General features: G+C 40.1%; 2 protein-coding genes across 3 annotated transcripts; one reads left to right on the forward strand and one right to left on the reverse strand.

The window, feature by feature from the left end:
* Positions 1–668: 668 nt before the first annotated feature.
* On the reverse strand, positions 669–12,629 carry RBM11 (RNA binding motif protein 11). The gene is made up of 5 exons (XM_066241424.1): positions 12,430–12,629; positions 8,279–8,441; positions 7,039–7,111; positions 5,864–5,960; positions 669–3,665 (listed from the first exon to the last, which is right to left on the reverse strand). The coding sequence occupies exons 1-5, from the start codon at positions 12,523–12,525 to the stop codon at positions 3,378–3,380; spliced, it is 717 nt and encodes a 238-aa protein (XP_066097521.1). The 5' UTR covers positions 12,526–12,629; the 3' UTR covers positions 669–3,377.
* A 3,723-nt stretch (positions 12,630–16,352) lies between these two features.
* On the forward strand, positions 16,353–54,131 carry LIPI (lipase I). Of its 2 annotated transcripts, XM_066241281.1 has the most exons (10): positions 16,353–16,475; positions 24,902–25,287; positions 28,200–28,308; positions 30,846–30,947; positions 35,114–35,203; positions 36,546–36,713; positions 38,613–38,714; positions 43,765–43,876; positions 47,691–47,867; positions 53,992–54,131. In XM_066241281.1, the coding sequence occupies exons 1-10, from the start codon at positions 16,418–16,420 to the stop codon at positions 54,077–54,079; spliced, it is 1,392 nt and encodes a 463-aa protein (XP_066097378.1). In that variant the 5' UTR covers positions 16,353–16,417; the 3' UTR covers positions 54,080–54,131. The 2 variants fall into 2 exon arrangements, with proteins under 2 accessions (XP_066097378.1, XP_066097377.1); XM_066241280.1 differs by lacking the exon at positions 16,353–16,475 and having other exon boundaries at positions 24,841–25,287.
* The last annotated feature ends 17,958 nt before the right edge of the window (positions 54,132–72,089 follow it).

The raw sequence follows: 72,089 nt of genomic DNA on the forward strand, positions 1-72,089 counted from the left end.
CATTGCCGACATTGAAACAGGTCGTTTACTACACTTTGAAAAACTGGGAGAGTTTAAAGATGCATGCACAGCAAGTGACCCTGCTCAACATCTTGATCTCCAGCAGCTAGCGGGCTTCACATCTAATCTCCTGCAGTCATTCAAAGTGCGCTTTGGAGAATTTCATGAGTGCACTCGTCTTTATAAATTCATCACCCTTCCACACGAGTGTGCAGTGGACAGCACCGACCTGAGTTACATCCCCAGTGTCTTCGTCAGAGATTTTGAGCTGCAAGCTGCTGACCTAAAGGCCTCAGAAATGTGGGTGAATAAGTTCAAGTCACTGAATGAAGATTTGGAAAGACTTACACAACAGCAAGCAGAGTTGGTGAGCAAACACAAGTGGGGAGAAATGAAAACACTTCAACCTGCAGACCAGCTGATTGTCAAAACTTGGAACGCACTTCCCGTCACATACCACACACTGCAGCGTGTGAGTATTGCTGTACTGACAATGTTTGGCTCTACATATGCATGCGAGCTGTCTTTCTCACATCTAAAGAACGTTTTAGACCAACCTATGATCACGTTTAATGGATGGAAGTCTCAACACCTGCATGAAGCTTAACTTCACCACGTATCAGTCAGACGACAAAGCCATCAGGAAAACCATGCAGCACCGGAAGTCACATTAATGGTAAGAAGTACTTCATTCATCATTGGTTAGCAACAGCATAACAACGTTATTAAAAAGAATTCAGAGACTTATTGTACTTTAAAAGTGTTGGTCTTACATAAAATGCACACTTTTACTTGTATTTAGTGTTAAACATATTGTATGGCTCTCACAGAATTATTTTATACATTTTAAAATATGTGGCATTCATTGCTCTCTCAGCCAAAAAGGTTCCAGCCTCTGCTTTAGGCCTCTAAGTCTGCAGGGCCACCGTGCAGAGCTCACCTGAGCTTGTCAGGTTCAGTCTGTGGCCCCTCTCGGGTCCACAAAAAGATCCTGGCTAAATCGCAGGACCAATTCTGAATCTTCATCTTACCTGATCTATTAATAGCATTTGACACAACTAATTACTTCTTTCCCCTGGAAACACTTATTTCACTTGTATTCCCAGACCTGACACTCTGCTTGTCATTGTGCTTTGCTGGCGGTTCCTCGTTCCCGGCCCAAGGGATGAATCTCCCTAAGGTAATCCATTACACACAATGGCAATTGTTAGGGTAGTCCTTAGACCTCATCTCCTTTCTTTCTTTACTTTCTTTTCCAATACAGCCTAGGTCTCCTTTATCATGTGCTCATCACTGAAGTCTGGTCTCTTTCCCTCACCTTGCATTTCACCCCCTTTAATCTTTGTCCTCCCCCCACCATTCCTAACCATTTGTTATCTTGTATCTATGAGTGTTTTGTTCAAAATAATTTTTTAGTTTTTAATTAGTTGATGTAAAGTATTATTAGTTTTGGGTGTACAACTCAGCGATTAGACATTTATGCAACTAACGAAGTTATCATCCTGACAAATCTAGCACCTGATACCATACACAGTTATTACAGTATTTCTGACAATATATTCCCTATACTGTACTTAAAATCAAGTGGCTATTCGGTAATAATCCATTTCTACTTCTTAATCCCTTCACCTTTCTCACCCACCCTTCCAAACCCGCCCACCTGACAACCTTCAAAACATTCTCCGTATCTTTGATTGTTTCCGGACTGCTTGCTTAGTTTGGCAATGCTATGACATTTGTCTTTTTCTTCCCGACTTACTTCACTCAACAGAATACCCTCAGTCCATACATGTTGTTGCAAATGGCAGTATTCATTTTTCTGTAAGAGCTAAGTCCTAGTCCACTGTATAGATGCACCACTTCTTTATCCATTCACCTACTGATGGACACATGGGCTGCTTCCATATCTTGGCTATTGTAAATAATGCTGTAATGAACACATGGATGCCTATGTCTTTCCTACTTAGTGTTTTGGGTTTCTTCAGAAAACCACACAGAAGTAAAACTGCTAGATACATTACATCTTGTTACAGCCCTTGTTTTAAAGTCTACCTTGACTGGTATAAGAATTGCTATCCCAATTTTATTTTGTTTCCATTTTTATGAAAAATCTTATCCCATCCCTTTATACTTTCAGTCTGTGTGTTTTTAGATATGAAGTGAGTCTTGGAGACAGCATATGTAAGGGTCTTGTTTTATCCATTCAGTTACCCTATGTCTTTTAGTTGGAGAATTATATTAATAACACAAATTATATTAATTACAACTAATATAAACCATATTAATAATAGACTGCATTGTATATTTATAACCAAAAGTTAAATTCAGTTATTTACTTTGCTAAAAAACTTTATTATTTTAGGTAATGAAGATCTATAAAATGCTTTGCAACACACAAAACAAACAGCCAAACACGGCTTTTCGCACCGAACTGGGTAGGTACCTCCCCATGATTCTTTAGTTAGCTTTAGTAAATAAATATTTTTATGTTTTAGTTTATGATGAGCTAAAAAGTAAACAAAAATGTCTACATAACTCTTTAAGTTTATACATTGTCCATTTATCTTCTAAACTAAATTTAGAACCAGAAATATGAAACTTTGACAATAGATATTAAATATCATACATTAATGAAACATTCTATTCATTATTCATTTTCTAGATTAACTTAATGTCAAAAACACTCTCTCAAAACCAGTTTGTAAAAGTAGTTGATGACAAATTCTGAAACAGCCAATTAATTTTCATGAAACACAATTAGTAAATGTGAAGAGATACATATTCCTATTTATATACAAATGTATAAAAATGGAACGATGCCAAAACTACCTCCATAGTAATCATATTTCCTTTGGTGTTACTGTCACATATTCTCCTTTTATGAAGTCAACCTGTTAGGAGCATAGGACTCTGAAATAATATATTGACACTTAAAAAATAAAATGTTATTAGCAAAGGAAACTTAAGCTTGCTTCTTCCATCTGTTAGGAACAACATGTAACACTTAAACATTCGCACTAGTTTCACTCAGAAAGTTGACCGCTTCCCATAGGTGACAATCTAGGGAAGCGGGATCCCTTCCAGAATTGCTCAGGAAGTGAATTCTCATTGACAGTTTGGTGCAATCTCATTATCAGTACTAAAATATACCACTCAAGAGTACACTTCTTGTTGAGGCTGTGTCAACAAGACCACAACAAAAAGCAAATTCTAGTACATTATATTCTTTTTCAGTTTTTGTCATTCAAAACCAAGTTTCACCAGCAAGTCCGATGCCACAGCTTTCAGGAAAGACAAAGCCATGAACCTGGTCAGTAGCAGAAGTGCGGGTTTTCCCTGTCAAGCGCACTGAGAGCAGGGTAGATACATTCATGTACTCAGTGCCTTTTCTTCTTCTTACACTTGCGGGGCTTCGGGCTGTGTTCACCTTCTCTGCTGTTTTCTGTGCTGCTGTCACTATCGCTGGATTGTCTCTGCCTCTTCTGTTTAGTCACCTGATAACGGTCCAAGTCCCGTGGCTGCTGCTGAGACCGTTCGGAGGAGGTGGACACAGCCTCTAGGTCGGGCACGTGACACAGAGGAGGGGGCATGGCTGCGCCATTAGGAAGTGGTGCCGTCACCCCACAGTGAGGAAGCAGCAGCGCTGGGTTATATGCATGCCACTGCTGTGGGGGAAAGAAGACACTCATCCATCCAAACGAGCCGAGAACGTTAAAAAGGAACAGTTTACACTTCACGTACATTACACAGAAAACTATCAGCAGACCAAACCACGTATTTATCAGTATAAGGGCACCGTGCCTTTGCCAAGTAGGGAGGTGGCAGCATCTTTAAATGGTCAACATAAAAATTCAAGGCAGTATGTAGCTTTCTACAATACAGCTGAGCACTGTCCTATTGAAGTAAAATGCAAGCCACAAATGTAGCTATAAATCCTTGAGAAGGCACAATAAAAAAAGAGGTGCAATTAAATAAGTGTTTTACTGACCTCAAAATATTGTCATTTCAACATGTAATCAATATAAAAATTATCATGTTTTACTCTCTTCTTTCAGACTAAACCTTCAAAATCTGGTATACATTTTATACTTACAGAATACCTCAATTTGGATGGTAAATTTTCACAGAAAATACTCGATCTGGCCCTAGCCAGTTGGCTTAGTGGTAGAGTGTCCACCTGGCGTGTGGATTTCCCGGGTTCGATTCCCGGTCAGGGCACGTAGGAGAAGCAACCATTTGCTTCTCCATCCCTTCTCCCTTTCTGCAGCCAGGGCTTGACTGGTTTGAGCAAGTTGGCCCCAGGCACTGAGGATGGCTCCATGGTCTCCCCTTAGGTGCTAAAAATAGCTTAGCTGCTGAGCAATGGCCCAATGCCCCAGATGAGCAAAGCATCAGCCCAAGGGGACTTAGTGAATGGATACTGGTTGGGGTATATGTGAAGTCTGTCTCCCCTGCTCTCAATTAAAAATAAATTTTAAAAAAAGGAAATACTTGATCTACATTTAGATTATATAAAATTTACATTTGAGAAAGTAAATACACATATCCAAGTTCTTTCCAATATATGTACAAGTTTTCCATAACTGAATTAAGTATGTTTTAAATTTTAATTTATATTGTTTCAAATTAAGTAAAATTAAAAACTCAGTTTCATAGTCTTACACATGGCTAATAGCCACTGTGTATGGAACAGTTGTCAATAGTTATGATAGACAATTTTTATCCTCTTAAAGTCATTTTTACTCAAATTTCTAAAGTCAAATTTTACTCAAATATTAACATGAAAGGTTAATAGAGGTAACATGAGTGAGTGGGTGTGTATGTGTGTTTTCATATTTACTGAAGACTAATGAGGCTGGGAAGAAGATACTGACAATTTCAGATGAGACTTTGTGGTTTACTAATCTCACTGGAACTAAGAAAAGTTTTTTCCAAAAGTTAAATTATCAACTTTCCTTATGTTTACAAAAGTGAAAATGCCTGTTTAAAAAATCTGAAGCTCACACGTATGCTGGATGTTTGTAAAACTCCGACCCTGTCCGCAGAATACTGTGTTACAGCCGCAACTTCTGTCACTACCAAGTACAATCTTGGGCTCAATGATTAATATTCTTGGAACTTGATTTTATTATGTATAAAATGAGGAGTTGGAAAAAAACATCCTAAGTTATCCTTTAATAAATATTATAATGAAGATTTCTAGGCCAGAACCATATTTTTGAGTATGTATTTGGAAATACTATAGTTTACAACATTAAATCTTTGCCTTTAGTTTTAAAAAAATATATTTAAAAAAACCCATGTCCAAAAGCAATATATACTGCTCACAAAATTAAGAGGATATTTTATCACTTCATATTCATTTAGAAATATCCCCTAATTTTGTGAGTATATTTGTGATTAACGTTCACATTATATAAAAACAATTCACTATAGAAAATCATTTGATTCTAAAAAATATCTTTTAAAATAGTCATTTAAATGATAACTCTACTCCCACGTCCCTCAGATCACAGAGCACCCCACCCCCACCCCCACTCCCACCCCTACCCCATCTCACCCCCACCCCCACTCCCTCCGCCCCCCTCCCACCGCCACCCCCACCCCCACTCCCACCCCCACCCCCACCCCCATTCCCTCCGACCCCCACCCCCATTCCCTCCGTCCCCCTCCCACCGGCAGGCTGGCTGCTGGCGGAGGGTCCGTGTGTGGGACTGAAGGCGAGAGCCACTGGGGGAAAGTGCCCCGAGAAGGTGCTGCCTTTGTCCCAGGTTTAGATCTGAGCACCGGAAGTTCCAACAGTTTTCATATTCTTCACAGTTTGCACCCTATTATGAACTGAACCAAAGGCACATCAACTTACCATCTTCTGAAAGAAAGAGTATCCTGGAAGCAGAGCCGCGTTACTAGGCGGAAAGAAGGGCATGGGAAAGGCAGGTCTGCCCGGGACCTCTTCATTTCTTTGGAGAGGTAAAAGGTAATAATAAATAGTTAAAATTCCTACCTTCAAATGCTTTTTTCTTTCTTTAAAAAGGAGAGAGAGAGAGAGATCTTTGTAATTAATAAAAGAACTTCTCTAAGACAGCTCAGTTAAAAAGAACTTTGGCCTTGGCCGGTTGACTTACTGTGTAGACTTATATGCTGACGCCTGGCATATAAACATTCCAGGTTTGATTCCCAGTCAGGGCACACAGGAGGTGCCACATCTGCTTCTCTTCCCTCCCTCTCCCTCTTTTCTCCCTCTTCCCCTCCTGCACCCAGTGGCTTGAGGAGTTTGAGCATGGCCCCGGGTGCTGAGGATAGCTCAGTTGGTCCCATCATATCAGCCTCAGGTGCTAAAAATGGCTCAGTACTAAAGCATTGGCCCCAGATGGGACTGCCAGGTAGATCCAGGTCAGGGCACATGTGGGAGTCTGCCTCACTATCTCCCCTCCTCTCACCTAAAACAAAACAAAACAAAAACAACAACAAAAAATGCCAAAACTGCGTTGTTCTAAAGTTTCATTTAATAGTGTAATATTTTGTTCTGTGGAGATACTCAATAAATTCCAATGTTACAAATACTGGCTAGATCTATAGCTGGTCTTTATTAGTCTACTTGCTCCAAAGAATTCCACAAATTTAATGCTAATAATACTAATTCTTAAGACAGAAAGTAAACCGTAGGAAGAGTGAAATTAACACAGCAGATAGAACAAAGAAGAGGTCGGGAAACGGACCGGAAGCAGTCAGATGACCAGGTGGACATCCAACTTACAAGAGTTGAGAGTAATCCCACAGAAGCCTAACTGATCCATCACAATGAGGCCTCGCATGCTTAAATGATTTAACAGCTTTGAAAAGAACATAATAAACTCTAAAGAACACAATAATGAATATGTCTGAACTTAAATGAAAATAATTTTGTCACTTTTCATGGTTTCAGAAAAAAAATGAATTCCATAATTTTATCCTATGCCTACCACAAATGGTGTAAAATAATCCACAATACATAAACACTCTTCCTGGCACAAGAACCTGTTTATTTTCTTTACTCACCTGTAGCTGTGTGAATTTATCTTAACACAATTCTCAAAACTTTGGTTGGCTGGTTCAGAAGAGCGAGAACTCCCTTTAAAAGAAACAAAATAACAGATTACTTCATGATACAATATTTTTGAGTTCTAATATTAAACCATATAACCCCTCCAAACTCAAAAGGACATCAATTAATTAAAATTCTATATTCCTATAAGATACATGAATACGTCCTTTGGTCTCCCAAATAGTATTTACAGGTTGTTTATATTATAATCAAGCTTCATCCAAAACTGGTGCTACAAAAGAATTATACTGATATGGAACCATGTAAAATATATGTTGTTTTGTTCTACCTATTTATAAACTAAAAATGGCAAATAATGTTTTTTTGTCTCCCAGGCATAAGGCATGAGTTCTTGAAATAAACTGCACTAACAAAGCCAGCGCAACATGACAGAGGACGCTAAGCAATTGGCTAGGGACGGGTCAGAACACAATGTCCTGGCCCATTCTACCAGCTTATATGAATTAACTACATAGTATTTGAGAGCATGATGCTGCCAATTTTCTTTGCAAAAACATTAAAAAAAGAAATGCAAAGAGGAGCACTTTCCCCTTACAAGGCATTACTTTGTTATTATTTGATTTTGCACAAAAGAGGAATAAAAAAATACAAACAGATATATCAGTAAGTCTGAATGACTTAGAGGAAAGCAGCAACATTAAGCATAAGCATTGCCCATCAGCCCCTCCAAACACGAAAGGCTGAGTATCAGCACAGTGTTCTCTGGACATCTAATCAAGGACAATCAGTCCTGGTACATGGGCAGGAGATGGCCCTGCGGACATTCATGGCCGGAAGCTTGCCCCCTCCACCACCATGACGGTCACTCTGCAGCTGCCTTTGGTTGGCTGCTCTTACAAGGGCTTAGATCCAGGGCAAAACAGCATGGCTTCCTCTAGGCAAAGGACAAAATTGTGCACCCTATCTTCCAAATATATAGTAGGTATCTGATACCATACATTCGCAATGACAGAAAGATTAGCAAACAGACTTGCTATATAAAAGCTAGAGTTGTGTGTCCTGTGTGTTCCCAGTTCATTTAAATTTGGTTAACTTATAATAGCCAATAGCAGCTATCATTAGATATCTGGTGACTGATTATGGGGCACTCTTCTGGTCTTATGATCTTAGAAAACAAAGTGCTTACACCTCTGAGAACACCACCACCACCAAAACTCACTTGGATAGACCTACCAAATCGATACTGCACATTAATTGGTCTTCCATATAAACGAATTCCATTCAGCAAAGCTATGGCATAAGACACCGATTCTGGGTGTTTAAAGCAGACAAATCCAAAAGACTTCGGCTTTCCTTCTCTGTCTTTGCATATAGTCACTTTGGTTAATGGCCCAGCCTATAAAAAACTTAAAAATTATTTTCTCATAAATCTAAAGATTTTTTACAATGAGATAAATCAAGAATATTTCATTTTAGATGAAAAAAAGTCTATTACCAATAATAGTTTTATGTAGCTCTGCTAATAATGTATTTTCCTAACAAGAAATTCCACACTTCCTCACACTGTCCTGGTGCTTTCTGGCTTTAGCTAGTAATATTGATGGTGTTAGGAACAGGGCATTCTTGGTAATAGGTCCAAATCTTGAAAACAAAGCTGTTACCCTTTAGTTAGGCTTAACAAAACAGTTAAGAGAGCATTTAAATTTAAGGTTAAAATACTATGTGTCTCTATACATAGTAATACTGTGTAACTCAAAAATGAAGTAACAAACCCAATGTTGGTTATCACCAAAAAAAAAAAAAAAAAAAAAAACCCAAACAAACACCCAAAGCTGGTTTACATTATTACAGCCTAATATTTTTTTCTGTGAAAAAGTTGTTTTTCCCTTAAGAAGAGTTTTAATATGTTTAAGACTTTTAAGTAAGTGCTTTATTTATAATTGGTGAAAGATCAGAAGGGCTCTAAAAATCCAACCGGAGAATATTATTCCATGGTGTACTATTAAAATGAAATAAAATATCATATATTTAAATATTTAGAATGCACAGATAATAAAACCTATAATTAGCAATATGGAGCAAATATGTAGTCAAATATTATAAAACAAAATTATAACTATGAAAAAATTGACATGTTCACCTTGATAATGATCAGAGGAAGTACTCACAAAGACTTATAATAGTTCAGATTTGATAGTGAATGACTCAAACTTTTAAACTGTACAATAATTAAAGACTGTTTTCTCTGTAGAAATGGATAAATATATTAAGAAATTGTTTTTAATCTGAAGAAAAATCTTAATGATCATTTTTAAAGTGACGCTGTATTTTGGATTCAGTTTTCTTTTTATTCTCAGCTGGCTCATGGTCTGTTATCTTCCCTTCTGGCTTCTGAAAACACCTCATCAACAAATCTATCTTTCTTTCTCTTTTTCCTCTTTCCTGTCTCTTTCTAAGAGTGTCTCCTAGAGACTCCATGTGATTGTACTTCAAACGCAACATGAGATAATGAAATTGAATTCATTATCTTTTCCCTCAAAATCTCTTTCCACCAGTCCTTAGTTAAAAGCACAAAGATATTAAAACCTTACTTTTTCATTTCAAAAGATAATTAGAAATATGAAAGACATAAGTAAAATGATATTTGTATAGTAATAAAACCAATTTCAATCAGTACTTTTCTACCAGTGATATTAAATACATGAAATCACAGAGGAACAGAATATCTTAAGTGCTCTGGATTTTACAAATTAAAAGATATGTCAAAGCATGTATCAAGATAAAATTCAACAAGAGACTTGGCTTGTAGCAACTATCACTTCAGCCTATAGCCTTTTATCAGAATGAAACACATAAATGAACAGTGTTGCAGTTGTCAAGATTTGTTTGCTAGGTCTTGTTGGGTTGAAGCCTTTGTAAAAAATACCCCACTTTGGCAAATTCTTCTGGAATATAGGACCTAGGCAAGATAAAAACATATGCTTGGGTGCCTGATCATTAGAAAAGATGAACATTTCGTCTAGGTAAAAATAAAAAATGAAAATTATATATATATACGGATATATATGGATATATGGTCTTATAGATCCAGTCCCAACTGAGGAGAAATAATGTATATGCACAGGGCCTGTATGCCTTATCCCAAACGCCCTTCATTTTGAGAGGCTCAACATAAAGTTTCTGGAGATAAAGAACGATTACATTTTTCCTCCCTCCCTCCCATCTTTTTTTTTTAGAGTGACAAGTTTAAAATGATATGGGGGAGGGAATAACTATAAGAAAAGTATTAGAGCAGATTTTAAAAAGCAAGTTTTAAAAGACAACAAGTTACTAGAAGGCTAAGAATGAAAACCTTGTCTGGACAGTGGCTCAGTGGTAGAGCATCGGCCTGGCCTGAGGAAGTCTCAGGTTGGATTCCTGGTCAAGGCACACAGGAGAAGTGCCCATCTGCTTCTTCACCCCTCCCCCTCTCTTTTCTCTTTCTCTCTCTTCCCCTTCCACGGCCAAGGATTCATTAAGCAAAGTTGGCCTGGACACTGAGGATGGCTCCATGGCCTCTGCCTCAGGTTCTAGAATGGCTCCAGTTGCCACAGAGCAACGCCCCAGATGGGCAGAGCATTGCCCCCTGGTGGGCATCCGGGGTGGATCCTAGTCGCATGCAAGAGTCTGTCTCTCTGCTTCCCGGCTTCTCACTTTAGAAAAATACACACACACACACACACACACACACACACACAAGCCTTATACTTAACAATATTTTTCAAATATTAAAATGTTTTATGTCCAAAACAGGAAACTGTGTTACTGGAAGAGGCTGTCTACATCAAATTGTGTGCATCTATAATTAACAGATGGGTGCTGTAATTCCTAGACAAAGATAAGGTCTTTCTTTTTTATTTATTCATTTTATCTTTATTCATTCTATTCATTCACTCACTCATTCATTTTTAAGTGATAGGAGGGGAGACAGACTCCCACATGTGCAGCTACCAAGAGTCACCCTGCAAGCCCACTACAGGGCGATGCTCTGCCCCTCTGGGCCATTGCTCCTTTGGGAGCCACCCTAGCGCCTGAGGAGGCGGCCATGGAGCCATCCTCAGTGCCCAGGCCAATGCCCTCAATTGAGCCATGGCTGCAGAGGGGAAGAGAGAGAGAGAAAGAGGAGGAGGAGGGGAGGAGAAGCTGATGGTTACTTCTCTTGTGTGGCCAGACCGGGAATCGAACTGGGACTTCCACAAGCACGGCCCACGGCCTTTCAAAAGCTAAACAGAGAACTCTTTTCATGGTTGGTCCTCATACTTCTAGAAATTTAGCTTTGCTTGGAACTTGGCCTTAATTTGATGGGGCCCGTCACCCTTTCCGGAATTCTCTTGGCATTAATATTCGTACTATTAATAGTAGCAGCAGCAGCACAAAGGGCCAGGCTCAGTTCCGTTTGACCCGGCTTAGTTTATTTCATGTCCACACATCAGACTGTAGATACTATTGCCCCCGTGCCACATTGGAGGAATCTGAGGCACTGATGTGCAGTTACTGGCCCAAGGTCACACTGCTGACATCAGAACTCACGCTCTAAAAAAACCTCTGACATACTATGTATCCCTATCTTCTGTAGGTCATCCCAAATCATGGCAGTTAATTTTAAGTTTTCCTTTTAGAAAGACCAAAGCCTATCTCTTAAATTTGTATGTCCAGTGCCTTCCTTAGTGTTTGCCATGCAATTCCGGACCATTAAACGGTTAGTTGAATGGCTGAATGAGAATATTTCTTTAGCAAGTGAGACCAAGATGTATACAGTAGGTGTTTACAGGAGACAAGAGGCTTAATCCTGGAGGTACCAGGCCTGGAAAGTTTCCGGATATTCTTGGTCTGAAATACTGTAAAAGGAAATGGCCAGAGAATGAACCTGTCACAGTCATGTTTTTGCTGAGCAAATCACAAACCTCACCGATCCTAAGCCCGGCACATAAAAGGGCTTGGGGAGGGGGTGGGAGAAGTAACGGGTAAGGGGCATTGATTCCGCTCTTTTCGCGGGATGTAGGGCAGGCCAGCGGATGCTCACTTTGTCACCTGGAGGACAGTGACACAGCTGTTCTGCGTCTCCCTGAGGACACCAGGGCCCAGGCTGCCCTCGAGAAGCCCGTGCTCAGGGCGGAGCCCAGTCCCTGCCCTGCTCTGGGATGGAGGTGGGGTGCACACCGCGTCACTTCACTATCCAGCTGCTCAGCTGGAGCCAGGTGCAAGCCAGAAGCACCTGAACACCCAGGCACCGGGTAGTGCGGGCAGGGGAACCGGCTCCACCGGCCAGGTGCGCCCGCCCCTCCGCCGGCGCCGCCGGCTTGGCGCGCCCCGCCCCCTCCGCCGCCCTTCCCCGCCGACAGTACCTGAAGGAAGAGCTCATAAAGGATCTCCTCCCGCACACGAGCCTCTAAATTCCCCACGAACACCGTCCTGTCGGCCTCCTCCTGCGCAGGGAACATCCCTGCGGTCTTCGCCGAGCGCCGGCTGAAGGCCCGACCGCCAACCTCCTCCGCCGCTCTACCACGCCGCCGAGGGGGCGGGGCCAACGCCCAGAGCGCTGCGCCGGGGGCGGGGCGAGGCTGCGGCGGGCCACGCCCCCTGCGCTCCGCAAGGACCGCCCGCCGCTTTGGGGGCGGAGCGAGCCTGCGGGGCCACGCCCCCGTTGCCGCGGGAACCGCCCACCACGCCGTCTCCTGCCCGGGATCAGGCTGGGAATTTGGCGTCAGTGAGTGCGAGGGTTGGTGTGACATGGGCTTTGCCCTCTGGCTTGTTCAGTGCTTACCCATAACCTTAGGCTCTACTTCAGTTGATTCTGGATTTATTCAACCAACAGTTCATATAAAATGCCTGTAGAGATTAAATTATTTCATTACAGAAATTCGCAGGCTAATGGTGGGAGACGTTTCCAAAGAGTAAATGAATAAACTTTTAGGATTTTAAGAATTGTATTCTTTATAAAATTCTTCTTGAAAGAATGCATGCGTGAACAGAGTACTAAAAAGTAGTTTGTTCGCCTGGGAAGCACCTCCGAGAGAATTCTGAAAATGGCTGCAGAGGCTTTTCAGCTGGACGCTGGAATGCATTTGAACTTGAGGAAACAGCCTGCACTAGGAATACTGGAAAGACTGTCTCGCAAGTTTTGTGACTGACGCCAGGATTCTTGGGATGGCTGCTGAGATCGGTAGCAGAACCCAGTGTTTGTATTTTGTATTAGGACTGCACTTTGTATACTGTGTACCACTGTGAAGAGTTGATTCTTTCTTGAGGAAGATTTTTTAAAATCCTAAAAACAATAAAAATAATTTTTAAAAAGAGGGAAGAAAACTTAGAATCTCAGTACTTTGGTAAATCAGCTGCCAACTGTAACCTTGCCTTCCTTTTTGAAGGCAGGAACAGTCAGGTAATGAATCATTGTGCAGGTAACAGTCAGGTAATGAACACACACACCATTTGGCCTTTAGGTAGGCACGGTGATAATTCACTCTGAATTGAGGAGGTATGCTTTCACTTGGTTGATGGGCCAAAACAACAACAAAACCATCTCCTCTAAAGAAAAGGCACACGCATCTTTGCACCCCGATTTCTAACTGAACTCTGATGTTATTTAATTTTATGATTTTAGGTAATGTTACTTTTTGAATTTCACGTTATATTTATTAAGAAGTGGATTGAACTAATATAATTACTTCATTTAAGAGGTGTTTTCTGAGTGCTTGTTATGTGCCAGGCATCGTCTTTAATCCTTGGGAAACAAAACTAAATACAAAAATCAGTCTTCGTAAAGCTTACATATAGGACAGTAGGGGAGACAGACGTTCTATACATATCAATACAAAATAATGAGTCAGTCACTTTATCAGACACCTTCAGTTGACATGTCACCATATGTCACTACAAATCCTGTCTTCATTTTTTTGTTCCTTTCCTCTCATCAACATTGTTGTAGTAGGGTAGTAAGCAGTTAAGGAAACTAGCACAGTCTAGGTGTACTAACAAACATGTTGATCAAATGAATGCATATTTGCAAGTTTCTAGTGGGTCTGGATTTATTGATCTTTTAAAATTCATTTACCTCATAAATCTTATGCAGCCCATAGAGTTCTTTTTTAACTCCCCTCAGACACTGCTTATCTAGGAGATGTATCATCGGGTTTTATTGTAAAAATGCAACACATATATATGATGGAATGCTAAAGCCTTTATGTGTGTAAATAATGATCATGTTATCTTGTGCAGCGAAATTAGCATTATTCTTTGTCTACAAATGTGTATGGCTTTGGCGTTCCTATTACATTCTCTTTCTTCTGGCAGTACATACCTTTATTATACTGCTTATGATTCTAACAATATTTAATGTTATAAGCTCTGAAAGTCAGCTCAGGCAGTTAGCTCTTTGTTCAAAATAGGATATCAATATGCCATTTTTCTTTATTTAGAAATCAAATTTAAAGGGGATGACATTGGTCAATAAGAATACATAGACTTCATGTAAACATCTCTGTAGCATTTCAACTGTTGATTGTATTGTGTGCCCATCACCCAAAGTCACATCATTTTCTGTCACCATATATTTGTCTCTCTTTACTCCCCTCCCCCTGCTCCCTTCCCTCACAACCGTTTCACATTTGTCTATGTCCATGAGTCTCATTTTTATATCCCACTTATGTGTAAAATCATATAATTTAATACGACATTTTCTATGTAAACATACTATATTCCTAACTCATATTGAAATGCATGTACAATCATAAACCTAGCAGAATCTGAGAAATAATTCACTTTAATCTCAGCATTTACTGAAACATTAGTCATATATCAGCATAAGCTTTAATGGGTTAAAAGTATGGAACATGCTATACAGAATTAGCCTTTCTTCATTCATATCAAGATGTCTTAAACTCCTAAGTGTATGAACACAGCAGAAATGAAAATGTTTATAAATAACTAATATATATAGTTCATTTAAACTATGAACTATGTTCATATAAAATATACTTATATATATATTTATGTATTATATGCCAGGTCAACGCTCTATTCACTGAGCCACTAGCCAGAGCCCAAGTTGATATTTTTAATATGAGCTTTTTAGTGTGGCAAAGGTGAAAATAGTGTGCAAGATTCCAATTACGCTGTCACATCTCAAGCACAAAGCAAAAGGAAAAATTTATTTTAAATAGGAAAGACGTATCTTTTAATTTGAGTATAAACTGGTTAAGAAAAATCTCTTTAAACATGTATGACCATTATATTTTCTTTCTTCCCAAATTTTGAAATGTTGTCTATTCATATCTTTGTCAGAGAAGTGCAATTGTTACTGCTAAATACTGTGGAAGGACCTAGGTTATTTGCTGGTCTTCACATTTTAATGGTGGCATCCTTTTAAAGTCTTACATAAAATCCCCAGAGATCAAGAGTGACAAAATAATGATGAGGCTTCATCAGCAATTAAATTTTTCACGATCTTTAGAGGAATATCACTTTGTTTGTGGATCCTCTGAGACACCTACCTCCTCAGACCTCAGGCTGGCTTGTGTTGATCAATGATGTAAATTAAACACTTCTGTACTTAAAGGATCTTTGAAAATTTACAGACTTAAATTTCCAAAAAGGAACTTTAATTTCAAATTTATAAGTCATGCACTTAAGACAATTCTCTATTTTCCTTGCCTTCTGAAGTCCACTGATGGAAGGAAAATGAGAGAAAAATTAAGTAAACCTATAATAATTTTTTAAAAATTTGTTATACTATAAACAAAAATATTTTTATTTTCCAGTTGTAGATCTCAAAAGACAGGCTAGCATTTTGAATTTTAAAATAACCCCTGAGTTTGGGTTGCAAAATGATATAAACATGAGAAAGCCATATTTTACACATGTGAGCTTGACAGATATAGATTTCATTATTGATTTTATGGTGTATAAAGACAACTTAGTTTATAATCAAAATGAACATAAACCACAACTTTTTCTGACTCTTTCCATTTCTAGCATTTGCTAGCATCATATTTACTCGAGGCTTTCAACAAATATGTCCTTCCAGACCACTTCTGAAATCCCGGGGTTAAGAGGAATAAAGAAAGATATAATTAGCTTTTTCTTTCCCTTAAATTCAACTTGTATAGTTGAATGTTTGTGACTTACTACAAAGTCTTTGACTTAAAAATCTTTCTCACAACCACAGGCTAAATGAGAGAAAACAAATTACCTCACCTTTTCAACAAACAGGGTGGAGCAAAAGTCAGGGACCTTTTATATTAAAACTTACCAGACTGTGACAATCCTACCAAAGAGAAACCTCTGAGTTTCAGAATTTCTCTTTTGGTGAATCTGAGTACTTCTTTGACTTTTATGAAATTCCAAATGAGAGTATATATATTTCTCTGTTTGCTGTGCTGGGCAAGATCTGGTAAGAACTTGATAATTTGATTTATCTTTTTAAATTGCATATAAAATAATCAATATGGCCTGTATTGTGGGATAGAGAATGTTAACATGATATGAAAAAATACATTATGATTATGGATATTAATGATATAAAACAGATTACTATAAAGAAAGTTTGTGTGTATATATATATATATATATATGTATGTGTGTGTGTGTTTGGTAAATTGTATATTCTGTATTTCCTTTCTAGATAATTAGTAACTTGGAAACTTTTTACAAGAACATACAGAGTACAACTAAAACTATTTAAGAGAAATTAGAAGAATTCAGTAATTAATTCGTTACTTGAAAGTTTTGACATAATAAGCATCTTGTTTCAATTTCATGTGTTCAAATAACTGCTCTTTAGAAAAATTTTTACATGGGTATCTTGTCAATTGCAAAGTAAAGTAAACATATATTGCAATTTTCTTTCTTCCTTTTTCTTTGTCCTATTATGAGTAAAGCAAAAGCAAAACCCAAACTGGTTTATGTTAATAAAGTAGAACTTTCTTCTCCTATTTACTAGTTTAAGGTAATAAAGTTTACTTATTTTAATTATATCATTTATAATAATAAACAAGTTCTACTGTATGGTAATAGAAAAGTAACAAATTTAAAAACCATGATGAATTGTTTTTTTATAGGGATATTGCAAAAACAGTTTATTTTCTTTTTTGATTTCTTTAAAAGTCTTGACTGTGCACTGAAATAACCTTAAAAGTATAACCTAGAATTTCAAATTGTTTTTTGTTTCTCTTCCATTAGATATTAGAGCTAATTATAAAATTTGGAAATGTTTTATATTCTGTGGGGAGGAAGAAACTTGCCTCTGACCTCAAGGTTCATTCAGCTGATCTAATAATCAAATCGGCGTGAGACAGATTAACAAGGGCAAATAACTAAATTTTGATTTGTCACTCTACTTTTCATCTTATGCAGAATTTAAAAGACAAATGCATAAATTAAGTGTGTATCTACGTTAATGTGTGCACAATATCTAAAGATATAATTTGTGTCATCAAAAACAAACACAAATTGAGGAAAGCAGAGCTTCAAAGGAGGTTTTTTTATGTGAAAGTTAAATTTTTATTGAATCTTTATTGTCTTTTCATTGAAGTAAACTTAGAATAAATTTCAGAGAGATTGTCATAGCTTCAAGATGTTAAATATAAACCACATGATAACCACAAAGAAAACTGTTTATAAAAGACACACTGAAAAAATGAGAAGGGAATCAAATCAATTTCATTATTCCTTACTTACTGTTAATATCGAAAAGGTCATTATTCTATTTAGTCAATAGAGACAGAAACATACTTACTAACTGTTTCTGAGTGTCTCCAGTTGAAATTATAGGTAACTGCCTAACTAGTAACAAAAACAATATTAATATCAGAAAGTCAGCCACATAAATGTGGAATATGAACTGACAAAGAGTTTAGAAACCAGAACTTCAAATTTCTGCCTTTCAAGTGAAGGTGCTACCATTATGCATTACAGAAACATAAAATGCCTGTCAAGAAACTTCCAAATGAGTAAAATATAAATGACAAACTGTGTATCAGTATTGTTTAAATTCTGTATTTAAATTGTAGGGGTTCTAAACGAGTCACCCTAAGATGTCTGTGGTATTCACATTGTTTGAGCTAAATCCAACCAAGACCCTGCAGGTGCCACCGAAACGTCTGCCCTCTCCCCTTAACTATCTAGAGGAATTTGAATTAGGGGCCTTACTCATTATAAGAGATAATCTAGAAATAACCCTTTTATTTATTTTTTTTAACTGATCCACATGAGCAGGGTAAACTTCTAATTGCTTAACAGCTGCTCTTATCGTCTGCGGATGACTTGACCCCAAAGCCCACGCTGCCTCTCCTCATCCTTAGCTTAGAATGTCATATATACCACTTACCCTTTCTGTCTTTGAATCTCTCATGTATGCAGGGTTCCCACGCATGCGTATGTATTAAATCTGCCATTGTTTGTTTAAAAATTCAAGACTATTTTGAGTTGCTATAGTGATCATGAATAACATAGTATATTGCCAGGTGTCCCCATTCAGCTTCATTAATCTATCAATTTTCGATTCAGTTTCACAGGCCTCTTTTCCATTGATTGTAATTTCACTCACGCCCTTTTATTAGCTGTAAAAGATCATTTTTCTTGGGCATTCTCTCCCTCTTGTAGTCATCTCATTGAGACAGTACTTAAGAACTGCATTGCAACACGAATAAATCTAGACGGTTTGCTTTTCTTTTGCATCAAGTGTCTTTTTTCATTGTTTTACTTTCAACTTATAAATGTCTATAGATCTAAAGTATGTGTCTTATAGTTAACATATGTTCGAATGCTTCTGGTCTTTTTTTATTCTGTCAATCTTGGTCTTTTGATCGGGGAGGAGGTTAAACCATTTATATTTAAAGTAACTACCGGTAGGATATCACTTTTGGCATTTCGTTATTTTCTGTGTGTTTTGTAGCTTTTTCGTTTTTGTCTCTTATTCCTCCATTACTGTCTCTTTTTGTGTTTAGTTGATTTCTTTTGTATTGATAGATCAAAATTACAATAATGCTATTTTTTGTACATGTCCATACATTTGCCTTGACTAGAGCAGTTTATATTTTTATATGACTTAAAGTTAACTGTCTATGTTCTTTCATTTCAACTTGAAGGGCTGCTGTTAGCATTTCATGTAGAGCAGATCTAGTGGAAATGGACTCCTTCAGTCTTTGTTTGTCTGGGGATGTTTAATCTCTCTTACTTTTGAAGGGCAGTATTGCTGGATATAAAATTCTAGGTTGAAAGTTTTCCCTTTTTACAGTTTTAAAAAACCATTTTACTGCATCTGGCTTGAAAAGTTTTTGCTGAGAAATATTGGAGACTCTTATGTTTTGATGCGCCTTGAACTTTTTCATTCCATTTCTAAAGGCTACCAGAATTTAGTTAGTTTAATGCTGGAGACTTTTACAGTACATTAGTTAACTTTTAGTATTATTTAAAAACTTATTTTTATTTTCTTTACCTGATATTATTACCAATGAGATGACGTCATAATAAAGCCAAACAAAACCCAAAGAAAACAGATTCTCAGTGGCATTAGACATAAAGCAGTTAGTAGTCACACTTGCAGAGAAAGGTTGGAGTTCAAGTATATAGATGGCACTGCTCTTCTCTTTATTTATCTATTTATTATTTTTTTTTTTTATTTTAGTGAGAGGAGGGGAAGCAGAGAGACAGACTCCCGCATGCACTCTGACTGGGATCCACCCAAAAAGCCCACCAGGGGACAATGCTCCATTGCTTAGCAACCAAGCTATTTTAGCATCTGAGACAAGGCCATGGAGCCATCCTCAGCACCCAGAGCCAACTTGCTCAAGCCAACTGAAGCATGGCTATGGGAGGAGAAGAGAGAGAAGGGAGAGAAAAGGGCGGAGAAGCAGATGATTGCTTCTTCTGTGTGACCTGACCAGGAATCAAACCCAGGACATCCACATCCCAAACACTCTACCACTGAGCCACTGGCCAGGGCCTGCTCTTCTTTTTCAATCACAGTTGACATTCACTATTATATCAATTTCAGGTGTATACCATAGTGGTTAGACATTTATATAACTTATGATCTTCCCAGTAAGACTAGTACACACCTGGCATTATACATAGTTATTACAATATTATCAACTACATTCCCTTTGCTGTACTTTACATCCCTTTGAAATTGTTTAACTGTCAATTTGTACATTTTAATCCCTTTACCCTTTTCACCCAGCCCCTCTTCTTCTCTCCCGTTTGGAAACCATTTATTTGTTCTCTGTGCGTATGAGTATGTGTCTGGTTTTTGTTGTTGTTGTTTATTTTGTCCTTTGGACTCCATATATAAGTAAAATACAACATTTGTCTTATTTCACTTATCATAATACTTTCTAGGTCCATCTCTGCTCTTCTTGGGTTGATTCACTAGCATGTTTGATTACTGATTGGCTGTCCGCAGCTGGGGAGACCGGCATAACTGGGGAACTTAGCTCTTTTACCTCTGTCTCCTTCTGTTAGCAGCCAGACCAGAGATATTTTCATGCTGATGGCAGAGGGATGGGAGACAAAGCCCCAAAGTGCAAGCTCATTTCAAGTCCCTGCTTGCATTACATTTATCAATGCCCTATCCTCCAAGGCAAGCTGTATTATTTCTGTCCATATCATGAAATGAGGCACGTCACCCTTCCTACATGGGAGAAAAACAAGGCAAATGGAATGGAGTCAGGAAAAGGTGCTGAATTAGAGTCCTCATTTAAATCTAGTATATCAACCTACTTCCCTTTTATTTTATTTTGAGTAGAGTATACTCATCTCTTTATTTAAATTTTTTTATTCTTTCTAATACTTATAGCTAAGTATTTCTATGAAAGATGAGATTTTTTGCTTTTAATATGCAGGCTTTATAAAGTTACATAACTGTTTATATGTCATATATATTTTTTCTCTAGTGTAATGTTATCGTTTTCTGCTTTCTACTTTCTCTATTTCCTTTACCATTTTCTTCTTGTCTTTGGTGTACATACACTGTTTGCTATATTTGTATATATTTTTGGTGTGTAGAAAGTGATAAGTACTGTTTTATATAGTACAGTGGTTGACGTTTAATGTTTTCATATTTTTTAAACCCACACTTTTTTATTAAAGTTCACCATTTCACACCTTTGAATTCCCCAATTACAGATCTTTTTGTACCACACTTACTTGCTCTCTACTTCTTTAAATCAACATTCCCATCTTTTTAGTATATTGATGTATCCTAATATTTACATATTCATATTGAACATCTGAACAGGAATGACTTTTGATATTCCATTTATGTTTTATGTATTTTATAATATTTCCACCTAAAACTGGGTCTACTTGTTTCCATGCTCACCTTCGATCTCTTTATATTGTGAGTTTCTGTGGATATTGTTTTCAATAATTCTAGCATTTATTTAACAGTGATGACATAAGGAACTTTCTTGTCTCACTTATGGGTGGTATACTTCAGGAAGAATATAAAATTATTAGGCCACAAACTTTTCCACTTATAATATTTATTTATTATACTTTTACCTATTGTTTTAGAAGACAGATCTGAAGTTGTTCTAACTTTATTTTCTGCCTTTATATTTTACAGTGCTTTTCTCTTTTATCAAAACCCAAACAGTTTCTAGAGAAACTCCTGGTGAGTCTTATCAACTTATTTTCTCTAGATTTCAGTTTGCACACACTGGTATGCAATTATTTCCTTAATTATTGAAACTACTATTCTCTCTCTCTCCACAAATATTGGCCTCCCCACCCCCAGGGGAATGCTGATGATTTTTTAACTGAATCATCATTGCCTGTCCCATATCTGTCTTTTCCTTTGTAATTTTAATCTTTCTTCCTTTATTTCCTACTTTGACGTGACCTTTCTTTGTGTGTTTTAGCATCTCTCATGTGAATTTCTACTCAGCAATTGCATTTTTACTTTTCCAGGAGTATCTCATTACCATAGGTTTCATCTTAACCTGTTGTATTCTTACCCTAATAAATTTTCTCTTAATATCCTCCTGCTCCTTCTTTGGAGACAAGATTTTTCTTGCTGTCTAATGAAGGTACTATAGTTTTACTGCAATTACTTTTACATTCGGTAATAGAAAATAGATTTCTTTGTTGATTGTTTTGGGTGATTTATTTTACTCATTTTCTACCAGGGATCTTACTGGTTTATGTCTCATTACTCATTCCAAGGCCATGTAAAAATTGCACTTGGCTTTGAATGGACCAGCAGTTGAGATGTTTCCATTGCATTTGGCCTTCTCACAATGCCAGATCTTGGAAAGCTGAGGTACACAATTTCTCACACAATTTGTTGAGTGTATTAGGAACTGATCTGTCTGGTGGTGTAATTTACTCCTTTTCTTAACTTCCTCACTCCCTGGTACTTAAAACAAATAAAGTACCAAAGCTTTTCATTTGTCCAAATATCTCTCCACTGTTAAATTAACTTGGGAATTAAACGCAGGTCTTGTTTCCCCTTCATTGCCTTCCTTCCCTATCATCTTTCAAATAAATGTGACAATATCACATATATACTTCCGAAATCAGAATGATTTTAAGTATGAAATGTTAACACATTATTATAGTTTATCAAATATATAGTATATATATATATATTAAAAATATATTTATAGGCCCTGGCTGGTTGGCTCAGTGGTAGAGCGTCGGCCTGGCGTGCAGGAGTCCCGGGTTCGATTCCCGGCCAGGGCACACAGGAGAAGCGCCCATATGCTTCTCCACCCCTCCCCCTCTCCTTCCTCTCTGTCTCTCTCTTCCTCTCCTGCAGCCAAGGCTCCATTGGAGCAAAGTTGGCCTGGGCACTGAGGATGGCTCCATGGCCTCTGCCTCAGGCTCTAGAATGGCTCTGGTTGCAACAGATCGACTTCCCGGATGGGCAGAGCATTGCCCCCTGGTGGGCATGCCGGGTGGATCCTGGTCAGGCGCATGCAGGAGTCTGCCTGACTGCCTCCCCGTTTCCAACTTCAGAAAAAAAATACAAATATATATATATACACACACATATATATACATATATTTATTTATTTATTTATTTATCAAATATGTATATATGTAGTTTACTCAATCAAATTATTTTTTCTGGGCATTTAAATTACTTGTATTTATCCATATTGAAATAACATGTTAGTTTATTTTAAAATGTGTTTGGGGCCTATTATCTTGGGATAAACTATTAGAAATGGAATTACTTGCATAAAGTATACTGTTTCTGTGAATTTTTTATATATCTCATAATTTTTTTCTCAAATTTTCTTACCAAGTTAAACTTTTAGAAGTAGTACAAGCATATACTCTTATTAAAAATTTGATATTATATACTTATTTTGAAAAAAATGTACAATTATTTAAAACTATGAAAAAGAAGCAGCCATTGTTTCACTGTTTGGCAATAGCTATTGCTATTGATTTAGCTTAGGTATTTATTTTCTTCCCTAGTTCCTTATAGGTAAGGTAGAAAGATTAGTTAGATTCACAAATAGATACAGAGATACATAGACACATAGATACATCAGATGCATACGTGGATGAGAACACTGGACATTTTTGTGTGATTATGTATAAACCTGTAATTAATGTCTTTACATTTAATATAATTGTTTATTTCATTAATATATATCTTAGAAAACCAGAAAGGGTAAACATATTAAGATTGTATGTGTATGGTATACACACTCACATGTAAAATGTCAAAACAATGTTGTGTTAACTTACGTCTCAGCACCCATAGATATGAATATTTGTTACATTTACCTTCACAAAGATTGTGTATGAAAAGGATTTTTCTACTATCAATTAATTTGATAAAAAGAAATGATACCAAATTGTTTTGATATATATTTTTTCGGTTACTATCCAGGTAAAATGTATTTTTTCAAATGCTTATTATCCACATATAGCTATTTTCTGCAGAATTTCTGTTAAAGTTCATAATAAATTTATCTACTTTTATTGGTCTGCATAATGTTTTGTTAAAAATATTAATTTTACTCACACTTGCTATTTTTACAGATAAAAATTATAAATATAGGTAATATATATGTATAATATATAAAAATATATAAATTTATGTGAGAGGAGGGAAGATAGACAGACTCCTACATGTGCCCTGACCGGCATCCACCTGGCAACCTCTGTCTGGGGCTGATTCTCTGCCCACCTGGGACCATGCTTGCAACCAAGCTATTTTTTTTTATCTTTTTTTTTTTTAATAATTTTATTTTTTTTAATGGGGTGACATCAATAAATCAGGATACATATATTCAAAGATAACAAGTCCAGGTTATCTTGTCGTTCAATTATGTTGCATACCCACCACCCAAAGTCAGATTGTCCTCTGTCACCTTCTATCTCAACCAAGCCATTTTTAGCGCCTGAGGCTGAGGCTCCACAAAGCCATCCTCAGCACCCAGGGCTGATGTGCTCAAATCAATTGAGCCATGGCTGGAGGTGGGGAAGAGAGAGAAGGACAAAGAAGGGGTGTGGGGAAGAGGAGAGAAGCATATGGTTGCCTCTCCTATGTGCCTTGAGCTGGAATCGAACCTGGGACTTCCACATACCGGGTCAACGGTCTACAGCTGAGCCAAGCAGCCAGGGCCTATTTCTGTTTTTTATTATAAATTTTAAATACTTCTAGCTCAAAAAATTCTTTTTACACAATCAACAAATCAACATGGTAGTTACTTAATAAATTATGTTGAAGTGCTAATGAAATGAAATCCTCCCAACACTTCAGTTCAATTCTAATTCTTGCAAGAGCAACAGGAATGGAATCAAATACTATCTCCATACTCAGTTTGACTAAATCTTTTTTTATTTTTATTTCAGAGAATAAAAGACCATGCCTTAAATTCTCTGAACTAAGTATAATGGATTCCTTCAAAGATCTGTTTCATCCCAGAATTCAGATGTTTGTGGTCATGTACACAAAGAACAACCTCAACTGTGCCGAGCCGCTGTTTGAACAGGATAACTCACTGAACGTCAATTTCAACACAAGCAAGAAAACCGTGTGGCTAATTCATGGATACAGACCCATGGGCGCCGTCCCATCCTGGCTTCACAACTTTCTAAAGATTTTGTTGAATCGGAATGATATGAATGTCCTTGTCGTAGACTGGAACCGGGGCGCTACAACGCTTATTTACAATAGAGCAGTTAAAAACACCAGGAAAGTTGCTGTGAGTTTGAGTAAGAGCATTCAGGAGCTTTTGGTAAGTCTGAAATGTTATGTTATATATACAGTGTGTTATACAAGACTACAAAGTATATATTAATAATGTTTTTTGATACCTTTAATGTTTAGTGCTTTTTTCTTATAAACATTCAGAATTACTGCTTTGATATGCTCATGTGTGCAGCCCTCTTTGTGTGTGTGTGTGTGTGTGTGTGTGTGTATAAATGGGTAATTTTATACCTAGACATGACCAGTCTTACTTTTGAAAAAGGATCTTAAAGACTAAGTTATTGTGTTTTACCTAAAAATTTTTAAGAATTTAAGTTTTTAACTCTACCAAACAGAGTTCAGGGTAAGGTAATGATTCTATGTGGACATAAGGCATAAACTATAAAATCATTAGCTACTTTAGATATTTTTTCTAAGGTATGGCTACTATGTTTACAGTTAATCAAGTGTGAATTTGTAAAAATCAGGGAGAAACAACTTGACGAGGAGCTTCCTTCTGCCAACCTTGGAGACAGGCCTCAGTTTCTCTCACATTTGTCCAGCATTTAGGGGCAGGGTTGGGGCGGGTGAGATAAGTTCAGGGCGGTTTTCGGTCATCTTTCTTTACTGAGTCAGCCCATATGGAGATCCACGTCTGCTCCAGGGAGAGGTGGTTGCCATGGGTACTCAGGAGAAAGAAGCGTGATATCTGATTTGGGGGCATTCAAAGGCAGGCAGTCTGCCTTTCAACTTTGTTGTGTCTACGTTCCAAGTCCCTGTGGAAACTGAGCAAACACAACACAGCCAAGAAGTAGTTCCATGGAGTGATTAGGGGTCAGACTGGGGGGTTTCAAACACCAAATCCCACCATCATCTGTGTGACTGAGCGATGGCTTAAGTTTGCCATCTTGTCTCCTGAGCCATACATTTGGAATAGCAAAACGTTCTAACAATATTTAAGTATTAAATGAAATGAATTCTTAACTAGTGCCTATCATATAATAATCATTGAATAAAATCAACTTTCCATTATTTTTACATACTCGGATTTGGAGAAAGCTAGGTCACCCCTCTGGAGAGGCAGAGGAATTAAAGGACGCACCTGTTTTTACTGACAGTCTACATTGCATAACGGATTCTTTCTTACAGCAGTGAACTTTAACTAATTAGCATGTACCTCAAAGAGAGGGAAATAGGACTGTGAAATAGAACTTTAAGAAAATGTGAGGTGTTTGAGAATTTTCTCAGAGTTCTTTGCTGACAAAGGCTTTATTAAGGAGAAGAGATGCAAAGATCAGTGTCATTGAACTGGAAAGTGCCACTCCCTCAGGGCTCTGGGCACTACTCTGAAAAATTCAAAGAAAATTATCACCCTCTGTTTGGAAAACATGAGTCTAGTTTCCCATTAGAAGTCAACGCTTCACATCTTTCACGAGTCACCAGATGTGTCACTGTGGAAACTGGACCCTTGAGAGATGGGGGAAAAATTTGCCCTCATTTAAGCTCCTAATTCACCCCTACCCCATGCCTACTGAGGCATGAAACTCTAAGAGGTGTTTACAATTTGAGCTTGAAAGATCAGATTTTGTCAGTCTCCAGTTTGTGATCTGGGGAAATCACTTAAAATCCATGAGTCTCATTTGACCATCTCTAAAGTGAGCATGATTATTCACACTATTCAGGCTTCCGAGAATTTTGGACACTATCTGATTAGTATAGATTGTGGAGTTAAACAGACCTGGACGTGAATTCTATCCTTTCCCCGTATAGTAATAAACATATGTGGCTTTGTGTAATTTATTATCAATTTACATTTACTGAGCATTTCGGAAGTTCCAGAAAGATTTAGGCAATAGGATGATGAAAGGTAGAAACCTCAGGACAGAGCAAAAACACAAGGTTGATGTGTTTCAAAAGGATTGTTTATTTAAAACACCTGGATGCAAATGTACCGAGAGGGATGAAGCCATGTTGGTCAAGGGGAGGATTGGAGTAAGGTTTCTATGGTTTAGTCAGGGCTCTTGGAAAAAGCTGCTGACGTCACTGCCTCTATAGGTAGAAGGCAATATTTTTTAGTATGTAGATTGGAGAGGTGCTACAGTTTTTCCAAATCGTTTATTTCCCTGCTCAACTGTCTAAGGGAGGCCTGTGCTCGTTCAAAAGGCCCTGGGTTGGCGGGCAGGCGGAGGCTTCAAGCAGGCCAGCACGCGCCCTGCTCTGGTTTGCACTGCCCTTGGGGGGCGGGGCTGATCCTTTAGATTACCATCACAAGATAGCGCCTCTGGGGCGATGTTAGGCTTTTACAAACATTATTGTGATTTAAAACTCCTCTAATTGTCAGGTAGGTCCCTTTCCCTGACTAAAGATAAACTTTTTGCTACATTTCAAAGCGAAGGCCAGGAAGCCATTAAGCAAGAGAATAGCAAGCAAATTTCACTACAACCTCACAGTGGGAGAGGAAAGTGTTCTGTCTTGAGCCCGGGGAAGAAGTTGGGTGACTGGAATTTGGGTTTTAAAGGGGGCTCTGGTTTTAAAAGCGCCCTGAACCCAAACGTTACAGATAAAAGTAAATAACTCATAGGACCATTTTAAACACTAAATGTGAGATTTATGAAGCACTTATCAATGTAGCTAGTGCAAAGTAAGTACCCAATGTTTCATGATTATTGTTATAAAATACTTTATTAATTAAATGTATTATTTTGCATAATAGATATTAGATGACAAAGCTTTCAATTGTTTTAAATAAAATTTTAATGTAATTATTAAAATGTATAAAGAAAAATTGGATATTTTATAGAAGGTGAAAAAAATAATAGTTTTGAAATTAAAAAGTTTTATTTCCTATTTCCCAGAAATGGGTTAAACGAGAAAAAAATAACAAATTGAGAAGACTGATGCAATAGATATGATTTGTTATTCTATGAAATGGAAATCCTAATACTGCGATTTTAATTGCAGAAGCATGGAGCGTCTCTTGATAATTTTCATTTCATAGGTATGAGCTTAGGGGCTCATATTAGTGGATTTGTTGGAAAGATGTTTCAAGGTCAACTTGGAAGAATAACAGGTAAAATGTTTTTGAAAAAAATTAATGTTAGCATACTTTAAATATCAGAAGTTACTTTATTTAAAATTTACTAAATATAACATTTAAGCAATAAAAATGATGCACCATTTCTTTTTTTATATTATATTCAAATGTTATCTTTGTTTTAGTTGGACTTTGAAGTCTTGTTTTGTTCTTAACTGAGCTTAACTTAGAAAACGGCAAAGAATCAGATCAACTTCTGCAAAGCAAGGTGAATTTTAAGGACGCATTATTATCACAACCTAGAGGAAACTTTGGTTCATTCAACAAAAACTTTTTTCATGCATTAACTAAAATTATAAACATGCACTGTATTTCATTGTCACAAACTGATGCATTTCAATTCTTTTAAAAACTTCCTGGAACCACAACAGAATCAGGGGCAGGTATTCGAGCTCAAGGGATTCCAGCTCCCAGTTTCTCTCAGCTTGCCTGAACAGTTACCTCATGCAGTAAGCTTGGTAACCAAATCATGCTGACACGATTTCCATGCTTCCCTTTAGGAATGCTGATAAGTTATTTTTTTAGAATCACAGATGTCCTTTGCATTGGAAGACTTCCATTTCAGGTGGGCATGAGTTGGCTGGAAGGCCACGGAGCCTGGCTGCACAGGGTCAACTGTGCACGTCTGAGGAGGTGATGGAAATGGCGCCCCCTTGAGGTGTCTGGTCTGCAGCCTCACGGCACAGCAGCCCATGCCAGGAAAACCATGGCCGTCTGGTCTTCCTAGCTCTGGGGTGCAGCCTACGTACTCAGAGAACCCAAATCGGAGCACAAGTCTTCTTTTTCTCTGCCCCCTGTCTCTTAGGAGCACGTTTTGGTTTTAGGGGACAGTAGCCGAAGTGGCTTAGCTAGACACAGCAAGCGTGCTTCCACTTCTTTAGGGTGGACTTGCCACTGGAGGGTGCTAGCCAGCGTCTCTCTAACCAGCGTCTCTCCCTGCCTCTGATGCCTTCCAGCCAGGAGGTTCTGTTCCTCAGCACCAACTCATCTAAAGGGTTCCCTGGACCTCACAGTAAACCTAAGTGTCAATCAATGAGTATTTCATTTTATTCTATTATTATTTTATTTTTCAGTTACCATTGACATTCAATACAATATTATATTAGTTTCAAGTATTCAGGATACTGGTTAGACACTTATATAATTTACAAAGCGACCTCATTCAATAATTCTAGTACCCAACTGGAACCAGGATGGTGGTGATTCTAGAATTGTTGGATACTATCCCTCCCCAACAAATTGAGCTTCTTAAAGATTATGCAGGTCCATGTCCATAGAAGATCTGTGATAATTTCAAGTGTGAATAAAAGATGAGAGTGTTTTTTAGTGACATTAAACAAAGGGGGAAGGGAGATATGGGTAATTTGTACAGATTATTAGGATGTTTACTAGCCTTTAAGTATACCTTACCATGATCGATTTTCATACCATCGTCATTATACAAATGTGAAAACTGAGGCTAACGCAGTGAACATGAGAGGATTCAAGTTAGCAAGCAGCAGCTTAAGCCAGGATTTACACGAAGGCCTAGCTCCCAAAACCCGCTCTCTTTCGATCACCACCCTAGCTCAGTGTAAACTGGTGGGAAGCCTACTTTACTTCAAGGTCAGTTTACTCACATAGTTAGTCCATTTTGAAAGGTTCCACAATGCCAAGCAATTATGAAAGTTAACAAGGACAGAAAATGTGGTGCTTCTACATCAGAATAATCTATGGGAATAGAAGTGTCTGCCGTGTGCAATAAGTGGGCTAAATAAACTAGGAATAATAGAAGGGCCTGAGATAAGCAACGTTATATTTTACTTTTAAAAACATCTTCTTAAGATGATTGCGTCTCCCATGCATAGATCTCAAGGTGTTGGACTTAATCTCCTCCCTCTTTTTTTTGACACACTCTGGCAGGTAATGAACCTAGAATTTTTATTTAGAATGCCAAATACATTAGAAATATATTCATATTCCATGGAACTTTTAATATATTTTTTCCTTACGTATGTATGGTAAACTTTTGTGAGAAATGAAGGATAAATAAGTGTGTTTATTTAAATAGAAAATAGTAATAAATTTGTTAGATCCCACAGCACAAATTTCTTCTAACACCTAAAAGTCATTTTAGACATATAGATAGGTCCAAGATGAACTAGGAAGTTACAAGGGTCAAGGCAGGATCAGGAAGATACTGATTTTTAACCCTGTCAGGACTATAGTAGTTGATTACTAAAGTTTTACTAATTTATTTTCTAATCACATCTTTAAAAACATACTTAAAGAAAAACTACAGTGTTTTGTTGAGACATTGATAGTGTGGCTTAATACCGTATTGTTAATAAACTTTGAGGATTGGTAAAAAGTATTATTGAAATAGTAAAGATAATTGCTTGGTTTTAGACAAGTTTATGCTAAAATTGTACATTGCTTATGTTTATGATGTAATAATGATGCAAGCATATGATTCCATGAACACTATATTAGGACTTGATTAATAGATTGACAGTTCCTTTCTTGAATTTTAGGTCTTGACCCTGCCGGGCCAAAATTCTCGGGAAAACCATCAAATGACAGATTAGATTACACTGACGCGCAGTTTGTGGACGTCATCCATTCTGATAGCGATGGTAACGATGCAGGATTCATTGCTTAATTATTTAAAAATAAAAAATGGATATAGATGCTTGGATAGAACACAAGAAGGGAAAGAGTAGTTTATCAAGTGTTGAGAAGTCTCTATGTAGCGATTCAGTTTCCCACAAGTGCTGTTTTTTGAGTTAGTGAAATCCCGTGATGCCAGATGGCGCTGTTTGCCTTCAGCTTCTGATTTAGTCAGTTTCCCCCGCGCTTAATGTATTGAGGTTACTACGATTCTCTCCACGCGATGTCTCTCTGTGATTATATCAGCTAGGACAGGGTGCAGCTGTTCAGGCACAGACAGAGAAGACTTTTCCCAAAAGGGAGCAAAATGATTTTTCTGTTGTTTTCAATCATCTTCCTGACGATGTCAACAGACTGTTTATTATTGGTAATCTGGGGCAGAGTAATTGGGCAGACACTTTCAAGGAATAATTTAGACAACCTCGAACCCCTCTGAAACACGGTGCACTCATATTTATCGAGCATTTCCTATACATAGGCAGTGTTTTAAGTGCTGTATGTGAATTCATTACACAATTGTTCTAAGTCCCTTTGAGATAAGTGAACGTTATTGTCCACGTTTTACCGACCAGGGCAGCTAGGGTCCAGGTGACAGGCCCGTAGGAGGCCTCGGCAGGATTTGAAACCATCCCTCCTGATTACAGAGTCTGTGCTTTGTCTGGCAGGCTGCCCTGATCAAGGTGTGGTTGTGGGCGAGGGGGAAAGACTGGGCTCAGCTAGAGACAGGAGGAAGTGACACTGGAGACGGCCTTGGCCTTCCTGTTTCCTCAGCTTTCTTTCCAGTTTGGTCCAGGTAATGTATTTGCTCCCACACTCGTCTGAATTTACTTTGTGGTGATCCGTACTGGTACTGTTGTGTGGAATGTGAATGCCACAGAGGACATTTTCAACTTCTGTGTCTATATGCCAATGGGCTGTGCCTCTAATGGAAACAATTCTCCTTATTTGGAATCTCAGTTCACCTAAAGGGCCTGAGTCTCATCTTCCTAGGACAGTAACCCGGCCCCTCGAGTCTCTGTGTCCCCAGCCCTCTGGCTGCCACGTTGCACGCACGGCACGCCTGCTGCCCGGTCACTCTCACGTGCTTCATCTGAACTCTTTTCTTTTTCTTCTGAAATCCCAACTTCTCTTCTGCCCATGGCCTTTCGAGTTAGCTCTTTATACTTTTTCTTGTATGGTTTGCATTTTTTACTTTTCCTGATAGACTCTTTTGTATTATTATCTTGTATAATCATTTCCTGGTAGCCACAGGGGATTGATTCCAGGACCCACACTGATACCAAAATCTGCAGCTGCTCAAGGCCCTTATACATATTAAATGGTGTAGTATATGCATTAACCCCACACACATCCTCTGGTGTACTTTCCTTTCTGAATCATTCTAATCCCTAATATAATATAAAGGCTCCGTCCATAGTTGTGCTATTGTATTGTTTAGGGAATACTGACAAGGACAAAAGTCCGTAATATTCATTACAGATGCCACCCTCATAGGTCCAACCAGTAGTTCACTCATGTCAGCAACAATGTAACATTCTTTTCTGAACATTTTGTTCTGCAGTTGGTTGAGTCTATGCATGCAAGAACCCAATGGGCCAGCTCTACTCTTAACATCTTTTGATGATAGCCTTTCAGATCTGAGTTGCCACTAGATGCCACAGAATTGGCATCTTGGCTTGATCTTCTCATGACAGTCACCAATGGGGAACAGAGGTTTTTGACCCGACATATTCACCTGATATGTGGATTAATATCACAAATACAGGGCGGGGCAAAAGGAGGTTTACCGTTGTGAGTATGCAAAACAGTCAATTCTTATGTTATTATATATTCATTACTGTACTATTTTCCTTACTAACAAATATAAACCTATTTCTCCCCACCCTGTATACTGATACTCTAAGGAAGCCTGACACAAAAACATACGTGAAATATGAGTGAATTTATTTATATTTTCAAAACTGCCAAATCTAAATCATAATGTCTTGGGGAGACATGTTTAAAAGGTAAAGAATAGCAAAATAACTTATTTTATTCACAGAAAAGATAACTTTTATTATTATTATTATTATTAGAGGAAAGAGAGACACTGGTGATTGGATAAGGGCACACTTCGGGCTTCTAAGTTACTATTTTCTGACATGAGTGTCAAGTGGCGAAGTGGCTACTGGCTTTATAATAATCACTAGCACCAACCACCTGGGTCCTGACCCCTGTCACAACATCCCCAGTAGTGAGGCCTAGACTTCAATATGTTTAAAACTTCTATTAGTAACTCCGATACAAGTTCATGGGTGTGAGAACTAGTAGTTTGAATCCATTTCTTAAGTTGTTCTGTGGTTTGTTAATTATAATAGAAAATAGGGTGCTTTTATCAAAGTGTAACATTTGCTTCTGAGTAAAAACATAAGATAAAAAGTAACCACTAGCATCATGCTCTAGGTTCTTGTCTGCATCTGTGTTACGTAACAGTAACAAGAGAATTCAGAGCCCATGTATGCTCTCCTCACCCTTCTTGAAAGCAAGGGAACGAATGACCTAGCAGACAAACCTGTTCTGCCCCTCCATCTGATAAAAGGGCAATAACATGCCTGACTTGTCTACTTGTAAGCTAATAATAAATACCTTGCTTTGCCTCGATTCCTGAGCGGTCCTCTTGGTTGATTCTGCTTCAGTGGCCGATTGGAGGAAATGATGGCTCTGAACCTGGAACCCTGAGACTTGGAACTTCATGCTGAGTTCAGATATGAGGAAATATTGAAGAACTCAAAAGTTATTGGACTTTTCTAAGGGGGAGAATCAGGGGTCATTTTCTGGAGATTGTTTATCTTTGATTAAATTCCACAAGCTAAATGGACAATAGGATGTAAAGAGAGATTGTTAGCTTACCCTTTCCACTGTCGCAATCAAATCACAACTACACAGTCTCTGAATGCTAAGGGCTTCTAATGAAGCCGGGTAAATCATGCTGGTCTTTCCTTATCTGCTAAATCCCCTCCCCCATGCCCTATGATCTCATGTCCTGGGGACACCTCCCTAGCTATAAACTTGTTCTGTGACATACTAGAATTAAATCAGATTGTTGTATCTTAATCCCTACTATGGATCTCAGTATTTATCTTTGTTATGCTCAATTTGTTACTGATCTCTCTCAAGCGTTTAGTATGTTGTGGGCTATTTCTTCTGCCAAAGCACGGCAACCTTATTTGGGAGCAAGAATTTATATCTAATCACAGTCCTGAATATCCGAGTTTACTGCCCCATCTCATTCCTATGGCTTCCTGGGTTGTAGACACCATATTGGCCATGGACCTGGAATTTGCACTTTGCCCAGTACTCGAGGAACTACAGATGTACGGAGCCCTTAAATCACGATTCTGTGTTTCAGGTCACTCCGGTCCAACTTGTTCCAGCTGAAACAGCACATTTAGACTTTTTTAAATTTGTGACTCTAGCACCAAGTCCCGAGTGTTATTGCCCATAGTGAGAGGAAGTCACCACACTTGCCCAAAAGGTCCTGTGTGACGTGCCTTCAGTCCTGCCAGTGCTCCCTGTCGCACACGCTGCTCTCGTTCCCCTGGCTTCTCTGAGGGCCCCAGCACGCTCACACAGTTCCCTACGCCCCTCACACGCTTCATGTCCTTGCTCAACTCGCCTCCGCCGTGGGCGGTTCTCTACTAAACTACTTCAGGGTGCAGACCACCGCCTTCGCTAGTCACTTACTCTTCCCTTACTCTGTTAGATTTTCTTGTAGCCCTTATCTGACATACTGTATTTCTACTTGTTTGTTACGTCTTGCTTCCACTGGGATGTAATTTCCATGGCAATAAGGACTCTTACTTCACTTTTCTTTTTCACATATATTCATCACAGCCCAAAGAACTGTGTGATGGGCCCAGAATAAACTGGGGGCTGGTAAATGGGTCACATTCATGAGCCACACCTTTCACGAGGAATTGATTTGAGGAAACAATACCAGAAAAACTCATCTTTTTGAAAGTGGCATTTGTTTCCTTTTCAATTCAAAACTTAAAAGTCTCCTTCAATAGATGCTACAGGAGATTTTGTTTTGTGCAAGTGTTGCTGATCTGATTAGAAGCACTTGGTGATTCTTGGGTGCCTTTCTCCTCAGGTTTAGGCATTCAGGAGCCTTTGGGACATATAGACTTTTATCCAAATGGAGGAAAGAAACAGCCGGGCTGTCCTAAATCCATATTTTCAGGTATACCATTTATATTTTCAAATGAATCACATATGCTTCAAAACGATGAGAGACAATCGATAGGCTCTTCTTTTCCCTCTCTTAGTCGGTGAGCATGATCTTGATCACCATTGTCCATGAACCAGGAGTTTGGGTGAAACATTTGTGAATGTTACCAGTAGACATCCCAGATCGTCATGGATGAGACCTAGTACATTTGAGTTTCGGCAGTTTTAGTTCATAATTTTCACATTAGGAAAAATTATAAGTCATTGAAGGAACACGTGTAGCCAACCAAGTATCATAAAATACAAGTCTAGTCTCAGGATTTAATCTTTACTGTCATCCCAGTATCGTACAGACAGATTAATAAGCTCTTGCACTGGATTGTTCTGTACATGAATGGCTGAGCAACTACTCCAGGTGTGGAATTTGGCTAACTTCAGAGACTTCATCAGAAGTGTTGAGTTCTCCAGTGGCAGCTGGTATGGTAACACATTGCTAAATGCCACTGCAGCAGGAGGAGTTTGGTAGAAGAGATATGGGTGTGAGGAGTTTGGAAAGGGAAGAGGCATGCTAACGTTTTAGTATCACCTGATTTCACAGTCATCTCTGACACAGAGTAGAAATGTTAAGGGTAAAGGGTTAGGAAGGAGAGATGTATATACTAGTTATTAAGTATGGTAGCACCATGTTTGTAGAATCAGTTAAATTATTGAAATTAAACATCTTTTGCTGTGTTAATTATTACTTTAGAAAAATTTTATTTGAGCCCTGGCCAGTTGGTTCAGTGGTAGAGCCTCAGCCCAGTATGTAGATGTCTTAGATTCAATTCCCCATCAGGGTACACAGGAGAAACGACCATCTGCTTCTCCACCCCTCCCCCTCTCCCTTCTCTGTCTCTCTCTCCTTTCCCCTCCCACAGCCATGGCTCAATTGGCTCGAGTGCATTGGCCAGGGTGCTGAGGATGGCTCCGTGGAGCCACTACCTCAGGCGCTGAAAATAGCTTGGTTGTGAGCATGACACCAGATGAGCAGTACATTGGCCCCAGCCAGTGCTTGCTAGGTGGATTGGGGCACATGTGGTAGTCTGTCTATCTCCCTTACTCTCACTTGGAAAAAAAAGAAGAAAAGAAAAAAAAGAAAAGAAAATTTATTTTAAATATCATGTAAAAATCATAGTAAATTTATATTTTCAATGGGATGATTTATTTAGTTGCTCATGGTAACACTGCACTGTAATCACAGTTTAATATTCACAAGACACAGTATTGAATAGAACTTAATCTTTCATTTTTCTCTAATATGCTTGAACTTAGTTCAATATATCTACAATTCTTTTGCTTGCTTTCTACCAATTAAGGAGTAAAATTTTTAAAATGTGACCACCAGAGAGCAATTCACTTGTTCATGGCAGCTTTGGAAACGAAGTGCAATTTTATTTCATTTCCTTGTCATTCATATGGAGATTACAAGACTGGTTCCTGTGTGGATTGTGACGACTTGAAGAAAAAATCATGTCCTAGGCTAGGTAAGAGAGTTTGCTTTGATTACTATAATTTTTGTGGAAAATGAGTACATAATTATGCTAGTGTTTTCTGCTGGAAGCTTTCATATTTATTTCTGAGTATGTCAGCATGTTTTGGAAAAATTATCTGTAGAACAACCGGAAAAACTAGTTCACTTCTTACTTAAAATTAAGATGTTTGGTGAGGGGAACTGGATCAACTGCCTTTCTATGTTTGATGTAGTGGGCATATTTGGTGGTTTCATGATGATCTTTGTTCTTGATATACAGAGAGATCTTATCTGTCATCCACCTATATTTCCACTAAAGAAAGATGTGTGCATTATCAGTGGCACTGGGGTTTTGTTTTGTTTTTGTTTTTCTTATGGAAAGTGTTAGGAACAAGTGAGGAGGTGGGAGTCATAGCTTTTCACTGGCTATTAGCAAGCAGACACGGCTCATCCACCATTCAGACCTTCCAAATCCATAAAGTTTGGTAAGAGGAACTAAGCATCGCCACTTCTGATAACTAAAGCCTGCCAGGGAGCAGTTTAATGAAAATGATTCCACATACAAATAGAATGTTAGAGCTGGAAAGAATCGCAAAGGCTGTTCTGTCAGGGTTTTCTAAAGAGAATAGGAGACTTAGTCCTGAGCATGTAAACATCTGATCAGTATCATGTCAAGATCTTCCAGAAATGTTTCCAAAGGGAAGGGGCTCAATGAAATGGGTTGCAATTACAAAGGCTGAAACTAACCAGCCTCCTGGCAGTTTTCCTCCATAGGAGATTAGGGCTAAAGTACAGGAAATTGCCAAGGAGAAGCAGGAAATAAGCAGGGTTTGCCAGACTTATTTTCTCATAGACCCCTATTAGTCCACAAGAGAGTTTGTTGAATTACTATAGTTTTCTTCAGACCTCATGTTGGAGATTGCTTTTCTGGTCCCATTGCTTAAGAAAATTGTGGCTTTGGGTGAACATATAAATTATTTAAGGGCACAAGTGAGCACTAGCTTTAAACCTCTGAATTCCCAGGTAAGTATCCTTTCTGCTATATTCAGATCTCACAATTGGAGTTAACAATGGGGAAAAATACATAAGTTGGATGCATCTTAATTGTATACATGTGTGTCTATAACACATATTCCTTATGTTCATCTAATGCAGTGGTTCTCAACCTGTGGATCGCGACCCCAGCAGGGTCGCCTAAAGCCATCAGAAAATACATAATGCATATCAGGTATTTACATTCTGACTCATAACTGTAGCAAAATTACAGTTATGAAGTAGCCACCAAAATTATTTTTTGGTTTGGGGGTCACCGCAACATGAGGAACTGTATTGCAGGGTCACAGCATTAGAAAGGTTGAGAACCACTGATCTAATGTATGTGTCTAAAATATATTACACATGTAATATATAGTGTACAGTATATAGATGCTATCTATACTATATATTATATATAATGTCTATATATGCATACCATATTTATATGAATGTATATATAGAAGTATTAGGTGCTGTACTCACTAAACTAAATTTAGAGTTCAAGTTTCTCACATCAATTTATTTTGCTGCATTTACTAAAAAGAGTTACCAGTAAAATTCTGTACTTGTAATGCAATGGTAAAAATGTCTACAAATGGACTGTAGTCATATGGAGTATGCTAAGGTCTGATAAAATTTGCAGGATGTTGATTTATTTTTAAATATTTAAGAATTATTATTGTAATTTAAAAATGTGAAATTATTTGAAAATTTTAAGGTGTAAAAATCCATGAATAATAATTTTATATCATATAATAAATAAATAACTAATGTTATTATTATTATACATTGATGCTTTAGTCTCTTTAGGAACTTGAAGTTTTTGCATGCTATTTGATGGTAGTTAATTTTTAATGTTCTATTTCTCAAATCTCAGGTTATCAAGCTGAGCTTTGGAAAGATGTTTTGAAAGAAAGAAGAAAAAGATCTCTTACAACCACTGTGTTTTTGGATACCAGTGGCATAAATCCATTCTGTAGTAAGTTATCATTTTTATCAAATAAACAAATGACTAGTTTTATGTACTAATTTGTATTTTATCCAAAATGTTCTTTCTACCTACTCAAATTTTATCATGTACTTTCAAGAAACTTTAAAATTTGTTAGAACTAGTTGTACAAATTTAAGTAAGGATTGGATTTTTTAAGTAAAATAAACATATGCTTTTGGTAGTCTTTTTCCAATAAAGAATACTATTTTTTCCCCAAAAGTTACATGACTATCCTTCTCACCCTTAGAGTCATGTCAATATATAACAGGTTATAGAGTTTAAGACATCTATCTATACTTTTACCATACTTTTAAGAACTGAGAATATATAAATGCAAAAAAGCGTGCAAATAAATGATAATTTTTCCAACATATTCAGGGTTAAACAAGAGGAAAACATTTGAAGAATAAGAGAGAATCTTTTAGAAATGTATTAAATAATTACTGTAGATATATGAGGGGCTAGTTAAGAAAGCAAAATTATTCTCTTTAGACATAAAAAGTCCTAAGTGCTTTATAAATGAAAGTACATTCTACTCTATGGAGACTTGGGAACAAAGTTTTCAGTCACTATCATTGACCTTGGTTAATGAGGGATCAATATTTAAAATAGGTTCTCATATTTACAAATATGTTTAGGTCAGTTGTTGCTAATATTTTGCAGTCACAAGTGCCATCAATTATGAGACATTATAATTCTTTAAACATTAGTGATGTTTTCTACTATCCAGAACTGGGCCTGTCCATTTATAAAATTAAATTTTTATTGCGTTAAATTTAGATTTACATACACATATATAAAAAGTAGTACAGGGAGGCTCTGTGTCCACTTTATCCAGTTTTCCTCAATAATTAACTTTCACATTATAATATATATATATAATCTCACTACCATGATATTGACAGTGATACAATGCATACATCTTATTCATATATCTTATTCGTATGTGCATGTATGTGTATGTGTGTGTGTTTAGCTCTGCACAATTTAATCACACATACAGGGCCATGTATCTGTAGCCTCAGTGAAGCTATTTAACATCTTTGTCACCCCAAGTACCCCTTGGGTGCACTTTTATGACCAAATATACTACCTTCCTTCCATCCTGCTGTTTCTAACCCCTATTATCCATTAATAAATTCCTGACCTTTTATTTTGAATATGTAACCTAAGGGGAATAATTTAGTATGTGACCTTTTAACTGGTCTTTTTCCTCCTAAGCATAATTCTCTGGACGTTCAGCCATGTTATAACATCTATCAATAATTCATCCCTTTTTACTGCTGAGTAGTATTCCAGACTATGTCTGTACTAGAATTCATTTAATTCATCTGTTGAAGAACTTTAAGATGTTATTATTTTTTGGCTATTATGAATATAGCTGCTTTGAATATTTGTGTGAATTTACATTTTTGTTTATTGTATAGGCCTAGGATTGTAATTGCTGGGCCAGAAGCTAATTGTTGATGTAGCCTTATAAGAAATTGACAATGTCTTTTTCAGAGTATCTACCATTTTACATTCCTGTCAGCAAAATATGGATGATCTCATATCTCTGATTTCTTACTAGTGTTTGCTGCTGTCATTATTTTAGAAGTTGTATTTATTCTGCCCTGGCGGGATAGCTGACTTGGTTAGAGCATCGCCCCAAGGCCCAGGGGCTGGCCATTCGACCCCCAGGCAGGGCACGTACGGGGACAGATCGGTTTTCCTGTCTCTCTCTCTCTCTCTTTTCCTCTTTCTAAAATCAATAAAATAAACATATAAAAATTAAATACTAAATAAAGTTTTATTTATTCTGATAAAGAAATGGTGATAACCATATTGCAGTTTTTTAATTTTTGTTGTTCTGATAACATGATATTGAATATCTTTTCTATATATTCTTCATTGATGCAATGTGTGTTTGGGTCTTTTGTGGATTTTTTTAATTGGATTTTTTTAAACTGTTGAGTTTTGAGAGTTCTCTCTCTCTCTTTCTCCTTCCATACACACACACACACACACACACATTTTGTGACAGAGAGAGAGAGAGAGAGAGACAGACAGACAGACAGACACAGCTAGGGACAGACAGGAAGGGAGAGAGATGAGAAGCATCAGTTCTTTGTTGCGGCACTTCAGTTGTTCACTGATTGCTTTCTCATATGTGCTTTGACTGGGGTACTACAGCAGGGCAAGCGACCCCTTGCCCAAGCCAGCAACCTTGGGTTCAAGCCAGTGACCTTGAGGTTCAAGCCAGCAACCTTGAGATTCAAGCCAGTGACTTTTGCACTCCAGCCAGTTACCATGGAGTCAGGCCTATGGTCCCACGCTCAAGCTAGCGACCCCGCACTCAAACTGGATAAGCCTGTGCTCAAACCAGCAACCTCAGGGTTTTAAACCTGGATCTTTGGCATCCCAGTCGAACGCTCTATCAACTGCACCACGGCCTGGTCAGGTTCTCTCTCTCTCACTATATAAATATTTTATAAATATATATAATTATATTAATAAATATATATATATTTTTGGTATTTTTCTTAAGTGAGAGGGGGGATGGAGGGAGGCAGAGAGATGGTTTCCCGCACCTGCCTGACCCAGATCCACCTGGCATGCCCACCAGGGGGCAATGTTATGCCCATCTGGGGCATTGCTCCGCTGCAATCCAAGCCATTCTAGCGCCTGAGGCAGAGGCCATGGAGCCATCCTCAGTGCCCAGGTCAACTTTGCTCCAAAGGAGCCTTGGCTGCAGGAGGGGAAGAGAGAGACAGAGAGAAAGGAGAAGGGGAAGGATGGAGAAGCAGATGAGCACTTCTCCTGTGTGTCCTGGCCGGGAATTAAACCTGGAACTTCCACAGGCTGGGCTGACACTCTACTACTGAGCCAACTGGCCAGGGCCTTCAATATTTTTGATAGTAGCTTCTTTGGGCTATTTGGTTTGCAAATATTTTTTCCATCTCTAACAGAAAAAGACTTGACTATCTGTATCTTTTTCATAAGGGCTTTCAAGGGGTCAAAAGTATTTACACTTGATGAGGTAATTTACCATTTTTTTCTTTAGTGGAACATGTTTTTGGTGTCTCAGAACTCTGTTGAGCTGTAGATCCTGAAGATTTTCTTCTACAACTTTTTCTAAAAGTTTTTTTTAAAAAATATGTTACATTTAAGTGTGTAATCCATTTTAGTTTAGCTTTTGTATAATATGTGAGGTTTAGGTGGAAGTTCATGTTTTTGTTTCTGTTTTTTGCTCTGGATGTCCATTTTTCCAGTAACATTTGTGAAAGGGCTATCCTTCAGTGAAATGTTTTTGCAACTTCATCAAATATAAATTAAGTGTATTTGTTTAGGTCTATTTATTTTGGGTCTATTTTATATTTTTCATTCCGTTTCATTGATATACATTTACCTTTTGTGCAAGATCACTCAGTATTAATTATTAGAGCTATGCCATAAGACTTATTATCTGGGAGATTAATAATTTCTTCTCGCTTGTCCTTGTCATTATTATTTTAGGTATTCTAAGGTAGGTACCTTTCAATATATATTTTAAAAATATTTGTCTATGTATACAACAACTTTGCTGGAATTTTGGTGAGGATTACATTAAACCTACAGATCACTTTGGAGAAAATTGACATCTTTACCATGTTGAGTCTTCTGATTCATGAACATGTATCTCTTCATTTGCTTTGAAACTTTGATTTCTTTTTTTTTTTTTTTTTCCATTTTTCTGAAGCTGGAAACAGGGAGAGACAGACAGACAGATTCCCGCATGCGCCCGACCGGGATCCACCCGGCACGCCCACCAGGGGCGACGCTCTGCCCACCAGGGGGCGATGCTCTGCCCATCCTGGGCGTCGCCATATTGCGACCAGAGCCACTCTAGCGCCTGAGGCAGAGGCCACAGAGCCATCCCCAGTGCCCGGGCCATCCTTGCTCCAATGGAGCCTTGGCTGCGGGAGGGGAAGAGAGAGACAGAGAGGAAAGCGCGGTGGAGGGGTGGAGAAGCAAATGGGCGCTTCTCCTGTGTGCCCTGGCCGGGAATCGAACCCGGGTCCTCCGCACGCTAGGCCGACGCTCTACCGCTGAGCCAACCGGCCAGGGCCGAAACTTTGATTTCTTTCATCAGCATTTTGTAATTTTCAGCATACAGAAACTGTGCATCTTTTGTTACGTGTATACCTAGGTATTTTATTTTTTGAGTGATGGTAGCTGATATTTAAATTTCTTGGTATCTTCATGTACATTGTTAATATAAAGAAATGAGACTGAATCTTTTGTATTGAATTTGTTCTCTGGAATATCTCTCAATTTGCCCTTCCTTCCTTCCTCCCTTCCTTCCTTCCTCCCTTCCTTCCTCCCTTCCTCCCTCCCTTCCTCCCTTCCTTCCTCCCTTCCTTCCCTTCCTTCCCTTCCCTTCTTTTCCTTCCTTCCTTCCTGCCTTCCCTTCTCTTCCTTTTCCTTCCTTCCTTCCTTCCTTCCTCCTTTTCTTCCTCCCTCCTCCCTTCCTCCTTCCTCTCATCCTCCTCCTTCCTTCCTTCCTTCCTTCCTTCCTTCCTTCCTTCCTTCCTTCCTTCCCCTTTCCTTTCCCTCCATTCCTCCCTTCTTCCCCTTCCTTCCTCCCTTTCTTTCCTTTCTTCCTCCCTTCCTTCTTTCCTCCTTTTCTTCCTCCCTTCCTTCCTCTCTTCCTCCTTTTCCTTCCTTCCTCCCTCCCTCCCTTCCTTCCTTCCCCTTTCCTTTCCCTCCATCCCTCCCTCCCTTTCCTTCCTCCCTTTCCTTCCTCCCTTTCCTTCCTCCCTTCCTCCCTTCCTCCCTTCCTTCCTTCCTTCCTTCCCTCCCTCCCTCCTTCCCTCTCTCCTTCCCTCCCTCCCTCCTTTTTTTTCTTTCCTTTCTTTCTTCCTTTGTGATAGAGAAAGGGACAGATAGGGACATACAGACAATATATTAGGGGAAGTGGTTATGAGGTCATGTTTAAAGAACTAAAGGTTTGAATAGCATGGGTCCACTTATACATAGATTTTTTAAGTGAATTAAAGTCTATATTTTTGTTTTGTAGCTTATTATTTTGTTCTCAGTATAATTGTTTTGGATAACACTATGAAGGATGGCTATATCACACTTAAATTATTAAACCAACTTGGAGGAATTGAAGACTCAAAGCTCTATCAGTAAGTATAATTTAGTATTATTTTTATTCATAAACTGAATTTTTTTTAGATCAACCACTTTGGAAGATAATCCAAATAGTGTAAATTTTCTACCCAAGGTACTTTCAAAGGCATGGAGCCAGGAATGTGCCTGATTTCAATTCTAGCACAGACTGCAGTTGTAGGACAGTCGTTTCAAACTCATCCAGAAGGCAAAGAAATTGTGAGCCTTGATTTTCTTTGCAAACATTGTGTTCTTAACGCAGAAGACCAGGAAATACTGATGTGTGTTATTCAAATACTTGAATTAGTTCATCTTTAAATAAAGGAACATGAAATATGAAACACCCGTAATCTGTCCATCTACACTAGGCCAATGAATTTATTCTATTTGTTAATAATTCTTTGCTAATAAATATAGTCATGCTTTGGGATTTCAAGTTAGATGCCAAGGAAACCAGAGACTTCTAAATGATCTTTATTTTTCTTTTCAAAGTTATAGTAGGAATATTTGCTTGTATTAAAAATGTGTGATATTGTACAGAAGAAAATGAGAATCATCTGTAGTTGCATCATCTAGTGATATTCTCATTGCTACTTGGTTTACAAGCATTCCTCCCTTCTCCTTCTATATTTTGTGCATGCCCCTGTGCACCCACAGTCTACATTTTTATTTAGCAAAATTAGGATTTTGATTAAAATGTATTCTGCATCCTGATTTTTATAAATGCTGTAGTGTGATCAATTTTTTTCTGTCATTAAAATCACATACATTAAAATATGATACCAAAATACAATATACCAATATAGGATTTTAAACAGGGGCTATCCATAGTAGATATTCAGGTTAGAACAGTTTCCCAGATAGATGCATGATGGGAGATTAGAGTGGAACAAGACCAGAAAGGTGACAATTGTAATAACTGATATGAAAGATGATGAGGACATAATCCAAATAAGTGAAAGTTGTTTGTTTTTTGGATTTAGAATAGACCTGTTTTTTGATTAAACGTGAGAAATTGAAGGAACTAAACCAATCTAGAGTAACCTAAAGTTTTCATCTTTATGACTATATTATGATGCCATTCAGTGAGACAGGACATGTATGGAAATAAGTCAGTTTAATTATTCAATAAATGTCACTGAGATCTTCTGTAGGTCAGGAACTCCACCAAAAATTAGGGATATGATTTTGCACAAATTAGATTTTTGTCTTTACTTAATTTTTCTAGTGCAGCAGAATGACTTTACAGATATATAATACAAATAAAAGGATGTTTATTATTTCTTTATTGAAACAATTTTTAATGACCATCCACATGGAACCAGGCACTGTGTGTGCTAAGTATGGAGGATGCGGTGATAAGAAAGGCAGGCATGGTCCTACCTTCATTAAGCTGTAAAGATATAAAGGTAATTAAATAATTCTAAAAAAAATTGTAAAACCTGTCCATGCAGAATGTCTTGAGGCACATTGTAGTGTATAAGGAAACGTGAAATGGGGGATGAGAATTAGTGAGTGGGGCCACTAAAGGTCTCTTTAAAGAGGTTTCATACCTGTTGATTGAGACCTACATTTTGATGAGCTGGAGTTTAGCCTGCTTTTCTGGCTCCCAGGTGAGAGGCCAACACAGACAAAGATCCTGAAGCAGGAGGTACGTGGCCCATTTCAGGAGCGGAAGGAAGTGCATTGTGTCTGAAAACAGAGGCAGGGAGAGCAAGAGAGATCTGAGAGACTCAGAGAGCACCTAGAGTTTTTAAGAACGAGAACTTGTAAGACATGTCCCAGGATCATATTTTATTTACTGGGAAAGTGAAAACCACTGATGGGTTTCACCTGAGATGGTCCAGTTGGGGCAGGATTGGCTTTTTTATGATGGAGAGACACTTCGACCACAGTGGATTGGAAGCAGGAGAGACAAGGACTCTTACAAGAGTGTGAGCAAGAGGCAGTCCCGAGACTGTGTTTGCAGTGGAGATGGAGAAATGAGGATGACTTCTAAGCAGATTCTTACATTTTATAAGTAAAAGTCAGTAGGAATTTATGCTAGATTGATGTGGGGATTGAAAGAGAGGATGATAACAAGTGTGAATCCTAGTTGTCTGGTTTAGGCAATAGACAGTGGTACAATTTAAAATGGTAAGGAAACTTGTAAATTTTAGGATTGTGTGTGTGTGTGTGTGTGTGAGAGAGAGAGAGAGAGAGAGAGTGTGTGTGTGTGTGTGAGAGAGAGAGAGAGAGAGGAAGGGAGAGAGAGGTAGGTGTTGGGGAAGGTGTTATTTAGATGGAACCTGCTGAGTTTTAGGCACCCTTGAGATACCCAAGAAGACATGATGAGTAACAGTAGATTATGTGTCTGCATTCAGCAGACAGGACTCAGCTGCAGGCAGAGATTTGGTGGTCCCAAGCAAAGGTATTTCACACCATGGGAGTGGATGGGAATTTCTCGAGGAAGACAACACATTCCCTTCTGTATATGTTGACTTATAAATCTAGATACGCTCTTGGATAATATTTAGAGACATAACCAATGACATATATTGTGAAAGAGGAGATAGTAACTCAGCCGGGAGGGCACAGAGGTGAACTTTGAATGGAGCGATGGTGACCATCGGAGGGCCTACCTGCTGTGGAGATTCCAAAGGAAAAGAGAGCAAGGATAAGCATAAAATGGCACTAGTGCTGAGTGTCCACAGGTTGCACTTCGGCTGTTCTATGTGTGATTATCATTTCTGTGTAAGCCAGCCCTGGCCTCAAAGGAGGAAATTATTGCCAGACCTGTGCTGGTGCAGTGGATAAAGTGTTGACCTGAAACGCTGAGGTCGCCGGTTCAAAAGCCTGGGCTTGCACAGTCAACGCAAAATACAGGAAGCAACTACTATGAGTTGGTGCTTCCCACTTCTCCCCACTCTTTCTCTCTCTCTCCCCTATCTAAAAATCAATCAATAAAGTAAAAAAGGAAATTATTGCAGCATAGTTTTTAAAAAGTCTCTATCTCCTTTTTCCTCTCCTCTCCTCACCTCTTCTTCCTTTCATTACCTCCTCCTCCTCCTCTTCATTCTCCTCTTTTCCTTGGAAGTCCCTTTGGAGTCAGCAGACCCATGTTCACAGACTCCAGGGCCTCTGTTCCTGGTATGCAGGTATGATGAATTGAGTGGAAGTAAAGAGAGTGGACATGGCTGTGTTTGCATTCTAGCTTTGCATTCACTGGCTGAGAGAGGCACTTGTATGCTCTGATACTCAGTCTTCTCATCTGTAAGATGGTAATACTAATAGTACCTGATAAAAGGAGTTGTGGAGGTCATTAAATGAGATCAAATGTGTAAAGCTGTATTGCAGTTCTGGGTACATTGTCAATGCTCAGGTCACTGTACTTACAAACACTAAATTTATTTTTTCCTTTGAATCTCAGTCCTCTATAATAATTCCTTTAACTCATAAATATCTTATAAATTGACACAGACTAACAAAGGGTTATTATTTGAGTACTCAGTTTATTCAAGGAACTGTAATATTTGTCAAGGGTTTAAAAAAATAAGCATAAATGATTTCTCTAATTTTAGCCAAATGAACAGTCTAAATACATAGAAAGATAAGATGTCCGACATCTTTCCCAAAAAGTATTCCCATAATATTGTGTACGGAGATACAAATAGTACTTCATTTTGTTTTAAACCACTCTTTAAATTATTTTAATAAATACTTTAACATTTATTGTTTGGCCTTTTTCTATGACATTGGTCTCTATTCTCATTTATTAATATTATATTGACTTTAGAGTTCAATTCTATTTCAAATTACTAATATGCTGAGTATGTCAAATTTTCTGTTTAGACAGAATAAGTCATTTTATAAACTTCAAGAAGTCAAGATCCTTGCTCAGTTTTTAAATGATGTTGTAAACATTTCAAGCATTTGTTTGGGTTATCGTCAGAGCTCCAGTCAACAATGTTCTACGTGCCAGTATAGTATCCAGCGTCTCATGTTAAAATCACTTACGTATCCAGAAAGGTAAGAGAATTAAGTTTTGATTTATGTATAATCTTTTAAACTGGAGAATTTTTTTTTTTTTCTGAAGCTGGAAACGGGGAGGCAGTCAGACAGACTCCCGTATGCACCCGACCGGGATCCACCCGGCACGCCCACCAGGGGGCGACGCTCTGCCCACCAGGATGCTCTGCCCCTCCTGGGCGTCGCTCTGTCGCGACCAGAGCCACTCTAGCACCTGGGGCAGAGGCGAAGGAGCCATCCCCAGCACCCAGGCCATCTTTTGCTCCAATGGAGCATCGGCTGCGGGAAGGGAAGAGAGAGACAGAGAGGAAGGAAAGGGGGAGGGGTGGAGAAGCAGATGGGCGCCTCTCCTGTGTGCCCTGGCCAGGAATCGAACCTGGGATTTCCGCACGCCAGGCCGACGCTCTACCACTGAGCCAACTGGCCAGGGCCTTAAACTGGAGAATATTGATTTGCTAAAAATGGTTTCAGTATTCATGTACTCAAGTATCTGTTTATTGTATATTTCAAATTATATTTCATTAGAATATCTAAAAGGTAGAAAATACATTTTGTTTTTAACTGGGATGATACTCATTTGAAATCACATTACCCAAGCAAGGAACACACATGCAGTTATATCATGAGACACAACAAAAATGAAAAAGGTAAGACAAATGTCTGTCTTAGAAGTTTATCAATAATTTCTTATATATACATACATAGTGACAGAGTAGTTTAGGGTCCTTTTATGCAGTCTTTTAAATGAAGTCCAATGGCTGAAAACTCTATAACGAGACATATGGTTATATATGCTACAAATCATCATAATTTTCAATGATCTCTTCTATTATGTAACTTTATTACTTTTTATCTGAGAAGAGAAAAATATCCATTTTCATCTGCTGTATCTAAGATTCTACAGATCACTGGATATTCAACCTCAAGAATACACTGACAAGGGTGAGACTCTATCTAGCACGTACACAATAACACCATGAAGAGAATCTCACCCTACTAACAGTTACCGGTCTTGGTTTGTCAGTAACATCATAGAGATCTCCGTTCCAAAAATTGTGACTCCATCATTACTGCATGGGTACTATTTTTAAAAGACAGTAGACTTTATCTGTATTTTTCTAAGCTTATTTAATATATTTTTCTTGGTTTCATATCTTCACAACCAAAGAGGTTTTCCCACTATCTTTGTCCTCATGGTACTGATGTATATGTTCACCATGGCTGAATCCATGTCCGCAAAGCACCCCTGTGAAAGCACTAAGAGCCACTAAGAGATCCTTAACGAGTTAATCTGTCAGTTTGAATATGTGAGTTGTTCCCACAGGACTGTGAGCATCAACTAAGCTCCAGTACTGATGTGTTTGTGGATTGCTAGAAATCTCCATCTTTAGTTGATTGCAACACTTCATCTTTATTTCTCTTTGTTTCTCTATTAATATATTTAATTTCCTCGTTGCCTTTTGATGAATGTTGAACTTAGAAATAAGAATTTTGGAGAATAAAAATTATAAAAATAATATTAATTTAGATGACATTTATATTAATAGAAGAGATGGGAAAATTTGTTGAAGTGTAAGTTATTTTGTAACTTTGTATAAGAATAGTCATTCAAAAGTCAATAAGATGTCATAATACAAAAATCTTGGGATAATTTTACTGTCCTTTTTCTTTGATTGAAATACAAAAATATAAAAATATATGGATATTTTTAGTTAAGAATATTAGCAACATGATTCCTTGACAAAGTATATTAGGGGAAGTGGTTAAGGGGTCATGTTTGAAGAACTAAAGGTTTGAATAACATGTGTCCACTTACACATAGATTATTGAAAAAATAAATATATTGGAAACGTTTTTAAAGATTTTTGACAGTTTGAAAAAACTGCAGACAAACCATGTAGCCTAGAAATTTAAAAAATGTAAATACGGTGGTACCTTGAGATACAAATTTAATTTGTTCTGTAACTGAGCTCATAAATTAGTCAACTCGTCTATCAAACTGCTGATACTGGACCCGTGCGCCAACATATCAACTAGCGGCAGCTTCCCGAAGCACGACTCGTATCTCGGAATTTTTCTTGGATCTTGAACAAAAATACAGACCAAGTTGCAGCTCATATCTTAAAAAATTCGTATGTTGGTCTGTTCATATGTCAAGGTACCACAGTATTAGGTATGTTATGAGTATATAAAATATAGCCATTGATGAAATTTAGCTAGAAGCTTAAAATGAGAGATAAGTTTAGTTCTGTGCACATGAACGGCAAAATGAACCACGGATAATCCACCCTATGTGTATGTGGGCAAAGGCAGGGCTAGATACCTTCCTTACTGTTTAAATCTTTGTAGCCTCGTGCGGCTTTTTCACTGCAATAGCTTCAAGGATTACTATTCATAGAGATGACAGTATGGCCATCATGTACTTGAAGCTTGGAGACATCATGGATCTGCTTACAAGTAATTTTCTCTGTCTAACCATAAATGGCTATCATCTTTTGTGGAGTATTCACCTTAGTTTTTCCTTTATTGTTGGATACTTCATTTTCCCCAGTGTTTGCTTATCATACACACTGGCTATGCATAGACAATTAACAGAACTTTGAACGGAGTCCTTGCTTTGTATCCACAGAAGAAATATCAGGGAGAAAGAACATTTTCACATCTTCCACCTCACCACATGATGTTCACGCCTTGATGCAGAATGTGCGTGAGCCTCAGACAGCCAGTGTTTCTCTGTGCATCTCTGTTTTAGGTGACTTCTTATAAGGGGAGAGGAAAGGCAGGCATATGTGACCACTGTCATTTATATTGTAAACAGAGAGACATCATATACAACTTTTTCCTTAGTTAAGTAAGAAATAGGTGAAGTCATAGAGATATGTTACTGAACAAAAAGTAAGCATGCATTTCATTTTAATTTTTATGAGAAATCTAAATAGTGGATAGACTATAAAAATTTACTAAATATATAAAATGTAGGTACAGTTATTTTCTACTCAGGAGAAAAAATGAAAATACATTGTGGATGTTAAGCAATACTCTTAACTTTTCTACTGGCTGGAGATGCTAACAGCTGTTTGGATAAAAATGCATGTTTTAAGTATAATTACCCAGATAATTGTCATAACCAATTAGTCGATTTTCCTATTTAGATCTGTCCATACAGATAATGTGTAACTAATGAAAATTAGTACTGCCAAATTGTTGGGGATGTGAGTTATAAAAATGTGAGGCCTTATGCTCCAGATTCAACTGTGTAATCACTCAGGCAGTAATTATCTCCGTAACAAACTGTGACAGAGACTATGACATAACTCTCTTCTAGATTTTTCCAGAAGAGCAGGGCCTTTAAATTTTTTTTTTTTTTTTTGTATTTTTCTGAAGCTGGAAACGGGGAGGCAGTCAGACAGATTCCTGCATGCGCCCGACCGGGATCCACCCGGCATGCCCACCAGGGGGCGATGCTCTGCCCATCTGGGGCACCGCTTTGTTGCAACCAGAGCCATTTTAGTGCCTGAGGCAGAGGCCATGGAGCCATCCTCAGCGCCGGGGCCAACTTTGCTCCAATGGAGCCTTGGCTGAGAGAGGGGAAGAGAGAGACAGAGAGGAAGGAGAGGGGGAGGGGTGGAGAAGCATATGGGCGCTTCTCCTGTGTGCCCTGGCTGGGAATCAAACCCGGGACTCCTGCATGCCAGGTCGATGCTCTACCACTGAGCCAACAAGCCAGGGCCAAGAGCAGGGCCTTTAAATCTAGGGACTGAGAGGGACATTCACCATAGAGGTGTCCTGGTATTATTGTCTAAGAAAAGTTGGAGTAAAACTACCTTAAAAAACTTAACAGTAACACATACTCTTTTAGGCACACTGTTCAATGAGTTTTGATAAATTCACGGAGCCGTGTAATCACCCCCACAATCAAGATTCAGAACATTCCCATTGATCACAGAAACTGCTTTGTGCTGCTCCTCTGTGCTCAACCTCTTTCCTCACTCTCACTACCTGGCACACCTGCCTTTTCCCAAACATCATATCAATGGAATCATACAGTATGCAGCCTTTTCAGTAGGGCTTTTCTCACTTAGCTTCATACATTGGAAATGTATCCATGTTGTCCCTTGTATCAATGGAATGTTACAGATGAATAGGATTCTATGTATGGTTACTGGATTAGTTTATTAATTCTCCATTTGGAGCACATATGGTTTGTTCACAGTTTTTGCTATCTGTGTCTGACTAGAGCCAACATAAATATTTGCATGCAGATTTTTTTTTTTTTTTTTGTATTTTTCCGAAGTGAGAAGCGGAGAGGCAGAGAGACAGACTCCTGCATGTGCCTGACTGGGATCCACCCGGCATGCCCATGAGGGGGCAATGCTCTGCCCATCAGAGGTGTTGCTCCTTTGTGGCCAGAGACATTCTAGTGCCTGAGATGGAGGCCATGGAGCCATCCTCAGTGCCCAGGCCAACTTTGCTCCCATGGAGCCTTGGCTGCAGGAGGGGGAGAGAGAAAGAAAGGAGAGGGTGAAGGGTGGGTGCTTCTCCTGTGTGTCCTGGCTGGGAACCTGGGACTTCCACGTGCTGGGCCTATACTCTACCACTGAGCCAACCGGCCAGGGCCTTTGCATGCAGATTTTTATGTGAACAAAAGTGTTGTATCTCTTTGATAAATACCTATCAATAAAATTGCTGGGTCATATCGTAAATGTATGTTTAACTTTATAAAAACTGACAGACTGTTGTTTTGAGATGTGGGACAGTTTGCAGTCTCTGGCACTTGTCAGAATTGCACTGTGCTCCTGCACCAAAGCCTCACCTTCACCAGTTCTGCTGTTTGTTTTGTTTTTATTTTCACTATTCTGAAAAGTATACTGAGGTATCTCCTTGTGTTTTTAATTTGTATTTCTCAAATGGCAAATTATGTTGATGACTTCTGCCATCTATTAGGGTACTTACATCTTTTAATTTAATGTGATCATGAATATGGTTGGGTTTAAATTTACCATCTTGCTCTTTTGTTTTAGATTTGTTCCATCTGTTCTTTGTTTCTATTTTTCTCATTGTCTGCTTTGTTTTGTATAAATTAGGTAATATTATGCTTCCATTTAATCTCTTTTGTGGGCTAATTATCTATAACTTTTTAAAAATTATTTTAAATTATTTTATTTGGAATTTATGTAATAATCTTTCATTTATCACAGTGTATCTTCAAGTGAATTTTTCCACTTAACATATAACATAAAATCTCTATAGTAATACAATTCCATTTCTTCCATTCTAGCTTTTATTTTGTTGTTAGCGTACATCTTAATTGTATATATATGTATATGCTTAAAATGCCACAGTACAATGCATTATTTTTTAAAGGGTCCAGCTATTAAAGAGATTATAAAAAAATAGGAAAATTTATGTATTTATCCACTTAGTTACCATTTCTGGTGAACTTCTATACCGTATGTAGATGCATATTTTCCTGTAGTATAATTTTATCTTTTGACTAAAGGAGTTCCTTTAAAATTTTTTTATAGTGTGCATCTGCTGGTTGTGAATTTTCTCAGACACCAGTGTCTGAAAAAGCTTTCTGATGCCTTCATGCGAAAAGATAAATTATCTGGTTATGAATTCTAGATTAACAGTTTTGGGGTTTTTTTTTTTTTTTTTTACTTTGACTACTTTTAAGATGTTGCTGTATTCTACGCATAATTATATTCATTTTAGAAGGTGGCGAAGAGAATTGATTAAGTCATTTTGGCAACATTTGTTCACGCAGTTCAGCCCAGCTCTTCCATGGTCACTACCAACGGTGGAAGAGGTAGCTTAGCCTCTCTCTGCGTTAAGTGCAGGTCTCAGGCATTTCGGTATCCAACAATATCTCCTGTACATTGTCACTATTCCAGTGAAGCAGCAAAGAAGTTGAAGCACAAAGTTGTTGTTTTTTCTCGTAAACATTGTGTTTACTTCATTCCAGCACAGCGCCATGAGTGAGTGGAAACTGTCATATAGGTTTGTTCCAACTACTGCATTTAGAGAACTAGTTATTTATAGGCACCAAACATTCTAATATTTACGACAAGAACAGAAACTCTGTTGTTTTACTAATAGTTATTTTCCCCTCTTTCTCTCACAGACCACCAGTTTGCATGTATGATTTTGTACTTAAAGAAAGTGAGGGAATGTTTCTGAAACCATGCACCTGCACACGAGGGGAAATATAACATGCCGTCTTCCATCAATTGTAACATCTTGTTTGTGACTTAAAGAAATTGTTCATGGGAATGTATTTCTTTTAAAATGCGTTGTTCAAAAGAAAAGATTCAGATATTTCTACTTCCTAAATAAAATTTTAAGAATAAAAAAAAAATACAGAAAATTTAAAAAGTGCATATGGCAAAGCATTCTGAATGTATTCTGTAAGCTGTTTCTTTCTGATTTCTTCAACCAACAGTTTACCATTGAATGTTTCCTTTAATTACTTATCATTAATAGATAATATATCTTTGAGGAAAAAAGAAAAAATTGTTTCTTCAATATACTGTCTCAACATTCTCTACTTCTCAGACCACACTGGTAAAATAAATGAATGTTTTGCATTGTAAATTCATCTCTTGGAGAAGTTACTGGCATTAATATAAATCTTATAAAAATAAATACACCTTCTGTTTAGTGATCTATGTAGCATTTTTGTAATGCTTTGTAAATAAAGATATTTTCCTGCCCTGGCCGGTTGGCTCAGCGGTAGAGCGTTGGCCTAGCGTGCGGAGGACCCGGGTTCGATTCCCGGCCAGGGCACACAGGAGAAGCGCCCATTTGCTTCTCCACCCCTCCGCCACGCTTTCCTCTCTGTCTCTCTCTTCCCCCCCCCCCCCCCCCCCCCCCCCGCAGCCGAGGCTCCATTGGAGCAAAGATGGCCCGGGCGCTGGGGATGGCTCTGTGGCCTCTGCCTCAGGCGCTAGAGTGGCTCTGGTCGCAATATGGCGACGCCCAGGATGGGCAGAGCATCGCCCCCTGGTGGGCAGAGCGTCGCCCCTGGTGGGCATGCCGGGTGGATCCCGGTCGGGCGCATGCGGGAGTCTGTCTGACTGTCTCTCCCTGTTTCCAGCTTCAGAAAAATGGAAAGAAAAAAAAAAAAAAAAAAAAAGAAAAGATATTTTCCTACAGAGCACAATAAGCTAACAGTCCATAATACTTGAGGTCAAGTCTTGGGTCCACTTCTACTAATGCTGTTATGGTGACTGACTAAATTTACCTACAACATTTCAGTCACCTAAGAATTTTTATGTAGATTGATTCAATATTTTGACTAATGTTTGCCTATAATAATAATGATGATGAAAACCATAATAGCGAACTCATAAATCACTGTATTTTTATTTACACTGTTCACAAAAATTGGAATATTTTATCACTTCAAGTGAAGCAATAAAATATACATACTTAATCATTCCAAAAACCCTATGAGGTTGGCCGTGTTATCTTCACTGATTAAGAAACTGAGAGACAGAAACGCTCACTGACTTATGCCAAATCATGCACAAAACCAGAAATGAATCTAAAAAGTCTTGCTCTTGTGTCCCTGTTTTTTTAAAAATTTTATTTAGACAATTTTAATGGGGTGACATTGATCAATTAGAGTATACATAGATTCAGAGAAAACATCTCCAGATCATTTTGACATTTGATTATGTTGTATATCCATCACCCAAAGTTAAATTGTCCTCTGTCACCTTTTATTTGGTTTTCTTAATGCCCTCCCCTCCCCCCACCTCCTCCCTCTCCTCCCCTCCCCTTCCCTAGGTAACCAAGATTAGCTATTATCAACAAGACAGGTAATAACAAATGTTGGAGAGGCTGTGGAGAAAAAGGGACCCTCATTCACTGTTGGTGGGAAAGTAAATTAGTACAACCACTATGGAAGAAAGTATGATGGGTCCTCAAAAAATTAAGAATAGAACTACCATATGACCCAGCAATCCCTCTACTGGGAATATACCCCCAAAACTAAAAAAATACTGATACGTAAAGACACATGCAGCCCCATGTTCATCACAGCATTGTTCACGGTGGCTAAGATATGGGAACAACCAAAAAGCCCTTCAACAGATGATTGGATAAAGATGTATCCCTGTTTTTAACCCCTGTAATATGTGCTTCCTACAGTTCCATACATGTGAGTAGCTATATTTACAAATATTGTTACATTCAAAGGAATCATCTAAATGTCCTTGCCATTTTTCTATTTACTTGTTTATTCCCGGTGGCCCTGGCTTCCGCCTCTCTCACTGATGTCTGAATGATTCCAAGCCCTTTATTTCTGCCTCCAGCCGCCAAATCCCCCTCCCCCCCACCACCTTTTCTAAAATGTATGTTTCTAAACCAGTTTGCCAACTGAGTCCGACTCGTCTGGCTCTGCGCTTTTGAATTTCACCTTTTTTAGGAGGAATTTCTGGGGCTGCCTTAACTAAATACCATACACAGGAGCCTAAACAACAAAACATTTGTCTCGTGTTCTGGAGGCTTTATGCGCAAGACCAAGGTGTCAGTAGGCTTGGGCGCTGCGGAGCCTCTTCCCTGACTTCAGGTGGCCCCTCGTGCCCTGTGGTCACCTGCTCCCTCTTGTGTGCATGCGGTCTCTCTGGTGTGTCTGCATTTCCCGTTTTTTCTGCCGGGTAGAAAAAGGAACAGGGCCCCGTCCCCTCCCCATCCACGAGGGTGGTCCCCAGCTCCTCTCTCCCAGCAACGCATAAACGTGGAAAATGCCCTTTCTCCACTGGAGCCTTTTTCCCCAGGGTTTTTCTACCAGCACAGGGCCAGTTGATGCCAGCCAGCCCCGGGCGGCAGGGGCGGAGTTGTGAGAGCCACCTGGATTTTAAAGTGCTTCATACAAATTAGCATTTAGAAAATAGTCACGAGGATGTAATGAACAGCATAGGGAATGTAGTCCACAACATTGTAATAAATGTGTGGAGAGGAATCACTTGTAAGTTATATAAATGTCTAACTACTGTATTGTACAACTGAAACTGCTATAATATAAAATTGAATTTCAAGTGTAATTGAAAAATAAAATTTAAAAAATGAAGTACTTGGGAGACACCTGCCCTTGGTCAGGCTTTGCATCCATCCGGTGTCTGTCCATGGCTGTCTGTTAATGTTTGTTTGGTCTATCATTAGACAAGGGCTAAACGGAGGTTTGAAGGGGGGAAAGTTCAGGAGGACTGGGATTGAGAAAAAGCCTTTGGGTTGGTAGCCTTGGGACGGCAGGTATCAACCGGGTGGGCTTGCTGGGTTGAAGTGTTCAAGAGTGGGTGAGGAATGAGGACGCAGGAGGCGGCCAGGGCACAGGGAGACCTCTCCAGCCTTTGATGATGAAAAGGAGAAAGATGATTATAATTTGAGGGTTGAGGAGAGCTTTTTGTTATAGAATTTTTAAATTTCTCAATATTTAAAGAAAAGAAAATATATTTAAAATGCAAGAAAGTCAAGGAATCTTGAGTAGAGATCAATAGGATTTAGGGTCCAGATTGAGGAACTGGGCTCGATGGAGGGCTATTTAGGCCCCCCTCCCCGGGCTGGGCAGGAGTGCTGGAATGTGGAGGGGAGGAGATAACGCTGTACTGGACCATAATTTATCTTTCTGGAATTTTGTCTTCTCGAGCAGAGTTGGCCTTTGAACCCCATGACATTGCAAAAACTTTCATGATCCATGCTTTGATCAGATCAAAATTATCTGTTGAAGAGAAGTATTCAACTGTTTGACCACATGATCTTGGGGGGGGGGTGTATAACCAGCTCTGTTATTATATTTTATATGCTGTTTGAAACAGTTTATCTTTCCTTGTTTTTCATTACATGTGAGGAAGCCCATGCTAGCCATGTGGTATATGCCATTTGGTATCTACATTAAACTGAGCGTTATTTACTGTGTGCTTTCCCAGAGATGCATGCAAGTGATTTAGAACTATCTCTTTAAAGATCTTTTATTCAGAGTGGGAACATTCAAAGCAAATCAGTGGTGTTTTTCTTCTGTGTTTTAAAGCCATCAGTGAACAATGGTTTCTCAAACTAACCTGTGTTCCTATTGAAAATATGGATTCCCTGGCCTCACTCCAAGCCTTTGAAATAAAACGCTTAGGGGGAGGAGCTTTGGAATAGTAATTTAAAACAGAGACCACAGAATTCTTTGGCATTGAAAGTTATTGATAGCTTCTGAGATTTTTCTTTGAGATTTGGGCTTGTTGGGGCCTCTTTAGAACAGATTTTTTTGAAGGTTATTTGAATGAATTGCTGCCAAATTTATGTAACTGAAAGGTATAATCCCCTTTTAAAGGAAAATTATGTAGTCATTTTGCCTGAAAAAAAAGTTTATGATCATAAAACCCCATTTTAGAAGATTCAGATAAAACATAATTTCCTTAATTCTGTAGTTAAGAAACAACTGCCAATGATCTGATTTTCTGGCATTTTATACATAAAAGATACGCACATCACACAAAAATAATATATATAACATAATTGGGATTCTAGTATATGTACATTTCTATATTTTTTTTTTTTTTGCCACTTAGCTATTATGAGCACTTTTCCATGTAGTTAAGGTTTTATTTTTTATTTCATTTTTTTGTGACAGAGACAGAGAGAGAGATAGTGACAGACAGACAGGAAGGGAGAGAAATGAAAAGCATCAATTCTTCGTTGTGGCACCTTAGTTGTTCATTGATTGCTTTCTCATATGTGCCTTGACGGGGATGAGGGACTACAGCAGAGTGAGTGACCCCTTGCTCAAGCCAGTGACCTTGTGCTCAAGCCAGCGACCTTGGGCTTCAAGCCAGCCACCATGGGGTCCTGTCTCATAGCCCACGTTCAAGCTGGCAACCTGGGAGTTTCGAACCTGGGTCCTCTCGTCCTAGTCCAATGCTCCATCCACTGTTCCACGGCTTAAAATATTGTTTTAATGAAAGCATATGTTTTATCATATGGAGGTACTGTGGTTAATTAAATGAGCTCCCTAATGTTAACATTGATTTTTTTTTTCTTCAGTTTTTGGTTATTTTAGTAATGTTGGTTGATGAAGTCAAAGCAATTTAAATGCATTTTTTTTTTTTTGCATTTTTTCTGAAGCTGGAAACAGGGAGAGACAGACAGACTCCCGCATGCGCCCCACCGGGATCCACCCGGCACGCCCACCATGGGGCGACGCTCTGCCCACCAGGGGGCGATGCTCTGCCCATCCTGGGCGTCGCCATGTTGCGACCAGAGCCACTCTAGCGCCTGAGGCAGAGGCCACAGAGCCATCCTCAGCGCCCCGGGGAAACTTTGCTCCAATGGAGCCTTGGCTGCGGGAGGGGAAGAGAGAGACAGAGAGGAAGGCGCGGCAGAGGGGTGGAGAAGCAAATGGGCGCTTCTCCTGTGTGCCCTGGCTGGGAATCGAACCCAGGTCCTCCGCACGCTAGGCCGACGCTCTACCGCTGAGCCAACCAGCCAGGGCCTAAATGCATTTTTTTAAATCAAGTTTTCACATATTCTTACTGCTTTTCCTCAGCAGAGGAAAGTCGACATTTCTGAAGGATCTATTTGGTGGGATTCAGCTGGTTCTCACCCGGTTCAGCAGAACTGAAACCTAAGTTTTTGTAGAGTTTGGCAAACTAGTTGTTAAAATGGCACTTGTCATCAGGGTTCTCTCTAAGGTCAGCCGCCCAGTGTGGAAATCACAAATTTACTTTCCTTACTCTTTTTGTATGTTCATCTGTGGAACATTGTATTCTAAGCGCCCATAGTAATGTTCATTCCATCCATAGGTGAAAACAATTGCAAATGAAGACGCCAATCAAGAAGCGACATGGAAATATCTGTTTTTGTGTGTGTGCAGAGACAGAGAGAGTGGCAGAGACAGAGAGTCAGAGAGAGGGACAGATAGGGACAGACAGACAGGAAGGGAGAGAGACAAGAAACATCAATTCTTCATTGCGGTTCCTTAGTTGTTCATTGATTGATTTCTCATATGTGCCTTGACCCGGGGACTACAGCAGACTGAGTGACCCCTTGCTCAAGCCAGCCAGCGACTTTGGGCTCAAGCTGGTGAGTCTTGCTCAAACCAGATGAGCCCACGCTCAAGATGGCAACCTCAGGGGTCTCGAACCTGTGACCTCCACATCCCAGTCCGACGCTCTATCCACTGCGCCACTGCCTGGTCAGGCTGGAAATATCTTAAATAACAGTTTTATTGTTTTTTGTCAGGTATTATTTAATATTTTTTTCATTAATATTTTAAAACTCATAGATAATTTAGTTTTGTGTACCTCTTTTATTGTTCTTACTTAGGTATTAAATGCATGAAATAATAAACTACCTTTTGGTATATTGTTTTTTTATACTTAAAACGATCTTTAGGGCAGGGAACCAGTTGTTAAATTATTTGAATCTCACCACTGGATCTATTATGTTTCAGGCCCATTCTCAAATAGTGGTTCTCAAAATGTAATGCATATAAAGAATTACCTGAGGAGCTTGTTAAAAATTCATTTTCCTGAGTCCCAGGTTCAGCTGCTTTGAGAGTAGGACCTAGGAATCTGCAATTTTAACAAATATTTTTCTGTATTAGATATAAGTGCTCTTAGAACAAGGGTCCCCAAACTACAGCCCACAGGCCGCATGCGGCCCCCTGAGGCCATTTATCTGGCCCCCGCCGCACTTCCGGAAGGGGCACCTCTTTCATTGGTGGTCAGTGAGGAGCACAGGATGTATCTGCATCCTATGCTCCTGGAGTACTGTATGTGGCAGCGCCGCAAAGCACAGCATAGCTCACGTACAGTACTACTTTTGTTGTGTTTTTTTTTTACTTTAAAATAAGGTATGTGCAGTGTGCATAGGGATTTGTTCATATTCTTTTTATAGTCTGGCCCTCCAACAGTCTGAGGGACAGTGAACTGGCCCCCTGTGTAAAAAGTTTGGGGACCCCTGTCTTAGAACCACACTTTGAAAACTAAAATGATATTTATTTATTTATTTATTTATTGTATTTAGTATTTTTCTGAAGTTGGAAACGAGGAGGCAGTCAGACAGACTCCCACATGCACCGACGGGGATCCACCCAGCATGCCCACCAGGGAGCGATGCTCCGCCCATCTGGGGTGTTGCTCTGCTGCAACACCATTCTAGCGCCTGAGGGAGAGGCCCCAGCGCCCCTGCCAACTTTGCTCCAATGGAGCCTCGGCTGCGGGAGGGGAAGAGAGAGACAGAGAAGAAGGAGAGGGGGAGGGGTGGAGAAGCAGATGGGCGCGTCTCCTGTGTGCCCTGGCTGGGAATCGAACCTGGGACTCCTGCACGCCAGGCCGACGCTCTACCACTGAGCCAACCAGCCAGGGCAATGATTTTTATTTTTTTAATTGAGTCGATTGGGGTGCAGGTTTCAGGTGTGAACTCAACAGAACATCACCTGCACACTGCATTGGGTGTCCATCGCCCCAAGCACGGTCTTTATTGTCCCCATTTTTCCCCCTGTGCCCACCTGCACCTACCCCCACACTCCTTCCTTTCCCTCTAGCTACCACCAGAAAAGTGCTTTTTAAATAAATGGTAAAACAGGCTAAGAAAGTTAGGTCATTTGCCCAAGTTGATTTATATATCCGTTAACAAGATTTGAAATCAGCTCTTCAGAGCCCGTTTCCCCCATACCTCAGACCTTTTCCAACCTTCTTACTGAGGTGTCCCTAATGACAGCAGAAAGGGAACTCTGAGCCCCCTGCAGGGATCTTGCCAGTAGCTGAAAATGACCCGTAAGTACACTTTGAACCTCTATTAATACCTGCCACCAGCGATTCCTGTGAAATCTGTTATATTTAATAACGTATATGAAACGCCCAACAAACGTCTGCCTCTTGGTATTAGATGGATTCCAGGGGCAGACTGGGCCAAGTGCGGGGCAAAGTCCTTCCCTGAGCGAGGAACCACGAGGAGAGGAGCAGCCCTAGGGGACCCGGAAGGTTGGGGTGAGGAGTAAGCAGGTCTGAACTCAGGAAAGAGGTCTGGCCGGAGCCACAGTTTGGGGCGTCACCCTCAATGGTAACTGGGCTGTGAAGGTGACTGAGGAAGGCTGGGTTAGGGGAAGAACAGCAGAGAGCACTCTTTAACCCAAGTGAGAGCAGTAGGTCCAGGAGAAGGCAGGGTTTTGTTGTTGTTGTTGTTTTAATCAATGAAAGGAAAGTTAAAAAAAAAAAAAAAAAGACAAAACCGGTTCTAATTGCCTCCGCTGACCAAAAGCAGAGAGAGGGTCTGGCTCACCGTGGATTTGGGCCTGGGGGCCGTGCCCCACAGAGAGGTGAGAGCACGGCTGAAGGCCGGGCCCCACACAAAAATCGGACTAACCCACCCGTGTCCGGCGGGAGCGCCACGCCACCCCGCGCCCCTGCCCCGCCAGCACCGGGCCCAGTGCCCCTCGGCCGCTCGGGTTTAGATGGACGCACCCGGTCAGCCGTTGTTCGCTCCTTCTCGCGTGTGACCGTCCACGCTCGTCCACGACCCTGCCCGTGGGCACACCTCAGTGCCTCCACCCTCCCCGGTCCCTCCTTCCCGGGGACGTCCTCACCTGTGCTCCGCCCGGGAGGCTCCGGGCTCCGCGCAGCTTCTCCGGCCCCACCACGCCTCCCGCTTTCCGCTGCCAGGGACGCCGGCCGTTGCTCCGCGGAGACCCGCCACCACTTCCGGAAAGGGTACCAACCTACCCGCTGGGAGTCCCGCCTCTTCCCGGAGTCGATAGGTCGTATAGCGAGAGATCTGGCATTGGATTGGTTAGACATACCGTCGGCCTTCGGGACCTAGCCAATAAGGCGCGCCGGGCGGAACTTCTGCCTCGCCGGGCGACGCCGGCGTCCCGACTCCGAGTCCGGCCCGTGGGGGTCGGTGCGGCTGTGCGGTCATGGAGTCCGGGTAGGGGGTGCTCCCGCAGCGACGCCGCCGGCGAGCCCGTTTGTGTTGCGGGGTCCGGCTTCCAGGTAAGGACCGCGGAGGCCTCGGGGCAGTGCGGCGGGGCGGGGCGGCGCGCGGGGCCCGGAACACACCCCCTCGCCTGCCTCGGGGCTCCGAGGGCTCTGCTCCTCCTGGGGCTGAGAGCGCAGGAAAGGAGACTTTTCCTGAAAGGCTTAAAAATAAAAAAAATTAAATCACAAGCGGGTGGGGGGAGCTTTTCCCTGGGGAGGCCGAGTGCCCCTCTCCTCCGTCCCGCTGAGTTGGTGGTTTATCGGTTTGGCTCCCCGCGTCCCCGCTGAGGGGACAGGGGCGCGGGAGGTGTCTGCAGGGCATCTCTTGGCCGGGCACTTGTCGCGGAGTCCCCAGGCGACATCTCTCGACTTCAGTGGCGGGGACTCTAATGTTTTCTTTGAAAAAGAGCGCTGTCACCTCCTTTCTGTTTCACCTCTCCCCTTCCCGTCCCCCCGCCCCGCTGGAAGCTATGGTCAAAGGTGGGACGTGACCGTGCTGGGGACCCAGGCGCGTCCGCCCCTGCCCCGGAGCGTGCGGCTCGGCCCGGCTTGTTGACCCGGCCCGAGGAAAGACGTCTGCCCCAGGGAGCGGGGCCGGCCGGCGGCAGGGAAGCCAGGCGAACCCAGAAGCACTCCTGCATAACTTGGGTGGCAGCCACGGAGTCAAATGCATGTTCTGTCCTCATTCCGCAATAGTTTCCAAAACTGCCCTTCGTCCTCAGTTCCCAGCACCGTGGGCAGCCGCTCAGGCCCTCTGGTTGCTCCAAACGTTGCCCGCACTGTTTCTGGTCAGTGATGCAGCAGAAACTTAAACAAAGGCACGTCTTTCAGCGGCAGTCTGATGTTTACGGAGGGGAACATCTGCAGTTTGATACAATGTGACACGATGGGTGTACCGCCCCCAAGAGTTCTAGTGGAGAAACTGATCCAGTCCAGGTTGAAGCATAGACTCTATTAAGGACCATTTTTAATGGGTTGGGGAGATGAGCTCTGCTTTAGAGTAACAAAACTGGACTGGGATAGCAAAATAAAGAGAAAAAAGAAACTTGAAACAGGAAGTAAGTGTAATGCAGGGACATGGGAAGTTATTAATGGATTTTGGAATCCTTTTAGTGCATGACATTAACATTAGGAAGAGAGAGAGAGATCAGAGGACATCCCATAGAGTGACAGTAAATATTTCATAAAGCTTTTGTTCTGGGATATGTGTGGGTGGAGAGGAAGATGTTAATGTATACCGTATTAAAGTGATTTATGTCAAAATGCTGGATCCCAAATGTAGGGGTCAGGCTGGGTTCAGTGTTCAGCTCTGTTATTTACCAATTCTGTGAAAGTATCTGTAAATAGGGAAGAATTGTAAGAATTAATTGAAATAAAATGTTACATAGTTAAGCTTCATTTAAAAAAAACAACTGGCTAAAACCCAGTTATTTCTGTGTCAGAAATGACAACCATTTTATTAATGTATTTTTTACATCTACCTTTATTTGACGCCAGCCAGTTTGGTGTTTCCATGTGTAGTAATAGTGAGTCATGTGGACAGTCTTGGTTCGTGAGGTTTTAGTATATGAACGGTTTAGAGTAAATTCTCATCTGTCCTTGTTTAAAGCTCATTTCTCTCAAGCCTTTTGATACTATCATTCCATACCCTTCCTTTGATATTTTTCTCCATCTTAGAGTAGCATAGGTGTATTAAAAGTTTTTCAGGCTTGAGCGCGGGCTCGCCAGCTTGAGCATGGGGTCGCTGGCTTGACTGTGGGGTCGTCATTGACTTGAAGCCCAAAGGTTGCTGGCTTGAGCCCGAGGTCAATGGCTCAACTGGAGCCCCCCGTCACGCACCAGTTAAGGCACATAAGAGAAAACAATCAATGAACAACTAATGTACCACAACTATTAGTTGATGCTTTTCATCTCTCTTCCTTTCTGTCTGTCTGTCCCTCCCCTCCCCTGCTCCCCCTCACTAGAAAAAGAAAAAGGGGATTATTCTGAATTCTTTGACAGTTCATAGTTCTGCATTTCTGTAGGATCAGTTATTAGAGATTTATTAGTTTCCATTGGGGATGTCATGTTTATGATATGTGTAGCATCCACCGGGTATGAGAACAAACGTCGGAGACTTTCAGGAGTTAAGATGTTACTTTATTGGCCAGTTTAACGTGCGCAGGGGTGAACTCCCAAGATGTCCGGAGACACTGTGCCCACAAGGACCGATGCGCCTGTGGGAGCAGCCATGTTACGGCTCAGGAATGGTAGAGACTCCTCTCCATGCCATCCTCCCGAACCCATCTGTATGTATGTATCTTTCAGTCTCAGTCTATCGTTTATTTAATTCCATACCATTTCCCATTCAAGACCCCGTAATAGACTCGTCGTGGCTGGACCGCAACAATTGGCGCCCATACGTGTGGCCATCGAATAAGGAAAGAGGAGAGGTAATGGAACCCCCCAGAAGTGAGCACACAAAGTAAGTATAAAGCTTTTAGAGAGTGAAGCTTTAAGTAGAGTGTGGGGGGAGAGCATAATAATAAAGTAATTTGGGAGTAAATAACCATGGGACAGAAAGGCTCAAAAGTGAGGGACCTTTTTCTCTTTGTACAAATGTTTTTATTTGAAAATAAGTTGTTTGATCAGAATGAGGTAGAGACAGAGGAATGTAAATATGAGAAGAACTTGGAGTCTGAGGATAACTCGGGAGATGAGAACACCGCGGCTGTGGCCATTTTAAACTCTGCGCCTCCGCCGCCCTCCGCTCCCAAGGTCTTTGTCTCAGACCCTTGGAGATCCTGGCTCCAACAAGCTTGGGATCAGGCTCAAGATGCAGGGGAAGAAATGGAGGAATTCAGCAATATTAGGCAAGGTCTTAATGAGCAAAATCAAGAATTTGTTTCACCTGACCAGGCGGTGGCGCAGTGGATAGAGTGTCGAACTGGGATGCAGAGGACCCAGGTTCAAACCCTGAGGTCACCAGCTTGAGCGGGCTCATTTGGTTTGAGCAAAAAGCTCACCAGCTTGGACCCAAGGTCACTGGCTTGAGCAAGAGGTTACTCGGACTGCTGAAGGCCCACAGTCAAGGCACATATGAGAAAGCAATCAATGCACAACTAAGGTGCCGCAACAAAAAACTGATGATTGATGCTTCTCATCTCTCTCCGTTCCTGTCTGTCTGTCCCTATCTATCCCTCTCTCTGACTCTCTCTCTGTCCCTGTAAAAAAAAAAAAAAGAAAAAGAATTTGTTTCATGGCTGATTCTGGAAATTGAAAGAATAGTAGTAAAAAAAGAAATTTATATCAGGATATTTACTGATATTAGGCCTTCATATATAGAAGGTCTTGCTTTTGCCACAGGCATTATGGCAAGAATTCCAGGGTATTTTGATAAACGACAAAGCAAACGAAAGAAGGAAAGTCAGGGAAATATTTATGCCAGTGGATCTTGTTTCCAATGTGGGGATTCGGGGCATTTTGCTAGAAATTGCCTTGCTCCCCCGAATATCGTCTTTTGCCTCTTTTTCAAGCCTGGATGGCTTCTAAGAATCCAGACCTTTGCCCACGCTGTAAAAAAGGGAAACACTGGGTGAACAAGTATGAGTCTAAATGTAATACCGAAGGGAGGTAACTCAGGGAAACGGACACTGGGACCCTCCCCAGCCCCATCAAACGATAGGGGCGATGGGGATATAACAAACTTGATATCTCTGGGCCTCAGCTTTCTCACCTACAAATGTCGAGAGGGTTGGATGTCCTTGCCCTCAAAGGCCTTCTGCCTCTAGCACTGTAACTCCGGACATAAGCCTAGAATATGTCAAGGACTGTGGAGGATGGATACAGTCAGGAAGCAGCAGGGGTAGAGGTGGCATTCTTCCCAGGCTGAAGGAAAAGATGGGGTGGGCAGAGAAGACCAGGATGCCGCCCACTGTCTCCATGCCTACACACTCTCGCTCCTCTCCTTGGGGGCCAGCTGTGTGGTCCGAAAAGGCCACATGCCCGGCATTCCCAAGGGAGTTCCCTGGCTGCTTCTGCCTCCTCCCTTGCTCCCCACTGCCCTCTCAGCCCAAGCCCAGGTGCCCTCAGCTGAAGGGAGCTCGCTCCTGCCTCCTTCATGTAGACCCAGTGTCCAGGACGACTGTGAAGTCAGCCCACAGTCCCCAGGACTGATACTCAGGCCAGTGGACTCTAACCCAGGGCCAGGCCTCCACGCCCGCCTGTACCCTCACCTCTGAGTGGCGCACCGCGGGCCCCCAGCACGGTGTCACTGTTACTGAGAGTGACAGCTACAGCGCAAATCTCTCCCAGGACACAGGTGAGACTGGGGCCCTGCCTGTGTCCTGGTCACTCCCCTCAGCTCCACCTTCTACTTTCCCGACTCCTACGCCCCAAGCCCATGGGGCTGGGACGCAGGTCAGTTTCCTTCCCAGCTGGTCACTGACTCACTGTGTGTCAGTGACAAAAACACTGGACCTCACTGAGCTCACCTAGTCAAGGATGGTAAGTTGTTTCCCCCAACATGTCAGAGAAAGCAGTGCACGTGACATGGGTTGGAGAAAGGGCTGAGGGTTCTGGGTAGTTGCTTATTTTTAAGAAATGAAAGGTGTTTGCCCTTCAGTAGCCAAAGATCCCACTCCTGTGAGCACCACTGCCTTCACAGTGAGGGGCGTGTGGGAGCAGGGTCTTCTGAGCCTGGTACATCTATGGCCAGGCTTTCAGATGGCTGCTGGGGTCAGGGGTAGGGGGACAGCTCACACAGTCTTGTCTCATGTACACCCTTCTCCCCGTAACCCACTTGTTTCTTAATTCTGTGCCTTTCCTCACCCCAGACAAGGGCGGAGCAGTGTGGTTTCCAACGGAGAGTGCCTCTTCCACCTACAAGGAGCTGGTCCGGGCCTATGAGCACGCCAAGCTGGAGGAGCAGCTGCAGCACGCCAATGCTGTGAACCAGCGCAGCTGGTAATTCTGGGTACTGAGGGAGAATGGTGTGGAATTAAGAAAACAGACTCATGGAGAAAAGAGGATGGGATCAGGAGGCCTCTGCAATGCTGATGGCAAGATCAGAGAGAGAGCGAGAGAGCCCCGGTCTTTGCTTTATTATATAGCATAGACCAGGGGGTCCCCCAAATTTTTACACAGTGGGTCAGTTCACTGTCCCTCAGACTGTTGGAGGGCCGGACTATAAAAAAAAAACAAAAAACTATGAACAAATCCCTATGCACACTGCACATATCTAATTTTAAAGTAAAAAAACAAAATGGGAACAAATACAATATTTAAAATAAAGAACAAGTAAATTTAAATCAACAAACTGACCAGTATTTCAATGGGAACTATGGGCCTGCTTTTGGCTTTGCGGCGCCACCACATACAGTATTCCAGGAGCACAGGATGCATCTCACTGACCACCAATGAAAGAGGTACCCCTTCCGGAAGTGCAGCGGGGGCTGGATAAATGGCCTCAGGGGGCCGCATGTGGCCTGCGGGCCGTAGTTTGGGGACCCCTGGCATAGACAATAAAAGCCTTTAAACCAATATACAAATAGGGAAGTCTCTGATACAAAGCCACACATATGAGGCATAAATGGGATTTCTCATAAGAGTTCACCACCCTACATCATGCAATAGTCAAGGGTGTGGGGAAAAACTTAGTGTTGAAAAGATCTTAGTATTAAGAGATCTTAGTATTAAAAGAGTGGGAAAGGCCCAGTCCCAAACCCAGCCCCAGGCTACAATGACCCTGCCTGCCCACAGCCCGTCTCCCACGAGCCAAGTTGGATGGAGATCACCGAGTGCTTCGTCTCTGATGGCTCCTCGGACCAGATGACCACGGGCACCAACGAGAATGCCGGCAGCATGACGTCCGTGAGCACACCCTCAGAGCCCGGCATCTGCCGCTTCACTGCCCCCCCGGCCGAGCCCCAGGACGCAGACCGGGGCAAGAACGTGGTGGTGCCCATCTCTCACCGGGCCAGCAAGAGTGAGTGCCCAGACCGCCTCCTTCGCTGTCCCCTGCCCCTGAGCCCAGTGGGCCCTGGCTAGGCCTAGCCTTAACAGCACCTGGGCCCTGCCCGCTCCGCGGGGCTCCTTGGCATTGTGGGGAAGTGCAGAAACAAGGACTTGGGAGCAGGCAAATCTGGTTCCATGTCCTGGGTCAACCTCCCCAACTTCCTTATTTGTGAAATGCAAATGATAGCGTATACTTTCCATTGCTGTGATTGGCGTTAGAAATAGTATACAGATCTGGCACACGGTAGGTTCTCATTAAGTAGTGATCATTCCTTTAAACAGAAGCTATGTCGGGATGGAAAGAAGTCTATGGGGTCAACTGCCCAACGACCATTGGTCTCAATGCTGGGTGGACCCCAATAAGTTCCATAAATAACATGCCAAAAAGGTGCGTTTGGCAGGAATCAGCAACTGGCTAAAGCAAATCCGACTCTGTAGGTCATTTCACACACAACAGCTTGTCTGTTACAGTCACAGCAGACCTCACAGCCCGTCAACCTGGGGGTCAGTCCCACTTGCTAATGTGCCAACAGCAATCGGAGCTCAACTGCACCAGGAGAGCTCACACAACCCTCCCCCCAAAAGGGACACTCCTGGAGCACCCAGCTCATGTAATCAGGGAGACTGAGTCACAGGGCCAGACAGGACACCAACTACATGAAGCCACTTTGCCAAGACTGGGAGAGGCAGCAGAGCTACCGGTTACAGAGAAACTAACACACAGAGGCGGCCAAAACGAGGAGACCAAGAAACATGACCCAGGCTAAAGAACAGAACAAAACTCCAAACTCATAAGAGAACTATCAATAGATGAAATGGAGGAAAAGAGGTGCAGAGTTTGAAACACTGGTTATAAGGATGCTCAACGAACTAGATAATCTCTGAGAAAACTTCAATAAAGAGAGAGGGAACATGGAAAAAGAGACAAATTATTCCAAAGAACGAGTCAGAAATAGTACAATAACTGAAATAAAGAATACGTTAGATCGAACCAACAGTGACTTAATAAAGCAGAGGATTAAATCAGCCATTTGGAAGAAAACGTAGAGGGAAACACCCAATTGGAACTGCAAAAATCAATTATTTTTACAAAATGAGGAGAGTTTAGGGGACAGCGAGGACGACATCAAGGATAACAATCTTTGTACAGTAGGGGTGCCACAAGGAGAAGAGAGAAGCAAGAGACTAAAGAGATCCATTTGAAGGCGGAATAACTGCAAACCAACTTGGTGAAGGGTATAGACATACAAGTCTGGGAGGTGCAGAGAGTTCCAGGAACGATGACCTCAGCAAGACCATAGCAGGACACATCATGACTAACATATGCTCGGGGTAAATATATTATACAAAGAGAATCTTAACAGGAGCCAGAGAAGAGCAGTTAGTTAAAACTGACAGGGGCCCTCTCAAGAGAAATTCTGCAGGCCAGAAGAAATTGGTATGAAATATTAAACATAATGAACAGCGAGGACCAACACCAAAGATGACTCCACACAACAGGGCAATCAGTAGAATCAAAGGAGAGTGAAAGAACTCCCAGGAAAGAAAGCTGAAGGAATTCATCACCACCAAACCAGCATTGTAAGAAATGTTAAAGGATATTCTTTAAGAAGAAAAATAAAAAAATATATATGAGTAAGAAAATACCACAAAAGAAAAGCATTTCACTGACAAAAGCCAACACATAATAGCAGTGAATCAGCCAACACAAAAGCTAGTGTAAGTTTAAAAGTCAAATGTAGAAAGATCATGTTTCGTTGCAACAGTAAATTAAGGGATGCACACAAACACGCACACAAAAGAAGCAAGGACATATGACAAAAAAATAAATGTGGAGGGGTGAGTAAAAATAGTAGTGATTTTAGAATGTGTTTGAACTTAAGGGACCACCAACTTAAAATAGAGTACTGTAAACATAGCTTGTTATGTGCGAAGCACATGGTAACCACAAACCAAACTTCTACAAGAGATTTGCAAAAAATAAAGAGAGGAATCCAAACACAGCACTGTAGAAAGTCATTAGCATAGAAGAGAGCAAAGAAATAAGGAAAACTAAAAAATAAATAAATCAGAAAACAATAAAATGGCAGTAACTACATACCTGCTAATAATTACTTTAAATGTCAATGGATTAAATGGTCAAATTAAAAGACAAATGAATTGAAGTGATATATGTAAAGAAGTGTGTGTGTGTGTGTGTGTGTGTGTGTGTGTGTGTGATGGAATGTTACTTGGCCACAAGAAAGAAAGAAATTCCACCGTGTGTGAGCTGGACAGACCTGGAGGGTGTTATGCTTAGTGTAGTCAGTCAGACAGAGAAAGACAAGTATCATATGATTGTATTTATATGTGGAATCTAAAAAAAAAATAAATACACACAAAAAAATACAGAGAACAAACTGACGGTAGAGTTTGCCAGATGGTAGAGGGTTGGGGGCTGGGTGAAAGGAGTGAAGGGTCTCTGAAATACAAAGTCGTAGTAACAAAATCATCAAGGGGGTGTAAATTACAGCACAGCGAGTCAAGATACTGTAATAACAATGTGGCGTCCAGTGGCTGCTAACCATACTAAGGGGTCACATTTTTAAGTCATATAAATGTCTAGCCACTATGCTGTACACCTAAAATATAATATTAAATATCAATGATAATTTAAAAAAAGTAAAAAAAATACCCACAAATGTAATTTGATTATCTTAAGTTAATTTTAGGATTTCTCTAATTGAATTCTATATTACCTTTTTATTGATATGCCTTTTTGTATTTTCATTGGATAATAAACTTTATCTTTAAAACGTAAATCACTAACAAAGCAGCAAACTGTACCTTTGCCACCACAGTAGTCACTGATACGATGAGTGGAAATGGAAAGTCCCACGAATTTTGTCTGTTTCTATTAATTACACTAAAAAATTAATTCTGCCATTCAGAGAGGCTACAGTATCATTCTAACCTACAGGATAATGGTTTCATTGTGTGTGTGGCCAATACACACGGGCACAATAATGTAAAACTACTTACTATTAGTTATATTCATAAAAATGTTGTGAATCACTCTAACCCTTATGGCTTACCCACGAATCCCGTGTCTGAGGTCTTCATAGTAACGGCGAATACACGATGTCCTCTAACTACCAGTCTTGTTCAAGGCCGACCTGCCATATTCCATTTAGTCCTTAGACGTGCCCCGTAATTGTGAACTTTTATCATTTTCAGCGACTGAACAGAGAAGAGACCAAATACCTTTTGACAATAGACA

Source organism: Saccopteryx bilineata, chromosome 8, assembly GCF_036850765.1.
Source record: "Saccopteryx bilineata isolate mSacBil1 chromosome 8, mSacBil1_pri_phased_curated, whole genome shotgun sequence".
Lineage (NCBI taxonomy): Eukaryota > Metazoa > Chordata > Mammalia > Chiroptera > Emballonuridae > Saccopteryx > Saccopteryx bilineata.

What these genes read in the sequence shown, in the direction of transcription:
- LIPI (XM_066241280.1), top strand. Translation starts at nt 24,841, where the DNA reads ATGGAATCAAATACTATCTCCATACTCAGTTTGACTAAATCTTTTTTT. An exon ending in CATCCATTCTGATAGCGATG is followed by an intron (nt 30,948 to 35,113) that starts GTAACGATGCAG and finishes CTTTCTCCTCAG; the next exon opens with GTTTAGGCATTCAGGAGCCT. An exon ending in TGGCATAAATCCATTCTGTA is followed by an intron (nt 38,715 to 43,764) that starts GTAAGTTATCAT and finishes TTTGTTTTGTAG; the next exon opens with CTTATTATTTTGTTCTCAGT.
- RBM11 (XM_066241424.1), bottom strand. Translation starts at nt 12,525, where the DNA reads ATGTTCCCTGCGCAGGAGGAGGCCGACAGGACGGTGTTCGTGGGGAAT. An exon ending in TTTATGAGCTCTTCCTTCAG is followed by an intron (nt 8,442 to 12,429) that starts GTACTGTCGGCG and finishes AGTTTTTTATAG; the next exon opens with GCTGGGCCATTAACCAAAGT. An exon ending in ATAAATTCACACAGCTACAG is followed by an intron (nt 5,961 to 7,038) that starts GTGAGTAAAGAA and finishes ACCTCTCCAAAG; the next exon opens with AAATGAAGAGGTCCCGGGCA.